This window comes from Monodelphis domestica, chromosome 2, assembly GCF_027887165.1.
Source record: "Monodelphis domestica isolate mMonDom1 chromosome 2, mMonDom1.pri, whole genome shotgun sequence".
In the NCBI taxonomy this organism is placed as follows: Eukaryota; Metazoa; Chordata; class Mammalia; order Didelphimorphia; family Didelphidae; genus Monodelphis; species Monodelphis domestica.
The window spans coordinates 531,675,492-531,744,263 of NC_077228.1; the positions used below are offsets into that span (position 1 = coordinate 531,675,492).

Here is a 68,772-nt window from a genome sequence, read left to right on the forward strand (position 1 = left end):
GAAGGGAGTAGAATTTGTTATTGCTACACCTGGAGTCCATGAAAAGAGGAGTAAACAAATATGGGAAACAGAATGGAATTACTCAGCAGGATTACTGAACTGTGTAAAGGGTGAATATTATGGTTGAAAAAATCTCAATTTAAATGGTTGCCAAGGGAAATCCCAAATAATAAAATACCCAAGTCAGCTGCCAAATTTTTATGGTGATTTAATTACAACAGGAGGAAGAAAATATTAAAGGGAGAGAGAGAAAGGGAGAGAAGGAAAGAGGGAGAGAAGGAAAGAAGTTTAACTCAGAACCACTCTGGCTCAGGCTGAGCCAAAGCAGGCATTAAGGCCTTGGAAAGCCAAGGCAAAGAAAGGGGTCAGTTCTTATCACTCACGTGACCAGTCTGAAGGAAAGCTGTCTGCGGGGCTCCTCCAAGCTCAAGCTCCAGGATCAAACTCCACTCTAGCCCTCCCCACAGGAAGTCACGAGAACTCCAGAGGCTGTTCTCTATCTCATTTCCTGCATCTCACATTTGCCAATGGTGGCTCAAGCTTGACTTAGGACAATCCAGAGGTCTGTCCTTTTTTTTTTTTGCACATGTCTGTTGAAGGCCATTTTCTCAGATAATTAAATCTTGAGTTTAATGCAGACCTTCCTAATCTTGTTAAACTAAGAAGGGAGGAGAAATGTAGTTTCCAAGACCTGATTCTGTTATTCCAAGTATCTCTATTGTTATTGATCAGGAAATAGCTAAATCAGATCTTCTAAAGAATGGTCTAATTAGGGTGGAATAGTTTTTAAAATTCACAACTCGGAGAGGGGGAGAATGCTGGGTCAGGGTCACATTTCAGCAGTCTTCTTGGAAAAGCTAGATTTAGGCTAGATCTTAGCAACGTTTTTGATCAAATCTCTTATCCTACTCCTGTAGGGAAGATGGCCAGAAAGGGAATCAGTCATAATATAGCAGGACAGATTCAAGATTTATCCAATAGCCAGATCCTAAAAAGGGGTTTTGAAGGCTCCATGAAAGTATAAGTGGTCTCTGGTGCAGTGCTCCCATCCCTGGCTCTGGGCTATTTACTATTTTTATCAATGGCCTGAAGAAATACATAGAAGACAGGTCCATCCCATTTGCAGATGAAACCAAGTTTGGACAGAGAGTTAAACCAGTGGATCAGAGACCTCTCAAGGACCTTGACCAACCCAGCCAGAGCTTTGGGCTGCATCTAATAAAATATGGAATCCAAATGGAGTTACTAAGAAGTCTCATGGATACAAGAAATCAACTTCACAAGTACAAGATAGAGGAGACGTGATCAGGCGGCAATGTCTCTGCAGAGGATCTGGGGACTCTGGTAGGTTGTAACTCCAGACAAGTCAGAAGCCAAAAAAAGCTCTGCCATCTCCATTATGGTTAGAAGGGGCCCAGAGTCCAGAAAGAGGGGATCCCACAGTACTCTGACCATAGTTCTGAGTGCCTCAGTTTAGGAAGGACATTGATAAAGTGGAGAGAGTCCAAAGGAGGGCAGCCAAAATGGCAAGGGGTCATGAGTTCATGGCATATAAGACTCCATTGAAGGACATGGACATGTTGATCCTAGAGAAAAGAAACGTATGTGTGGGGAGACACACAATAGCTGTATTCAAGAATCTGCAGAATTGTCACATGGAGGAGAGATTAGACTTGCTTTGCTTGGCCCCAGGGACTGGATCCAAGAGCAATGGGTAGAGATGCAAAGAGGTCAATATAGGCTTGATGTCAGGAAAAACGTCCTGCCAATGAGAACTACTGGAGTGTAGAGTAGATTACCCTGAAAGGTGGGGCATCCCCCCTCCTTGGAGATCTTTAAGCAGAGGTCAGATGACCAAGTCTTGGAAGAATGTTATGATGGAGATTTCCTTTGTGTATGAACTGGTCTAGATGGCTATAGAAGTCCCTCTAGCTTTTAAACTTTGTATTCCAATAACAGAACAAAATAAGCCAAGCTAGATAAGATCAAATATAGTAAAAATAGTGTCAACTTCTACTTTGGGTTTGTAATGGGTAGAAATGTAAGGGGTTATTTTAAAAGGTTGGATTGGATTATTTAGGAATATGGTCACCAGGAATTAAGTCAAATTCCAAAGAGATTTATTTTAACAATTTATTTATAAAATATAGAAAGAGTGAAAGTAAGAAAAATCAGGGAGAGGATAGGGCAAGATATCTAGTCTAAGCACTAAGTATTTTGCTCTGAACCCTGGCTAAAACCAGGCAGGGATAATTAGCCCTTAGCAGGTGTGAGATTTAAAATGGTTGAGGTCTTAAACTGTAGTGATTAAAATAGTGGAAGATATAAATTGTGAAAGATATAAGAGAGGGTGAGTAAATTTGACTGCAGAAAATATGTTTCACTACAGTGTCTTGGGTTTTAAAATCAAATATAAGGTGGTCGCCAGGGAAATATTCACAATTATTCAAATACCCAAGTCAATTGGGTTTTATAGAGATTTTAATTAACAACACAATGAGTAATCAAAGAAAGAGAGAGAGAGTAAGAAAGGAATAAATATGAAGGATCTCAAGCCGATATGGCCTAGATCTGAGTCTTAAAAGAGAAATCAGTCAGTTTTTTAACACTCACCACAAGGTCTGACTAAACAAGGATACTAGTGACACCAGGCCAGCGTCCTTCCTCAAAGAGTCTTCCAGCCAGAGATTGCTTCAAAGGGCCTCTCTCAAGAGCCTCCAGAGCTCCTACCCCAGAGGGACAGAGCCCCTCAGAGGAGCTCCTCAAGGAGCTCTCCTTCAGAATGAGATCCTCCAGAATGAGAATCAGAAATCCAGATCCCTGAATGAGATCCAAGCTCTTATTTTTAAGAGCAAAATTTCCTCTGTCACCTCCCCTAAGTCCTTACATCTACCAATCACTGTAGATGTTTCTAAAGGACCGCCCATTTTGAATTCACAGCTGAGTAGTTTTAATCTCTTTTGTAAGTTAGGAAAAAATGCTGCTGTGTCGACAAATTTCATTAGAAAAAACCTCTGAATAAGTTATCACCCTTTTAGGTTTAAGTAGTTTACAAGTTGCCCCACCTTTATAGGTACTTAATATCCCATTGTATCAATTCTAAAACAGTCATGACTCAAAGAACTTCCTGTCCCTTCCATAAGCATGGATCAAAGTACTTTCATTGTTCTGAAGGAGTTTTTCTGTCCTAAAGCAGTCTTAAGTAGGGTGGAGTAGGGATATTCCCAAGGCAAGGAGTTTTCACACTTAAGTAGAATTCTCACTATCTGCTAGGGAATTTTTTTAAGTAGAAGATTCCCCAATGGGGAAATTTCCAACATTCATAAGTCTGAGAAATTTTAAGTTTTACACAGGAGAGGCCTTGGCCTTGAGCCAAGGACCTGGGGATGTGGGGAGCCTCTCTCAAGAAGGGAGGCCTCTGCTGAGGCTCATCCCTTCAGAAAATCCAGGAAAGGAGTCAGCCTTTTCACTCACTCCACATGGTAGTTTTAAGGAAAGTAGAAGCAGTCTGAGATCCTCAGTCAGAGCTCCTCCAAAGTCAAGTTGAAGACAAAAGACTGAAAAGAGCTCTTCACAGGAAGTTCTTGGCATTTTTAAAGACCATTTCTTTTCTTCACTTCCTATGACTCCCTTCCATTTTATGTGTACCAATTACAGCTCAAGCTTTGCTTAGGACTGCATAGGGGACAGTCAGCTGATTCTGATTCATCACCCACTATTGCACACATGGGTCACAGACCTCCCCCACTCAAGTGTAAGTGGAGTGTATGCACTTCTGGTGATTAAATCTAAAAATGCGCAGGGGAGAGTTAATCCCATCTTCACAGGTTCAAAAATTCAAATTTTAAAATTACCAGATGGAGAAAGAATGGCTAGATAAGAATTTAATATAAATATGAAAAAGGTCTGGGGATCATATTAGATTGCAAGCCCAGTATGAATCAACCATATGACACAGCAGTCAAAAAAAAAAATAATGGGCTAAGCAGCATTGAAAGAAGCTAGAATGAAGGTGTTGATAAGCCCTGTGTATTCTGCTCTGGTCACACCACATTGGGAGTATCATTACCAGTCCTTAATGCCACATTTTAGAACCAGCATTAACCTATTACAGCATGGGGTAGGGGGAGGTTAGGGAGACATAAGAGAAGGCTAAGAGAGAGTGAGGGGTCTGAAGGTCCTGCCACAGGAGGATCAGGGAAGCAAATGGAAAAAAGAAGACTTTGTGGCATACTATAGTTGTCCTCAAGACTTCAGAGAAAGAAAGCTCTCCACATCTGGAGTAAGAACTGTGGGAGTAGAAATGCAGAAGAAAGCATGTGATTTATCCCTTGTTTATATGGGTACAGGATTTAGGGTTTGGGTTTGAAAAGATGCTTCTAGTGCAGAAATGAATAATAAGGAAATGGGTTTTCAGTAATAATATATGTATAACCCAGAGCAATTGGTTGTCATCTTGGGGACGGGGGAGGGAAAAGGGGAGAGAGACAACATGAATTGTGTGACCTTGGGGGGAAAAGGTCCTTAAGCTGTCAAAAAAAATAGTTGTCCTCAAGCATCTGACTTGGTCAGGCGGATTGGTCTTGTTTGGTTTTGCCTTTGGGGGCAGAACCAGGATTGAAGAGGCTGAGAGACTTGGGAGGAGACAGAATTCTGGGCTGAAGCCAGTGGGATCACTAGGCAAAGGATCACTGGCTCAGGCTGTTGCTATGGGAACTGATGTTCAGACACTGATAGGACTAGATGACCTCAATGGGCTTATCTGACTTTCAGCTTCTGTGGTGCTGATAACTGTGTCCTGTGTTCTTGGGAGTCTGTGGCTAGAGCCCTCCCTCACCCCACTTCCCTCCAATATGATGATGATGTTGATGATAATAATAACTAATGTATATAGCACTCTACAAATTAGTTGTAGGTGTTTGTTTTTTTAAACCCTCCCCTTCCCGTCTTGGGATCAATACTGTGTATTGGTTCCAAGGCAGAAGAGAGGTAAGGACTAGGCAATAGGGGTTAAGTGACTTGCCCAAGGTCATACAGCTAGGGAGTGTCTGAGGTCAAATTTGAATCTAGGACCTCCCATCTCCAAGCCTGGCTCTCAATCCACTGAGCCACCCAGCGGTCCCCAGTTGTAGGTGTTATTATCGACCCTACTTTACAGATGAAGAAAATAAGGTTGGGAGAGGTGACTTACCCAGGGTCACACAACTAGCAGGTATCCAAAATAGGATTCTAACTCAAGCCTAGAACACCTCCAGAAATATTTATTTGTGCCCCTGGTGTCTAAGATTCTAAGATCTTGGGATAGTGGAGTGGGTGGTGGGTATTTTCTTATTCTCTTGGCTAATAAACTTGAGAAAACTAAAACTAAAACTCTCCCCCACACCCGGTTGGCAATTATGAAATGAGTTAAATGAGAAGGAATTCTTTAAATGAATCCTTTGGGAAATCGAGCCCCCGATGGATAGATATTGGGCAATATTTCCCAAAGAGAAGCAGACAGTCTTCATCCCACTGATGACGAGGCAGAGAAAGAGAAAACATCCCTAAGACATCGCTGAGCTATGAGTGGGGGAGAAGAGTAGCAGGACAGGATTCCCATTCGCAGCGTCTCTGGTAGTTCCTTGGCATTAGAGGTCACTGACAAGCTCCTAGTCTAGTTCCCCAGAGCCCCCAGTGGGGGGCAGCAGCGTTGCTATTAGGAATGGCAATAGGTCTCTGCCAGAAGTCCTCATCTGAACTGTAGATGTCTCAGAGCCTAGAAACTTTACCAATGGAATGGACCATGGGGCGCACAGCCACCATGATCCTTTTTGTCCCAACCTTGAGGAGGGGGAGAAGGGGCCGGCAGCTCTCTGGGGATGCCTGGCGGCGGGGGGGGGGGGGGGGGGGGAGGGGGGCTGCCTGGTAGGAAGAATTCTTCTGAAAATGGCCAACAGAGTCTCTCATGGAAATTACATTAAACATTGAATTTAAGACAAAAGTCTCAGCATTTGGGCATCTACTCTCACACCGATATTGCCAGTGGGGTCAACCATGGCAGAAAATGGCGACCTCGCAGGTTCTGCTCATCAGGCACAGGATTGGAGGTTTAGGCTGAACCTGTGCTTCCACTCTGGGATGGAATCTGGAAGACAAATCTGGACTCAGACCCTAGCTGGGTCACCCTAGGCAAGTCACGTCACCCTGTTTGCCTCAGTTTCCTCATCTGGCATAGGAGCTGGAGAACCACTCCAGGATCTCTGGCAAGAAAACCCCAAATGGGATCAGGAAGAGTTGGACATGACTGAACAATGGAAAAGACTTGCTTCTGTAATGAAAAGAACAGGAAGAAGAACCTCCAGCATTTATATGGTGTGGAAAAAATGTTTTACATTCATGATCTTATTTGAGCTTCCCTAGAATCTTCTAAGGTATCATTAGCTTCATTTCATAGAGGAGGAAACTCTGTGAAAGATTAGGTGGCCTGTCCAAGGTCTCCCAGGATAAGGACCAGAGGCAGGATTTGAACCCCTACCCTGCCCACCCTTCTCCATCACCCCCTCCAGCTGATTGCGAAGCAACTTCAAGATGTATTTCAGACAGTTCTCACTGCCCTAGAGCAAGCTTTTGGGCCAGAATTGGTTTTGTCCTAGAGACTTTCCAGTCCTTTCCAGAGAACTCGCTTTCCAGAAATCTGGGGCCTTTGCCGCCATATTGTAATGGTGCAAGACGTCAATAATGGAGGAATGAATTTATCAAAGGGGCTGGGGGAGCTGCCGCCTAAGTCAGCAGTAGTTACTTCTCTAGGGGAGCCGAAACAGCCAAGGAAAGCAAAATGGCCACTGGGCAACCCTTGCCCTTCAGTCCAGTTCTTCATATCCTTGGCAGAAGGGGAAATTGTTGGGGCATTAGAAACAGAACTGGATTTAAAGCTAGAGAACTGGGTTTGACCCCACTTCCACCCCTGCCACTTGCTAGCTGGGTGACCCTGTCCAAGTCACATCCTCTCTCTGGGATTCAGTTTCTTCATCTAAATCTTCATCTTCATCATAAAATGAGGGAATTATACTAGATGGCCTCAGCGGTCCCTTGTCTTCCACCTGCATTTGCTTCCAGTACATCAGAGCTTGCTTGATTGTTTTATTGATTGTCTAGACTTTAGAAATGATGGAGAAAGTGTTGATAGTGCAGATTAAATATACAGCTTCTCCCCAGCAAGTAAAGAGCTGTTGGTTAAACACTGATTAGCGCCTGCTTCCATCTTGAAGTCCATTGATCCCATGCCTTGGACTCTTCTCGGGTCCTCCATGGCCCAAGTGATCCTCTTCTCTCCTCCCAGGCTTCTCACCTCCACCTCTTGGTGCCCCTCCCTTCTAACAAAACTCAGCTCCAGTGCTGCCTCTTCCTGGCAGCCTTTCTTGGTCTCTCCAGCTCTGAGTGCCCTCCCTTCCCCCACCAAAATTATTTGGGCTAACATTTTGTCTGTCCTTATGTCTATCTACATTGTTTCTTCTGAAAAGGTGCGTTGCTTATTATCCCCATTTTGCAGATGAGGTCACTGAGGTTCAGAGAGTATAAAGGACTTTTCCAGGGCTTACCATACACTTGTTTTATTGATTAGTCTCAGGAACAACCCCCCCTTCTCACACGGATATTGGTCTTTTTTCTGGTACACTGGGGCTCTTTTCCTGATTGCCAACAGGGACTAATTGGACTTGGAGGCCCAGAAACTGGGTTTGAATCCAGGCTCTGCCACCTGCTACTTGTGTGACTTTGGACAAGTCACTTTTCTCCTCTGGACCTTGGTTTCCCCATCTGTTAAATGAGTGAAAGGAGTCGGACAGAATTGACTTAAAGATCCCTTCCAGCACCGCTTCCCCTCTTCAGCCTCAGTTTCTCCTCCTGCAAACTGAGGTTCCTCCTAACTATGCCTCTAGACTCTTGGAAGCCCTACGCCCGACTCCTCACTCAGCTCCAGCCCAAGATGGAGTGGGGGGATTCTTCTTTAGGGGAGATGGGATCTCCCCAGTATGGCTCCACTCTGGGTGTCTTCTCATTGGTTCTTTCCCACCTCCTTTCACAAAGTATTGGCCTCATGAGCGGGAGGGGGGGAGGGGGAGCTTCTTCTAGATCTTTTAATATTTCGTAGGTCAAAAGGTCTGAGGCAGAGGGGCAGCTAGGTGGCTCAATAAATAAAACACTAGATAGGCGGTCCTGGGTTCAAATGTGGCCACAGATACTTCCCAGCTGTGTGACCCTGGACAAGTCACTTAACACCAATTGCCTAGCCCTTACCGCTCTTCTGCCTTGGAACCAATGTATGGTATTGATTCTAAGACAGAAGAGAAGGATAGAAATAGAAGAGATCTGAGGCAGGATTTGAACCCAGGCCTTCCTGACTCCAGTCCCCAGCTACATAATGGACCTAATAATAGCTCCCACCTCGATGCAGAATCAAGACCTAGAGGCATCGAGTCTGCCTCCCTCATTTTACAAACAAGGAAACTGAGGCAGAGAGGGGCAGGGACTTGCCCTAGGTCCTACAGGGAGAGGTGCCAGTGCCAGGATGTGAACCTGGGCCATTCAAGGATGCTCCTCCTTGCTGCACGGCTGAACCACAAGGGAGCCTCTCACTTTCCTCCTCTGTTAGACCCCTGAGGTTCCTCGGAGCCCCAGATTGGTGCCCCGGAGACCTCGGGCTCTTCCAGTCCGAGTCGTGGGTGATAAAAGCGCCCCCTTCCCCGACCAGGGGGGGCCCCGAGGGGGGGCCGCAGGGCTTCTGTGTATGCAGGTTCTGGTGACTCACTGGCTGCTGAGCAGGGCACAGAGGGAGCCAGACAATATCCAGGCGACCCGAGCAACAATCCCCAAACAAAGCCGTGTAGGCTGAGGACACAAAGGGCGGCTGGGCCTGGCGCTGTGCCCAGGACACAAGCTGCCCTCGCAGGCCCCTCCTTGCCTTTGCCTTCACCCGCCGGCCGCCTCGTCTCCCAGAACTTGCTGAGGCCCCAGGAGGAGGCAGCCTGAGGGAGCCCTTCAGAGGCTGGGGACAAGACAGTGGGGGGCCCCCAAGGGTGCTGCTCTCCCAAGGGATGCCCAGAGAGGAGGGTCAGTCTGGCCTGGGGGAGCGGGCTGGATGGGCTCAGGGGCAGAGGCTGGGGACCTTTGGTGGCCCCACGTTGGCGGCCAGAGGCAGTGGGAGCCACAGAATGTTCCCGAAGGAGGGGGCGTGATAGAAAGCTCCAGAAAGCTGGCTTGGGTGGCTGCACAGAAGCTGCACAGAGAGGAGGAGATTAGAAAGGGGAGGACAATTGGGGGCTTGCAGTGGTCCAGGGAACGGTGAGGAAGACCTCCCTGGGGGAGGCTGGGGAGGCAGAATGCACAGGACTGAGTATGGCTGCCGGGAGAAGGGGGCGCCTGAGCCATGGACAGAAACGGGAGTCTGAGAGAAGGAAGGAGCTGGGTCTGGGGTCCCTGCTGGGTTTGAGATGGGGCGAGTCCAGGACAGACAAGAAAGCCTGAGCCCAGGCAGCAGATGAGTCACACGGCTAGGACAAGGGATCTTCCGCCCAGCACCAGGGCTTGGAGACAAGGACCCAGCAATACCAAGCCTGCCTCAAACACTTGGTAGCTGGGTTACCCTGGACCAGTCACTTAAACGCTATTTGCCTCAGTTTCCTCACCTGTAAAATGGGGGTGATGATCGTGCCAGCCTCACGGGGCTGTTGTGAGGCTGTAAAGAGCCTGGCCTAGAGTAAGAGTTGATTAGCTATTAGCTATCATCATTATTTCTCTCAGCATGGAGATGGCACAGGAAGCTCATCCCTGGAAAAGGCCGCCCCTCGGGAAGGAGAGCTTGTGGGGTCCTGGAAGGGACGCAGCTCCAGGCTTGCTCTTGGAGGTACCTCCAGCCAGAGCCATAGGGGAAAGGGGGGGTCCTCATTTTCAGAGAATTGGAAGGATCAGCAACAGGAATTCGGAGCCATTTTTGGGGTCCTGGACCCCTCCAGAGGTCTGGGGATCCCTCCAGATCGCTTCTTGAAATTGCATGTTTAAACTGGCTTACAAAGAATATAGCCTGGATGAAATTCAGTCATTAAAGCGTATGTCTAGCTGAGAGCTATTTTTGAAATCCTTATCCTCTTAGGGTAAGGTCTGGGCAAATGGGGCTAAATGACTTGTCCAAGGTCACACAGCTAGTAAAATCTGTTTGAATTTTTATTTAAACCCTCACCTTCTGGCTTAGAACCAACACTGGGTACGGATGTCAAAGCAGAAGAGCAGTAAAGGGCTAGGCAATGGGGGTGAAGTGACTTGCCCAGAGTCACCCAGCTAGGAAGAGTCTGATTCAAATTTAGACCCAGGACTTCCTGTCTGGGCACTCAAGCCACTGAGCCACCCAGCTGCTCCCTAAAGTAGATAGAAACAAATCCTCCCACCCCACCTTGGAAAACCCTGAATGGCAATGAATGAGTGGTGGCTGGGTGGAACCATTGATTGCTGGAGCCCCAAAGGGCCTCAGAGAGGCCAGTCCGAGCCCCCCCAGGCGGCCAGCTGCTCCAGTCTTCGATTTACTAGAACTCTTTCTCCTAGAGGCCGTAGAACTTCATTCTTGGGCTTCCCATCCCTACAGGGCTCACTTCTTGGGAGAATCATTAGCTGGGCTGTGGGCAGGTCCAGGGAGGAGGCTGGAGCCCCTCACAGGCTGGAGGTTTAAGGCTCCACAAGTGGGGGGCAGGGAAGGGGCCAGGAGCCCCCAAGGGCCTTCCCGAGCCCTGATCTTATTGGTCCATTATATCATGGCTGCGCTGAGGGACTCATCAATAGATCCCCGCTAGCCCTTTGTCCATGGAGAATCCCCTCCACCTTGAAGGAGTGGCAGAAAACTGCCTTCTTGTTGGTTGCCCAGCCCTCCCATCCCATCTAACAAACACTTATTGAATACCTACTGCATACATGGCACGACACTGTACTCAGAGCTGGGGACGGGAAGGCAACTATGGCCAATGAGTCACCCACTTTGGCTTTGGAGTTTATCTTCTCTTTTCTTTCTTTTTTTTTTAACCCCTTACCTTCCATCTTGGAATCTGCCACCAGCAAGAACCAGCCTCACTCATAACTCAAGGGGTTCCTGACAGGTGGCTAACGATCAGTCAAGAAAATAACAAACAGAAGACAACTGTATCTTTACAGACATGGGCATGCTTTGCATCTGATAGCTGCTCCGCCATCCCCAGGCTTGATGTTTATTTTTATATCCATTTCCTTGGCACACAGATACGTTACCTAACACACATGTCTAGAGATAACTGGAAAAGTGATACATTAACTTTCAACAAATCACTTGATTAACATTCTATATTCTTGTATTATGATTACTGATTCTTGATAGAATAAGGGTTTCGCACAAGATAAATTATTTCATCACAGGTGGCTTAACTTTCTCACTACCCTGTGAGGAGTTTGGAGCTTACAAATAATCAAGGAAAATTACTTATTACTTTTAATAAAAAGCAATAATTAATCAGAAATTCTTAAAAGACAATTCAACAATCATATCATTGAGGCTGAGGGGTACTGGGAACACAATTCAGATTTAATATTAGACTGATCATTTTTCAGGGTTTACTAGGGAGTTTCTCACTGGCAAGTTACTGGATTGTGAAGTTGAGTCACTGAGGCATGTTGAAGCTTAGTGTACCTGTACATTTTGTATGGGCCTTTATGATTGATTTGTGTGCTGGCTTCATAAGAATAAGTTTCTGTGAGTTGGGAAGTTCTGGGCTCAGCCCGTAGCTGCAGTTTTGCTTGGAATTATGTACCTAAGTAAAAGTTAACCCATGGTAGTCTTTTGGGGTTGGGTTTGAGGGTCTGATCTTTTGGTGACATTTTGGGGAATTAGGGTACAGGTATTTTGCTCTTGCATTCTTCCTTCTGAGACTAGGGGGAATAATAATCATGTCAATTCCATAGGTAAGGGATGTTAATGAGAGAGGTCATGCAAGGGGGATTGAGTGGGCAGTCACATCTTGCCAAGGGCCACACTGTGGCCTCCTTAGCTACCATGTGTGACTCTTTCAAGGTGTCGTGGCCTGATGGCTCCCAGAAGGAATCGATACTGTGTATTGGCTCCAAGGCAGAAGAGTGGCAAGGCCTAGGCAATGGGGGTCAAGTGACTTGCCCAGAGAAGAGTCTGAGGTCAGATTTGAACCCAGAACCTCCCATCTCTGGGCCTGATTCTCCATCCACTGAGCCATCCAGCTGCCTCCTTTTCTTCTCTTTTCTAGTGGCTTCTTGGGACCTGGCTGTCTCCACCAGCCCAGTATAAGCTCCTGGAGGGGAGGGACTGCTCCATGTATGTATCCTGAGAGCCTGACGCCTAGAAGGAGCTCCATAAACACTGGCTGAAGTCAATGGAATTGAATTGTGTCATCTCCAAGCCAGAGAAGGCTGGGGTTTCTGCAACAACTGAGAAGGGGTGACAAGAGCCAACAGAAATGAGTTTGGTGTTTGGCCCGGGACACCTGAATCACATTAAGTGTGGGTTTCTGGGCACAGCGGGCGAGGGCTCGAGCGCCTTTTAGACCATAAGTAACAAGAAGATCAATGCAAATTCTTCAATGCAGCTTCCACCAAGAGTTTAGTCTCACTGGGGAAGGCATGGAGAAATGCAAATGGGGGGAGATGGAATCTTTGGGACTTTTCCTGGGTTCAAGGGAAGAGGACACTGGAGGAAGGCAAACCTCCACTACCTGGAAGCAACTTTTCCCTTATTTGTCTTTTTCTTCAAATACAGAGACAACAAATTTATAATATAAATGTAAATTATTATATGTGCCTCCCCAATAAAGATTGCTGATTTACACTGGGCCCAAGAGTTTGGTTTGTTTTTTAAACCCTCAACTTCCGTCTTAGAGTCAATACTGTATATTGGTTCTAAGGCAGAAGAGCTGTAAGGGCTAGACCATGGGCGGGGGCGGGGTGTGGCATTTAAAAGAGTGGATGCCATAAACTGTAAGAGTTAAAATGATTGAGGTCTTAAACTGTAGTGATTAAAATAGTGGAAGACTTAAATTGTGATAGATATAAGAGTGGGTGAGTAAATTGTGACCGCAGGAAATATGTTTTCACTATAGTGTCTTGTTTAAAATCAAATATAAGGTGGTCTCCAGGGAAATATTCCCAATTATGAATATACCCAAGTCAACTGGGTTTTATAGAGACTTTCATTAATAATACAATAAGTAATTAAAGGAAAGAGAGAAAAAGGAAATAAGTATGAAGGGCCTTAAGCCAACATGGCCTAGACCTGAATCTTAAGAGAGAGAGATCAGTCAGTCAATCTTTTATCACTCACCACAAGGTCTGTCTAAGCAAGGATTCTAGTGACAGCAGGCTAGCTCCATCTCAGCTGACTTCACCAGAGAGCCTTCCAGCCAGAGACTGTTCCAAAGGTCCTCTCTCCAGAGCCTCCAGAGGGACAGAGTCCCCTCAGAGGAGCTCCAGCGATACCTCCTTAGAGACTGTCCTCCAAGAGCTTCCCTTCTCCAGAGCCTCTCTCAAGAGATTCTTCCCAAGCGATCCTCATAAGACCTTTCTCCAAAAGGATTGTCCTTCAAGAGATTCTACTTTTTCTTATATAGGGGGTTTTCTCCTATTTCACCTCCCCTAAGTCCTTACATCTACCAATCACTGTAGACATTTTCTAAAGGACAACCCATTCTAAAAACACTGCTGGGTCGACTTAATCCCTTTAGTAAGTTTGAATCAGAAAAAACACTGCTGGGTCGACTAATCCCCTCAGTAAGTATGAACCAGAGAAAACACAGCTGAGTTGACTAATCCCCTCAAGAGAAAACCTCTGAATAAGTTTTCACCTCTTTGCTCCTGGCAAGTTTACAAGTTGCCCGACCTTTATAGGTACCTAGCATCCCATTGTATCAATTCTAAAAACAGGCATGGGCTCAAAGAACTCCCTGCCTCATCATAAGCATGGGTCCAAGTACTTTCATTGTTTAGCAAGGAGTTTTCTCCCCTAAAGCAGTCTTAAGTATGGGTGGAGTAGAGGTCCTCCCATTTCTGATCCTGGCAAGTTCTCACAGTCAAAATGGGGAATGTTCCCAGTAGGGAATTGTTCCAATTGAAAATTCCCTGATGGGGAAATTTTTAACATTCACAAGTCTGAGAAATTTCAAGATTTACAGGGGGTAAGTGATTTGCCCAGGGTCATACAGCTAGGAAGTATATGAGGACAGATTTTAACTCAGGACTTCCAGTCTCTAGGCCTGGATTTCAAGTAACTGCTTCTTGTTTGTTCAAAACCCTTACCTTCTGCTTTAGAATTAATATTAAAGGGGGCAGCTGGGTGGCTCAATGAGTTGAGAGTCAGGCCTAGAGACGGGAGGACCTAGGTTCAAATCTGACCTCAGCCACTTCCCAGTTGTGTGACCCTGGGCAAGTCACTTGACCCCCATTGCCTAGCCCTTACCACTCTTCTGCCTTGGAGTCAATACACAGTATTGACTCCAAGACAGAAGGTAAGTGTTTAAAAAAAAGAATTAATATTAAATATTGGTCTCAAGCCAGAAGAATGGTAAGGACTTGGCAGTGGAGGTTAAGTAACTTCTCCAAGGTCACAGATAGAAAATATCTGAGGCCAAATTTGAACTCAGAACCTCCCACCTCCAAGCCTGGCTCTCTGTCCACTGAGCCAACTACTTGCCCTCTTGTTTGTTTGCTTGTTTTAATGGCAAGACAATGAGGCTAAGGAAAACTTGACAGCTTGAAGCTGTGTACAGAACTGATCTGGGCGAGAGTCCTTCATTGGGTCCTATGTCTCCTGCGCTTTGCCAGAGTCCTTTGGCCTCCAATATCTCCAATCTTTATGCTTCTTCTAGAAGTCATTTTTTCCCTCTTTCAAAATCTAAATAAAATTTGCAAATGAAGATGAAGCCAAAACAGGGAGACCCATTAATATATTCAATCTGAACAAAATGCTTGAGAGAAGTCCCTGGAGCCCCCTCTCCCCTTGAGAGGGAAGGATTATAGTCATCCTCTTAGTGTAATGGAACCCAACCAGGGTTACAGTAATAAAAAGAAACAGTCTCTGGGCCCTCAAAGAGCTTATATTCTAATAAGGAATAACACACCATCTTGAGGGGAGAGGTGCCCAGGAAATGGAGCTTTTTCTGGGCAGCCAAAGGGTGTTGGGGGAACATACAATTAGAAACTGGCAGATGGCAAGATGGAAGGGGAAACATGAAGATGAAGCATGATCTGTGTCTAGAGCCAGCCCAGGAGATCAAGATGGCTAAGAGGCTGTGAGATACTTGAGTGATTTGCCCAAGGTCCCCCAAGAAGTAAGAAGTGAAAGAGTCAGGATTTGAACCTTAGATCCTTTGATCTAAGGAAGCTTTTGAATCCCTGCCTGCAGGTTCATAAATATAGGTTCTGTGCTAGTTTAGAAATGAAAGTTCTAGATTGAGAAATAGGTGGTCCTGGATTCAAATCTGGATTCAGATAGATCCTAGCTGTGTGATCCACCTTCCTGTTCTTCTGCATTGAGATCAAGGTCCTAAGAGGTATTGGTTCTAAGAGGGAAGGTAAGAGAAGAAGAAGAAGAAAGAGAAGAAGAAGAAGAAAAAGAAGAAGAAGAAGAAGAAGAAGAAGAAGAAGAAGAAGAAGAAGAAGAAGAAGAAGAAGAAGAAGAAGAAGAAGAAGAAGAAGAAGAAGAAGAAGAAGAAGAAGAAGAAGAAGAAGAAGAAGAAGAAGAAGAAGAAGAAGAAGAAGAAGAAGAAGAAGAAGAAGAAGAAGAAGAAGAAGAAGAAGAAGAAGAAGAAGAAGAAGAAGAAGAAGAAGAAGAAGAAGAAGAAAGAGGAGGAGGAGGAGGAAGAAGAAATGAAAATTCTTGCAATAGATACCCAAAAGGGACCAAGAGATATTGGAAATAAGTTTGTTAACATGATCCAAATATCCTAATCAAAATGTTGAGGAAAATTGTACCCAGGGAAATAGAGAGGCTGGAGCTATAGCGGAATCAAGTTGGAGAGATATTGAGATGAGCAGGGCTTGGGGCAGGATTGAGCCAGGGATAGTTAGTGGGATGAGGAAGAGTCCTCTGCATTTATCTGGTTTCTAGGTCTAGATGTAACATAATAAGAAACAAGAGCTTTGGGGTGTAGGCTGGGTGGGGCAGGACTTGAGTTTGTGAACAGGTCAAACTGCTCCAGGGTTTATTTGCTTGAGTGGCAATAGATGAAGGAGGGACAAGTGCTGTGGAGGCAACCTACTGGAACACTGGGACTGGGCACCTTGGCATTATTGTGCCAAAGGACGCTGGGAAGTTGCCCATTCTGTCTTCTGAAGCATGCAAAAGGAATATCTCAGAAGACATCCAGCTCCCCTGAAAATAACCAAGATGTTGCTAATGGCCTGGGGCTGGAGATGTAGCTGGGCAAGCCAGCAGACAATCCAGGAAATCTCTCCTCCAGTTTCAGAGTCCCCAGGATTCAGGGCCTTTCCCCACTAATCCTCCTGCTGGAGGAATCTAGATGAGGGAGATGGAATAGACTGAGAAGCTGCAGCCTTCCCTTTATCATTTCTGTCAATCTCATTCCAGCCACACTAGCCCACTTGCTAGTCTTCTTGTGGTGGATTCCTATTCCAACCTCCAAATCTTTGCTCAAGCTGTCTGTCCCCCTCTTTCCTTCCCACCTCCCACCTCATTTTGGCTTCCTTCGGTGCTTGGCTCAAGTCTCACCTCTTTCTTAAGACCCATCCTGATCACCCCCCTTAAATAACCCTGCATTTGCTTTTGTAAGGGTTAAAATAGGGATTTTGACAAAATAAGAGAGCAGTTTTTAATAATTTAAGTTTTAATGAGACTAGAGTTGTAAATTAATATTATCCCTTTAAACCAGAGAAAAGAAAACTTCTAGCAACTTTTAACAATCAACAATTTAGTTAATTAAAATAGAGATAGTAAAAGAATATAGTAAAGGAGGGAAAGAGAGATTAATAATCTTATACCTTATAAATGTACCTAAAATTCCTAATACTACCTAAAGTTCTTAATAACTACCTCTAACTGTAAACACCAGGCCTATCTAACCTACACTATCTATAAGTAATTTACTAACTACCTAACTCCCTAAAATAATAGACAACTACCACTCACTCACTCCTTCAAACAGTTTTCTATAGCAGCCCAAACTTTCCGTAGCCAACTGACAGCAGATTCTTGCCTATGAGACAGACCTCCTGCTCTCTAGAGATCCCAGAAGCAAAAAGCCCTTTAAAAACTAAAGCCAAAAGTCCTCTCACTAAGCTCGGGCCTGCCTTTATATTCCAGCAACTAAACAGTCAACCCACAATACCAGCAACCAATCCCCAATGACCAACTCATGCCCTGCAGCCAACTTCTGTACAACTGCCAGTCCTAATTGTCTGCAAGTCCCAGATCAAATGTCAGCAATTGACTCTCCTGATTGTCAGCAACTGACAGCCTACAACTGACATTAGCCCAGCAGGGGGCTCCTCTTCCTACTTCCTGTCCCTGTGGGCTGGTTAATCCCTATATATCTCTATGGTAAGAGGACCTCCAGGTCCATCATGAAAGTAAAGAATTCCTTTTTACACTTTGTATAAACATTGGGAATACAGTAGAGTTGTAAACTAATATTATCCCTTTAAGCCAGAGAACAGAAAACTTCTAGCAGCTTTTAACTATGACAAATTTAGTTTAATTAAAATAGAGATAGTAAAAGAATATAGTAAAGGAGAGAGAGATTTCTAATCTCCAGCCCAGGCCATTAGCACCATCTTGGTTATTTTTAAGAGAGCTGTCAGTTTCCTCAAAGAGAATGTAAGCCCCTCGAGGGCTAGAACTCCTCCATTTTTGTCTTTGTAACCCCAGCATCTAGCACAGTGCCTGGCACATATGTGGTAGGCATGTATGTGTCCCCTGTTGCAGTGAACCGTTCATGACTTCATGGAATGGAGTTCCTCTTCCCAGGTGTTTGTGACATACCATTCCATGAAGTCATGAAAGGTTCACTGCACCCTGTCAGATGTGTATGTCCACGTGGGTTGACAAGACATATAGAAACACCACTCCCTTGACTGATTGACTGACAGAATGATTGAATGAATGAATGATTGAAGACACTACTAAATGCCAGGGAAATAAATACCAGCAAGCAAGGCAGTCCTTGCTCTGGAAGGAGTTCATTCTAATAGGAAAAATGACTCACAGAAAGCAAAGTATAGACAAGCTGTTTTGGGAGAGGATTTGGGGGCATTTTCATTCAGGGAGGCATCAGAGTAGAAAGCTTCCAAGCTCGGTTCTCCCTCTCAGATTCGGGGATGTGTTTTGTCTCTCTGAGCCAATTACTAACTTGTTGAAGGTATGAAGTTAACATCTATTTGCTTTCATCCTCCATCTCTTACAACCCAGGAGAGAGTCCTGTGCAGAGCGGGCACTAGGTCTCAGGTACTAGAAAAGCCCCAGAATGTTCTGACTTCTAAACCTGTATTTCAGGGAAACTAACCTCTGACTGTTCCCTAGCCCCAATGTCTGACCTCAGACCCATTCCACTGACTTTGCTGGTTCCCTGACTTCAGCCATATTTCTAAAGTCCTACTTATCCTTCAAGGAAAAGCCCACGCTCCTCCTCCTTCCCCCCTCCTCTTCCTCTGAACTCGGGCCCACCTGAATCTCTTCCTTCTCACTGTGGCCAGTCCTTTGTATCTGAAACACACATTTAATTTTCTTATATTTGGCCTCATCTCCCCAATCAGAACCCAAACCCCTTAAAAAAAAAAAAGGGCAGATTATTCAATAATACAGGGAGTGCACTGTTAGACCTAAGCCCCCTCCCCCGCCAAAATAAAGAAAGAAGATAAGGGTCCATATGAACAAAAATATTAATGGCAGCAATGGGGGGGGGAGGGCAGCAAATACCCAGGAATGGAATGTGTCCATCATTTGGGGAAGGGCTGAACAAATTAGGGCATAGAAATAGAATGGAAGATTATTGTACCACAAGAAATGGAAGAAGAGATAGTTTCAGAGAAACCTTGGAAGCCTTCATTGAACTGATGCAAAGAGGAGTAAGAAGAACCAGGGAAATCCTAAAGGAAGACAGCTGTGAACTCTGGTCAATGCCACGATTAAATATGACTTCAGAGGACCAATGAGGAAGCAAGCTGCCTGCCACCTGACAGAGAGAGGTGATGGATGGGACATACAGTTCCACACTTGGCCAATATGTGGATTTCTTATGCTTGAGTATGGTATTTGGGCAATTTGTTACAAGGGAACATTTCCAACTTAATTGGAAGGAGGATGGAGGAGAGGAGGGATATAGATACAAAAAAGTCAATGAAACTTTCTTTAAAATGCACAAAAGAGAACACAGAGATTCAGGAGGAAAAACAGACCAACAAATCAAATCAAAACTCATATATTAAGCACCTACTAACTACCAGGCATATAGTCAGTGCTCAGGCAACAATAGATCAAGTGAATCGAATTCCTTAGAGCATGAAAGGAGAAATCCTTCTTTAGGTATAGTCAGGACTCTGTGGCATCTGAGGTGCCTTTCAGCTCTCAAATGGTGAAAATCAATTTCCTGCTGGCATTTGGAGGCGTTTCCCCAGCTCTAGACTTGGAGTCTGCAGAGGCTATGTTGGAATTAGGGTGCCACTGAAACTCATCATCTGTGCAAGTCCAGTGAGTCACTTCCAGGCTCTGAGCTTCAGTTTCCTCATCTGTAAAATGGACATAATACTCCTACTGCCTGCCTCATTGCTTCACACTGCTGAGTCATTAGAGATGGGATCTGTGACTTCAATAAGGGAAAGAGCAGGAGAGAGGAGACTCCTTTTCCTTAGCCTGGTTGGCACCTGCTCAGAGACTCATAGTCTGAAAGAGGTGCCTCCAGCATCTAAGCCCTGAAAGGGGTTTAAATGAGACCTTCCCCAGGTTATCGCGCCAAAATATATGGGAGGCAAGGCTTCCAAGCTCTGAGTGCAAATTCTTACCCATTGCTTCTTCTGGTACAAATGGAGGTTGTTAGTTTTCCTTTATTTAGTTTCTCTTTATTATATTTGTTATTATATATTCTGTAGAATTATTGCTATTAACTGGACTCCTGGTCTGTGGGGTCCTATACGTGGGCACAATCAGGTGATCAGGGTTCAAATCCTGTGTCTTGTATTAAATTGCTGCCCATCTGCGAGATGGAGATTCCTGCAGACACACTGTGTGTGTATGTGTGCATTTGTGCCTGTAGATGTCCGTGTCTATGAGTTTGCATAGCGTGGGGTACGAGCTGGGACGTCTCCATATATAAGTATATGCGCCCAAATGCCGCAGCCGCCTCAGTCTATATCCCTGTGCAATTGTGCAGCGTCTATACGCGTTTTGTAGCCTACACATTTACAGTGCACAGATGTGCCCAGGCCAAAGGCAGCTAGGAAGGTGCCACAATGTATCCCGATCCCGCTATTATGTATCCCAGTGGCCGGCTTGGTCCTTTTCAGCAGCGCACTCCCCTTCCGATGAAGGCTGCTCAGTCCTGTCCCTGCCTCCTCAGCCCACGCCGAGACGCGGCTCAAACCTCCTTCCCACTGCAGCCTCCGTCACGCTGACGTCAATGGAGCCGGGTGCGTCCCGGGTGGGTGGTTGTGGGGGCCAGTCCTCAGTCTTTCTCCCCCTCCCTTCTTCCTCATTTCTCCCTCCCCCCGCTCCCGAATGGGTCGGTCCACTCTGCTCCCCGCTTCCCGGGGAACGCCAAGCGTTCTTGAATGAAGCGAGCCCGGGGAGCGGAAGTGGAAGGAACCACCTGGGAGGGCGCGGGGGCCGCCCGCGCGTTCATTGAAGGGCTAGGCGCCTGAGTGAACATGGTGTTCCATGTGCGTCTTATGTAAAACGAGCGACGGGCGGTTTAGCCAATGGACGCGCAGAGCCGGCCGGGGGCCCCGCCCCTCTATGCAGATGAGCCGGAGCCTCCTCCAATGACGCGGCGCAGAGGGCGGGCCTGGCGCGTGCGGTCACGTTTTCCACTATGTGACAGCCGCCCGGCCTCGTAGCGCTGGCGAACTGCTGCAGCGTAGCTTCGCCTTCTTCCCGAGCTCAGCCAGCGGCCGCCTGGACGTTCGCCGCTCGCCTCTAGCCTCTCCGGTCCCGGTCTCAGCCCTGGCTCCTGATTTTGATTCGGCGAACTTCCGTGCGTTGTCACCGCTGCCTCCGCCTTCGCTGCTGCCGGGGAAGCTTAGGTGAGTGCAAGCGGAAGGGGGGGAGGGGGAGAGGAAGAGGAGGAAGGCCGGGGATTAGTAGGGGTCTTGGAGGGGAGGGGCGCCCCGCAGCGGGGAGATTGGGGGTGGGGGGCGTCCAGCCTGGTGACGTCACCGCTCTGCGCGATCCCGCCCGGCGAAGCGCTTTCAGGATGCCGGAGGGGGGGTGGGGTGTGATGTACGCGGGAGCTCCTGGACCCCCAAGAGTGGCAGCTCCGGAGGTCTCCCCCCTGCCCTGCACACTTAATCAGTGCTCGCTGATACGTTGAGGGACGTGTACTTGTTGCTTCCTTCATCCTCCTGGAGAGTACACGCTCCTGGGGGACTAGCAGGGCAGTCCCCGGGGCCCTGGCTTTGGTAACCGAACCATCTGCGTCCACTTTCCGCCTGCGAGACCCTGGGCAAGTCACTGAACCTCCTAGCCTCAGTTTCCTCGTGTGCGAAATGGGGATAAGCCCAGCTCCCACCCCTTGGGGTGGATGTGAGTATCCAAGGAGACGATCTGTACAAAGCGCTTTGCCAAGCTCCACGTTGATGGCAGCTGTCACTGCTAGCCATGGGACACGTACTTATTAAGTCACTGCGTGGGGCCGTGCAGTCCCAGGACCTGGGTGCAAATCTCATTTCTCTGAGGTGCCTAGATGTCAGCCTCCTCGTCTGCAAAATAAGGAGATGGAGCTCCGGAACGACTGTGGTTCTGTCCCTCATCTGCAAAATGAGGGGGTCAGAGCCCTGCTTGGGGTCCAGGACAGCCTCCGACCCATACTCACCCCCAGGGCTTTCCTGGGGTCCGCTTCCTCCTGGGTAGAAATGAGGGGTTGGGGCGATGCTGCCCGAGGCCGGGCTCTCCTGTGGATGGCATCTGGATCTCGGCTTCGAACGTGCCTGGAGACGGGCTGGCGCCTCCCCAGCCTTTCCTGCGCTCCGCTCTGAGCAGGGAATGGGGCGATGGAGGGATGGGGAGCCGCCTCGAGCCCTCCTGGGCCGGCTGGGCCCTACAACACTGCCTCTCTGTGGCCAGAGGAAACATCGGCCTTCGGCCGGCTTGGCCACAGCATAACCCTAACTACGTGCCGAGTGGCGAAGTCCTGGCCTTGTCCCTGGTTTATCCAGAGGCCCCCCGAAGCCGCGGGGCTGCCGTCTTCGATCCTCTGGAAAAGGAGGAGGCTGACGGGACGCTGCCGGGGGATCTGACCCGTGCTCAGGGAGCGGGTCTAAAGCACAGGCGCCCACTGGCGCTCGGGAAGGGAGTTACAGGGGGAGAGCCGGCTCGTCCTGCACCAGTTTCCGTAAGGACCTTCTCGCCGTTGGCCTCAGTTTCCTCATCTGTAGAATGAGCCGGAGAAGGCAATGGCGGCCCCTTCTGGTGTCTTTGCTGAGAAAACCCCCGAGGGGGCCCCACAGAGACAAGTGAGCGAACCAGCTCCGCTCCCCGGAGGAGGGGGACACCTTCTGGCCTGACCTAGGGAGTGCAGGGGCCCGCGGATGTCCGTGAGGTGTCCGTGCAGCAGCCCAGAGCTCTGGGGGAAGAGAGGCAAGTCCGGGGGGGACAGAATCTGAAACCTGGATTTCGGCTCCCGGAGGCCCGCCGGCGTGCTCTCTGGGGCGCCCCTTGGCGCGTTCCTCTCCTCTCCCCATCATCCAGCGCCTCAGCCACCTCTCAGGGGCCCCACAACACCTGGCCGCCCCCTTCTGCTAAGGCAGGACCCGCTGGGCTCCGTGACCGACCCTGGAAGAGCAGTCACATGAGGCTCCCTGGCCTGGGTCCGGCCCACCTAGGAAGCCGCCTCCCTAGAATGGAAGCCCCAGCGAGCGGAGGAGCCTCCCCCGCCCCCGCCAGCCCGTGGCGCTCCGCCCGCAGGGCTCCTGCCTCCTGGGCCCCGGGCTGCCCCGGGTGGTGGTGGTGGTGGTGGGGCGGCCAGGGATTCCCTTGGAGAATGCCGGAAGCTGCAGAGGTGGCGCCCCCTGGCCCCAGAGGAGGGGCCTGCAGCCTTGGCTTGGCCACATGCCCCAGAAGGGAGCCTCCATCCTCTGGCTCCGCCCCCTGCAGGCTGCCGGGGTAGCTGTGGCCCCCTCCACTGGGCTCAGGCTGGGCTCTGGCCTGCCCCCAGCTGCCCCTCTGGAGGGAGGCAGGAGGGTGTCTTGTGGCCAGGAGGGGGCAGCTGCTCAGGCCTCTTGCCAGGGACCCCGAGGGCTTCCCCAGAGGCTGCGGCTCGCCCTGTGTTCGCCGGGAAGCCCTTGGACTGCTTCCGCTCCCGGCCCAGGTTGGGAAGGGAAGGCCTGCGAGTCGGCCCTGCCAGGCCCTCTCCTGGGCGCCCCTCTCCGGCCAGCTTTGGGGCTAACCAGCCTTCGGGAGCTGCTCTGACTAAAAACCAGCCCTGCAGGGCGCCCTGGACCTGCTCTGTCTCGGTTACCCAGCCCGAGGGAGAGGGAGAGGGAGAGGGATGGGAAGGCGGCCTGGCGGCCCAGGCCCTTGCTTCCCTGAGTGATTGGCCCCATCCATGGAAGACTGGGCTGGGGGGATGCAGGTGGCTCCCAGAAGTAGGGGCCATCCCTTGGGTTTCAAAAGGAGAAATGGGCGAGGCTTGGCCGGAGGGATGGGGCTGGGCCAAGCTGGACTCTCCCCCCCCCCCCAAGGGTCAGTGTTTGCAGGGATGGGGCATCCGGGCCTCAGGAGGCTGCCATTCCTGGGCTGGGAAGGCTGCCTGGCAAGGGGGAGCCTGGGAACAGAGCATGCGCAGTGCTGGGCTTTCCCTGGCTGCTCCTCAGGCCGGGGGTGTAGAGCGTTTCCTTTGTTACCCTGAGTTGCCATGGGAAGGTTGTTTGTTTATTTTATTCTGTACCCCTGGAGGTACAGAAGGTTCAGCCTCTCCTGGCCCCCTGCGGCCACCTGGGTGGGGGTCCCTGCCCCCAGCCCTTCTCCTCCTTCTTTGGGGGGTCCCGGGGTCCCCTCCTGCTGAGCGGAGGAGCTTTGACCCTTTCTTACTGGCTCTGTGTGAAGCCCCAGCAGGTTCTCTGCTGCCTTCAGACCATTCAGCGCCCTTTTCTTTTCTCCCTTGAGTCAAAAGCCAGCCTCGGAAGCTACCAGGGGGCAGATGGTCCTGCTGAGGGAATCGCAGGGGTTGGAGGCCAGTGTTAGGCCCCAGCAGAGCCTGAACAGCTTTCCTCCCTCCGGCTCCCTCCAGATCGCTGGTCTGGCCTATCCCACAGGACGCACAGCAATTAGGAAGTTTAGAATCCAGCCTGGATTCCTTGTCCAGGTCCTTGACATATCCTTCAGCCTTCCCTCCCCAGCACCCCTCCAGGCCCTTCCAGCCCCCTTGCGGGCCACCCTCCCAGGGCAGGCTCCTCTTCCTGGTCTGCCCTGGCTGCCCCCTCCGTGTCCTGGGTTCCAGTCTCTCCTCTCCTGTTGGGCCTTCTCCCAGCTGCCCAGGTTCAGTTTCCTCAGCGACAGACAGGTCTCCCCATTCTCTAGGGGATGGCAGCAGACTCCTTGTCCCCAGAACTCGGACTCTTCTGCCTTTGCTCGGCTGTCCTCCAGGCCTGGAAGGCTTCCTCCTCCCTCCCTCCCACCCTCCTCTCTAAAGTGTTCTTGTGCCCCCACTTTCCTTGTGCCCAGGTTGTTGCCTCCTGGTAGAGCCAGGAGCCTCCCTTCCACTGGTGGCTTTACATCTTTGGTGGCTGGGAGCTGACATTGGTCCCATGAGCCCCCTGGGTTCCCCCCAGGGACTGACCTTTCCCCATCACTTGGGTCCGCCTCCTCCAATGCTGTGCCCCAAAGGACAGAAGCACCTCTCAGTTCTTGAGCTCCCCTGATACTGTGTGTTGGGGCACAGAGAGTGCTGGATCAGGGAGTCCATGGGGAAGGACGGCCAGGATGCAGTGGGTGGCACTTGGACCCCTTCCTTTCCTGAGACCTGTCCTGCCTCAGCTGGCTCTCCTCATCTCATTGGTGGGGGAGCTAAAGGGAACTGGGACCCCCAATGTGCCCCCAGCCAGAAGACACTGCGGAGGTGGAGGGCCCGGAACAAGTGTGTGTGTGGGGGGGGTTGTGTTCTTTTGGGCCCTAGACAGCCATCACCAGAGTCCAGAACAGGCCGCTTGTGGGCACCCACACAAACGGGCCGGGATCGAAACCCTGCCCATAGGGTCAGTGACAGCAGCTGCTGGTGGGAGAGCGAGCAGAGCCAGTCCAAGTCCAGCCTCCCAGCGCGGGGACCCCCTGTGCTTCTCTGACGGGATTCCAGAGTCTTAGCCCCAGGGCTATTATGAGATCCCAGGAGATCATGAATGTCTCCCCTTCTCCCTCCTGCCCCCCACCCCCCACCCCCTCTGTTCTGGGTTAGTCTGGAGGAGATGGTGCGCAGAGGCTTCAGGGCTCTTGGGCCGGTTCTGTGGTTCTGGGTTAGGGGAGAGCCAGGCTAGGAGAAGTGAGAGCTGAGAGCTGGACAGGCACAACATTCGTCCAGAACCTTCTGATAACGTCCCCAAATCCTGCCTTCTCCTCGGCGTTAGAGGCCCTCCAGCAGGTTGGGGACTGACCCAGCTGGCCTCCCTCTGTCTCCGGCAGAGAGCCCGGGCCAGAGAGTCTCTGTAGGCCAGGGGAACCCCAGTGGCGTGATTGCGGAGACTTCCAGGTTCTAGCCTGTCACTGCTTAAAGACTCCTTATTAGCCAGACATCAGTAGATCTGTTTGCTACGGCGGATCCTTATTCCTGTATTAGTGGGGAAGTTGGGCCTCTGGGAGCCCTCGGGAGCACCCCAGAGTCTGCATGGGCTGATTGGGGCAGGCCACCATCACACTGGGTGGAGAACGGCCAGCGGCGCTTTGGGGGGGGATTGCAGACTGACCAGTGGGGCTTCCTTCGTTAACAAGGAGGCGGCAGAAATGTCTGGTTTCCTTCTGCGCTTTTCTCTTTGGGGCCTTTCCTTTTCCCTGAGCTGCTGTAGGGTGGAAGGTAGGGCCGGCTGGGCCTTGAAGGAAGGAGGGGGAGCACTTAGGGAGGCCCAAGGAAGACGCAGAGGCTACTGGTGGTGAATTTCTTTGGAGAACTTTGGGAGGAAGGAGAAGGGGACCAAAGAGCTCCTTTGCCCCGGGCCTGGAGAAAGGGAGAAGACAGGACCCCTTCTGAAGCACCCCAATCCAAACTCCGTTCTCCTCATTAGCTTCAAAGGAGCCTTGAGGTCCTCCTCCCGCATTCTGGGCCCAGAGGTGGAAGGTCTCACTCACCACAGCTCAGATGAGGGATTCTGCTTAGATTGGCCTTGTGGGTGGGGTGGGGGGGCAAAGGGTTACCCCCCCCCCAGCAGCTCTCCCTCCTCTGCCCTGTAGGACACGAGTGCAGAGGAAAGAGCCTGAGTCTAATGATGGGAAAGCAGAGAGAAAAGGCCATCCCTGGCTCCAGTCAGTGACTTCTGTTGACCACTCACCTCCCTTAATGAGCTCCCTTGGTAGAGTAGAGGAATGCATGCATTGCTTCTGGCTGAGGGGCTGAACAGCAGGAGCCGAGAGCTGCAGCCTGTGGATGGAGGAATGTGGGGGGTTAAAGCTAGATGGGTGGGAGGCTGCTGGTGAGAGCCTCTCCTCCCTCGGCTCTACCCTGCCCTGAGATCTCCACACAGGGGGTGTAGGGAGCCGAGCTCCAGGGCACCTCAGAGCCCAGAGAGGCTGCTGCTCTGGCCTTCCTTTGGTCAGTGTGGAAACCCAAGAAGGATCCGTGGAGGAGGCAGAGTGTCTGTGACTGTGGAAGTGGCTTTGGGCAGCCTGGGCCAAATGGAAACCCAAGATGTGCTCAGCTGGCCTGTTATCTCCCTAGAGCAAGAAGGGGCTCCCAGGGAAGCCCAGGACCGCTTCTCAGAATCGGGTCTTCCGTTGGCTCACATGAAAGACAGAAGATTGCCGAGGAAACCAGTTCCTCGAGATGCAGCAGAGGCAGGATGAAGGGGACGGAGGCCGGACCCCCAGGTGAAAGGTGCCTCCCACAACTCGGGGACCCCGGGGTCCCCAACTTCCAAGGGAGGGGGCCCAGGGTCGTGCCGCAGCTGGGAGTGAAGCCATTTCCCACAGATCTGAGAACGTGGAAGGAACATTTTCAGATCGGATGTCAGACGGGCCCAGGATTTCCACACACTCTGTGCTATTCCTTTAACGACTCCTGGACCAATTAAGATGTTCCCTCCTGGATGAATGCTTCCGGTTACAGAAACAGGCCCGTTTTGAGCTGGTTTTTCACCTGGAGGCTGGAAACCAAAGCTGCTGTCCAGATGACACTGGAGAGTCCTAGTGACATCATTCACCAAATCCGGGACAAAGACGGAATTTCAGGGCTTGTACTTAGAGGGAGAACTACTGAGCCTCCTGCTGCCTCAGGGCAGAGAGGGGCAGCTTCTCATCAGAGAAGAGACAGGGTAGGGTGGAAAGTACTCCTGGGTTCAACCAGCTGACCCACATGGTCATGTTTGAGTCTGTGACTGATCCCTGGGCTGCAGGGTCCCCCTTGCACAGCCCTTTGCAGGGGGAACCCTCTTCTCTGCCACATCCCCCACCAGGGGTCACCCCCCTCCATCCTCTGCCTCCTGAAGGGTTATCACAGACCAACAGCCTGATTCCCAGCCTCCCTTTGGACCAAGTTCTGCCTGCTGGCACCAGAAGAACCTGTTCCCCAAGGACCTTCAATGTGGTGCCCCCGTGCCCAAGCCCCTTCCCTATTCACCACCTCCCCCAGAGTCATCTATCGGGTGCTTGCAGTGCCCCAGGAGCTGTGTGAGTGCTCATCGCCGCCTCTAGTCTAGGTGACTGGAACAGACACCCCCTTGGTCTCCCCCTGCCTGTCCTCATTTCCCTCCCTCCCGGCTCTGACTTGGTGCCTCCTCTAGTACCAGCTCCCAGGCTCAGCTCTGAAAGCCCCAGCCGCAGGCCTCTCCTCCCCTCCTCTGTGGCTCCCTAGTTGATATTTCATGTCTCCTGTGGTTTCTCCCCATATTTGGTTTGTGGTGTCCCTTCTTCGTTATTACCCTCTATTAACTGCCTCCCTGAGCCAGGAGACAAAAGCGGGGGCAGAAATGGCCGGGCAAGACTGGGACTGGGCGTCCTGGGAACTCCTGCATGAGTGGCCTCAGGTGGCCTTGTGAGAGATTCCTGGCTGGCTGAGAACGCGAATGTCCTCCCAGGAGGGGTGCCCCCTCTGCCGAATGGCTCTGGGCCCGCCAGGGAAGCCTAGCTGGAGAATGTTAAAAGCCCTGATCATGGCCATTGGCTGCCTCTCCTGGAGTGCTTCAGTGTATGGATCCTCTGCACGTTCCTGCCTTGCTGAGGGGAAACTGAGGCAATCTGTAGCATAGGAGATGGGGCTCAGAGCCCCTTGTCCTGCCTCTGTCGAGAGAAGCTGCCCTGTAGGACGCCCGAGGGGAGGCTGAGAGTCAAGGGTCTGGACAGCCGAGGGGGCAGAGGCTCTCCCTCCCCCTCCACATTCTGGCCCTTCTGCCTCCCCTTGACTCCCCTCACACAGAAGCCACTCTTGGCCTGGACTGTTTCTCAGCAGCCTCCTAACTGGGTGCCGGCCTCGTGTCTCCCCCATCCAGCCCGTCCTCCGGGGAGCTGCCTCGTGAGGTTTCTGAAGCCCATAGTTGGTGGTGGGAAGCAGTCTGACCAGTCACTGCCCCTCAGTAAACTGCAGTGGCTCCATCAAGAAGCTGGCTAGCAGGGGGAAGCTGGGCGGCTCAGTGGATGGAGAGCCAGGCCTAGAGGCAGGAGGTCCTGGGTTCCAATCTGGCCTCAGACACTTCCCAGCTGGGTGACCCTGGATGAGTCACTTCACCCCCCACTGCCTAGCCCTGGCCGCTCTTCTGCCTTGGAGCCAATACACAGCACTGATCCCAAGACGAAGGGGATCAGGGTTTTCATTTTATCTAAATCGATATTGCCGACCACACGGCATTTCCCTTTTCGCCAGGCTGACTCGCTGGTGGGAGGGGACCGAAGGAGCCGCTCTGCGAGCTTGGAGCGGAGCCTTTGGGGAAGCAGCTTCTGCTTCTCTGCCGGACGACACGGCTCCCGTGGCTCACCCAGGGACGCCCAGCCGCCAGGCCGCGCTCGTGTGAAGCCGAAGAGAATCCAGCCTTAATTTAAAAGGAACCTCTGCCGACGGGCAGCTCAGGTTTCTGGTTTGACAGATAGGGAAACCGAGGCCCGTTGTGAGCGGCCCCGTCCGAACCCCTGGCGGTCACCCTCGCCGTCCAGGGCAGGAGGAGAGGCCTGGGCCAGGGCGCCGCGGGCAGCTCCTCGCCCAGCCATCTGTGCGGCTCCTTGGAGGGAAAACACTCCTTGCAGGCGGCTGCGGAACAGCCTTCGCCTTCGCCTCCCTCGTGTCACTGCTGGCCTTCCCGGGGGCTCCGGGGCTGCTTTCTGGGGGGGGGACCCGGGGGGGCGCCCAGCGAGGACTCTTGTTTTCTAGCTTTCCGTCTTCTTCGGACTGAGGGCGCCCCCAGAGTTCGGAGTGCTGCGCGCAGCGCGGCTCCCACTTGGAGAGCATTTCGCAAGGTCCTTCCTCCTGGCCAAGGCGGCGGCGGTCGGTCCTGGGGCTGCTTCCTTTGCCTTCTGCCCTGCTGCCTCTGCACTTGGGGCCCAACCCCCGTTTGTAGACCACGTCCTGCTTCTAAAGCCGAGAATCTTGGAGCTCCGAAGTGTGTCTGGGGGGGAGGGGCTCCCAGGGCAGCCGGGGGGCCAGCCGTGCCCCTGCACGTCCTCAGAGGGCCGCCTCGGGACGGAGCGGCTCCAGGCCCGGCCTCCCTCGTCCTGGCAGCCTTTTACTAGTTCATCCGAGATTATAAAGCGAAGGCGCCCATCCGACAATGCTGGTTCCCAGGAGCCGCCGCCTGGGAGGCGCGGCAGAGGCTTCTCTTGGAGGAAGCAGGGCCGGCCCTGGGCCCAGGTGAAGGCAGGGCCGCCCCCTCGGCCCGCGATGGAGGAGGGCAGCCTCGGCGGGGCTCTGCCCGGACAGGCCCTCCCGGATCCTGGGCCGCCACTGCGGCAGGCCGATGCGAAAGGACGCTCGACGGGCCCCCGCATCCGGCCGCGGGTCCTGCGGCTTCTCCTTCGCCCCCGGCTTCCTCAGGGACCCCCGTAAACGTTCGTGCCTGGTTTTCTCTGCCCAGGCGGACACGAGCCCCGAGAGGGGCCGCAGCGTTTGGACTCCTCGCGCTGCCCCGAATGGCCAGAGAGGAGGCGGCCGCCCGCCCGCGGTCTGCCCCGGGGAGGAAGAGGGCGAGGCCTTGGCGGAGGCACTTCACAAGACCCTGGACCAGAGCCGGGAACAAGAGCGGCCAGGCAGAGCCCGGGCTTGTGGACAGCCCGGACCGCCTCCATTCAGAGAACCCGAAGGCCGTGGGGATACGATGGCCGAAAGGAGTCACTGACCCCCCCCCCCCCAGGCTTCTCCGGCCGTGGGGGCGCCTCCCACCTTCCCAGGATCTCAGGATCACCTTCTGCGGCCGGTTCTGAGGCTGGTCCACGCTGCCTCCCCCCTGCCTTCCCTCCCCCTCCTGGAGCTGACCAGCCCGAAGCCCAGACACCCACCCAGATGGACACGGGGCAGAGCGTCGGCTTGGCGGCCGGGGCTGGGCTGCACCGTGCGAGGAAGCTCTTCTGGGTGCTGGCAGGGATGAGGTTGGAGCTCCGTCACATAGCGGAGGCCCCGCGGCCTCCCCAGCCTCACTGCTTTTCTCTAGCTAAACCCGGAGCCCCGGGTGGATGGGGGTCCCGTTCTGCTCCGGCCTAGCGGGGTGAGCGGGGAGGAGACCCCCCGGACCTTGGTTCCTGCCGCTCCAAAGGGAGGCTCTTCTCTGGATCTTCGCCCTCTCCGAGGCTGCAGTTGGGGAAGAGGCGGCTTCCGGAGCCGAGCCGGGGACGCTTCTCCACGCAGAACCCCGGAGGATCCCTTCTTGTCCCGCCTTGGCTCTGCACACATGCTGGCCGCCGGCTCGCCAATGTCAGCAGGACACGAGCCATGCTGAGGGACCCTAAAAACAGCCTCGCTGCCCCGTGGACCCTCTCTCGGCTGCTCCATCTGGGGGCTTTTGCAGCCCTGCGTGGGACACCCTCTTCTGCCGGCACCTCCTCCTCCTGCCCCCCAGGCTGTGTTCCAGACCTCTTCTTTCTCTCCAGGGGCCCCTTCCCTTGGGCTGGAGGGTCCTTTCTGGGCCCGTCCGTCTCCGAGCCAGGCTGTCCCCAGACCTATCTGGGCTCCAGCTTCTTCGCTGTTTCCTTGGCGGGCACCGCTGGCCTTCCAGACTCTCCCTCTCTCTTGAGCCTCAGGACCAGGCCTGTGGCTCCCCTTTCACAGCACCCCCCCCCAACGGGCCCTTTTCTGCCCTTCTCCAGCCTCTGGCCCCATTGTGACTCTCACCAGCTGCCACCTGGACCAGCGCTCCAAGAAAGGGAGTGCCTGCGAGGCAACCAGGCGGCTGTAGCCACAGAGCCCCCAATTCCTTTGGGATCCAATGGAAAAAGTAAGGGGTGAGAGGAACATTTGGCTGCTTACCTAAACACGGCTGCCATTTTCATTCGTTTACTTACACTATAGCCTATAGGTTTTAACTGTTCATTTTGAATTTAAAAGTTTATTCTCTGCTCTGCCCCCTTTTTGAATCCCCCCCTTTTTGAAGCCCCCCCTTCTGTCTTAAACTCAATACTGGGTATTGGCTCCAAGGCAGAAGAGTGGTGAGGGCTGGGCAATGGGGGTCAAGTGACTTGCCCAGGGTCACACAGCTGGGAAGTGTCTGAAGTCACATTTGAACCCAGGACTATTCCCCCCCCCCCCTTTTCTCTCAGGACCTAAAAGAAAGTCCCAGCCTTGGTTTATAAGAAACAAAATTGTACCATTTCAGGTTACAGATCGCATTTGATCTCTTGAGACTGTATTTAACTGGTCCTGTTTGGTGCTCCGGAAGTTCCATTCATGCCTATAAGTTGTTCCTCTTGGTGCGTTTTGTGATTTTCTTCTTGTTCATTTCCATGGGGAACAGGAGCAGTTCTGGCTTCTGCACGATCCCACCATTGGCTGGTTGATGGAATAAAGACACGAGTTCTGGCAGCCTTGTCACGCCTCAGAGGCTTCGGGGTCAGCCGCCTGGTAATGAGCGGTTTGGATTCCTGAAGCGTCAGGCTTCCAGGCCAGTTCCGAGAGTGCCTGGAGCTGCTCCCTGGCCTCGGGTGTCCACTTAATGTAGGGCGTGATCAGTCTCCTGTATCCGCCCATTCATGCCCATTTCCCTCCTCCCCCTCCACTTAGGAGGACAGCATGAACGAGTGTTCGGAACTGGCTCCCGCCCGTGGCAGTGGAGCCGAAGGTCCGATGGAACCGAGGCCAGACGTGGCTGCCCTGCAAGAAGACGTTGAGATGTGCAGCGGATCGAGTGGAAACGAAACGAACGAGAACGATTTCAGTGGGCGAGAGTCTCCCGTCAATGACTCCGATGAAAACGGCAAAGACTCCGCCATGCTGGTGGAATCTTCAGAGAGCCACAAGAGGTCGGATGCTCACCCGCTTTGCTTCCGGGCCCTTCTTAGGCCACCGGGCAGCAGGAGGGCCCCCCCCAGGCCCCCCCCTTGCTCATGTGGATACTCAACCTGAGGCTTGTGTCCCGCCCCCCAGCTTGGCCCCGCCCCCCCTTCCCAGTCATTGGCCAAGCCCCACCACCACCACCACCACCGCCTGGCACAGGGCGCAGGCTCTAAGCACCACTGTCAGGAGAAACCGTCAGGTCGGTCCCATTTCTGTCATTAGGGGGAAATTTCCTCCTGGCACCCAGTGCTTAGCCCTCATGAGGCGCTGAATAACGGTTCTCTATTCCCGGAAGGCCGCCTCCTTCTTCCCCTCATTTAGGAAGGAGGACGCCGAGCCCCCCAAATGAACGGACTCCCCCAGCCCTGGGTCTCCCCTCTGCTTCCATTCAGGAGGGACTCGGGCCTATTGGGGGGGGGGCTGTTCTCACTTCTGAATCCCTGTTTCTTGTCCCAGCAGTTCAAATGCTTTTAGCCTGATGATTGGCAACTCGGACCACAATCCATCCACCAGTGGCTGCAGGTAAATCTGATGCTGGGTGAAGGAGAATTCCTGGGCGCTGGGGGGTCTCGTTTGGGAGGCCGCCCCTCCCCCCAGGCTTTTACCCAGAAGGGGAGACCTCTGAAGGGGGAGCGTCTGACCCGTCCCTGACTTTGTAGCAGTGAGCCGTCGGCCAAAGCCAGAACCCAGAAGGAGCTGATCAAGGCGCTGAAGGAGCTGAAGGGCCACCTGCCTCCCGACAGGAAGGCCAAAGGCAAGCCCAGCATGCTGGCGACCCTGAAGTACGCGCTTCGCAGCATTAAGCAGATCAAAGGTATCCGGTTTGGGGGCTTTTCTGGCCCTGCAGGGCCAGCGTCCGGATGGGCTTCTACACCGGAACTGATCACCTGGGGGGGGGGGCAGCCCCTGGCCAAGTCCCCGATAATTAGCGCTGAGAGCCAGCAGGCCACGTGTGCGGGCCTCCCCAGCCCTCCCGTGCCTGGCCTCCCTCTACGGTGTGCTACCTTTCGTCCCTGGGAGGTGTAGCCCACGGGGGGGGGGGGGGGCGCGGGGGGGGGGGCTTCTTTGCTTCCTAGCCTGCTGCTCAGACACTTGGGACCCCCAGCAGCTGAGCTTCAGACAGCGTTTCTGGGGCTGCCTCAGGCCGCTGCAGCCCCATTAAGGGACCCAGAGAAGGGGGGCTCGAGGCCCTGCTTGTTGCTATGAGCGGGTTATGTGGGAGCTCCGGGGGCCCGACTGGCTGATTCTTCTCCTTCCTTTTCCTTGAAAAGTGGACGAGGGCCCAAAGCAGGTATTTTGGCCCTCGGAGAGCCGCGTGTGGAGCCGAGAGCATCCGGCCTGACCAAGCCTCCTCTCTTAAAGCGTATTGAGCCTCGCTCGCTCGCTCGCTCGCTGGCTCTTCTGGGGGCTTTTGTTTCTGAAATCCCTGAAGGTTCCGCAGAGCCTCTGGAGCCAGATCATGCTGGGAGACATTCAGAGGCTGCTCGGCCCAAGGGAAGGCCGATGCTCCCCACAGATACCCCCTAAAGGGAGCAGCGGTGGGACCGAAGGCCTTCCCTGGCCTCGGATCCTCCCTTTCCTTGCCATCCATTGGCCCTGTTCAGGCTCCGGCCCTCCTGGCCTGCGGACGCGGATCTGGGGGGGCCGGGCGGGCCCCTCCTCCGGGCAGGCTGCCGCCTCTAAGCAGGCGCTGCCTCGCCCGACTGCGTCCCCTTCGGACCAGACTGATGGCATCGCAGCATCCGGGTGCCTTTGGGGAAAGCATCAGGGGAGGGACGCTGGCAATGGGCTTGTTCAGGCTTAGCCGGGCCATGTAGCGAGAATGGGCCTGGGGGGGAAGGGGGCAGCTGGGTAGCTCAGTGGATGGAGAACCAGGCCTAGAGATGGGAGGTCCTAGGTTCAAATCTGGCCTCAGACACTTCCCAGCTGTGTGACCCTGGGCAAGTCACTTGACCCCCATTGCCTAGCCCTTACCACCCTTCTGCCTTGGAGCCAGTAACCAGTATTGACTCCAAGACAGAAGGTGAGGGTTTAAAAAAAAAAAAGAATGGGCCTGGAGTGACCCTCGAACCCACATCTCCCTGGCTCCAAGATGGGCTCTCTGTGCTGCGCCCGTCTTTTAGGGGACAAGCTCGAGGCCCCTGAATGTGCTCTGAGGTTCCCCAATGCCCTCCATCCCCCCTGCCATCTTCCTGGCCGCTTCTGGGCCAGCCCAGGCTCCATCTTCACTCTCTGTCCGTGTCCTCGTCCCTCCCCAGGGCGGGTCTTCTGGGGTGCTCCAGAGGGCTCCGGGGGGCTTCAGGCTTCTCTGCCATGCTCTGGGCTCGATGCCAGTAAGACGAGGGTGTCTGCCAGCCAGAATGTGCAGAGGGACTCCTCCAGCCTCCCCCTCGGACCGTGCTCCGGGCTGGCCGCTTCTCGTGCGCCGCTTCCTGTTTCACCCTGGCGGGCATTAGGGGCCAGACGCGGCTGTGCCAGCTGCCAGCTCCTCCCCCTTTCCTGCCTTCCCCATGCCGAGACCCCGCTTGTGGAGCCGACTCCCGCGGCCGGTCAGTTCTAGGCCTGCTTCTTCCCTCCTTGCTTCCACTGGGCCTCCGCCAGGACTTCTGGGCCAGCCTCCCAGCTTCCCGCCTTTCCCTTCCCCTTTTGCAGTGATCAGAGTCCTGTTCCTGAGGCCCAGATCTGCCCAGAGCCCTTCCCTGGTGCCCCGGCCCGGCCCATCTCCTTGGCCAGCATGGCAGTCGCCCAGCTTCCCTTCCAGCCTCCCTGTTGCCTTCTCACCACTGGGCCAAGCCCCGCCGGCAGCCCCCTTCCTCCGCCTGCGCGCTCATCCCGTCAGGTGCAGCCCTGTGGCTGGCGTCCCTTTGGAAGCTTGCTCAGTGTTGGGCCAGGAATTCCACAGCAGCAGCAACGGAGGGGATCCTTCCCATTTCTCAGCGAAGCTTCACTTGTCCTGTCCTTGGACACGGAAAGCTATATGGAGCCTGTGGGCCTCTCCTGCGGGTCTCTCTTGTGGGCCTCTTTTGTAGGCCTCTCCTGCGGGCCTCTCTTGTGGGCCTCTCCTGCAGGCCTCTCCTGTGGGCCTCTCCTGTGGGCCTCTCCCGCGGGCCTCTCCTGTGGGCCTCTCCTGCAGGCCTCTTTTATGGGCCTCTCCTACATGCCTCTCCTGTGGGCCTCTTTTGTAGGCCTCTCCTGTGGGCCTCTCTTGTGGGCTTCTCCTGCGGGCCTCTCCTGTGGGCCTCTCCTGCAGGCCTCTCCTGTGGGCCTCTCTTGCAGGCCTCTTTTGTAGGCCTCTCCTGCGGGCTCTCCTGTGGGCCTCTTTTGTAGGCCTCTCCTGCGGGCTCTCCTGTGGGCCTCTCTTGTAGGCCTCTCCTGTGGGCCTCTCCTGTGGGCCTCTTTTGTAGGCCTCTCCTGTGGGCCTCTCTTGTGGGCCTCTTTTGTAGGCCTCTCCTGCAGGCTCTCCTGTGGGCCTCTTTTGTAGGCCTCTCCTGCGGGCTCTCCTGTGGGCCTCTCTTGTAGGCCTCTCCTGTGGGCCTCTCCTGTGGGCCTCTTTTGTAGGCCTCTCCTGTGGGCCTCTCTTGTGGGCCTCTCTTGTAGGCCTCTCCTGCGGGCTCTCTTGTGGGCCTCTCTTGTAGGCCTCTCCCACGGGCCTCTCCTGTGGGCCTCTCTTGCTGCTGAGATCCCAGCCCAGTTGTCTGCCTTCAGGGCTCAGCCCCGGGGCCTCCTCGGGCCTGATTGGGGTCCCGTAGAAGGGGGGGACCCTGTACAGCGTGCAGAGGGAAAGCAGCGTCGCCTCGCGGGGCTCCCGGGCACGGACACTGGCCAGTGGAGAGGCCCCGGCCCTCCGGTCATTCCAGCTCCTCCGAAGGAGAGGCGGGCCGGGCTGGCCCCCGTGCCAGGTTTGCCCCCTCCTAAGCGCGCGCTCCTCCCCTGGCAGCCAACGAAGACTACTATCAGCTCCTGATGACCAGCGAGAGCCCTTCGGCCAGTCTGGACGTGCCGTCTTTCACAGTGAAGGAAGTGGAGACGCTCACCTCCGAGTACATCGTGAAGAACGGGGTAGGTGGGGGCTGGCCGCGGGCCGGCCGGGAACCCCAGCTGGGGAGCGTGCGCAGAGTTCTGTAAAAGGCCGGCAAAGGCCAGGACGCTGCCCCGGGGGACGCGGGCCTGCCCGGGGGCGCCTCGCGGCTCTCCAGGACTCAGCCCGGCGCGTCCGGCTTCTTCTCAGGACATGTTCGCGATGGCCGTGTCTCTGGTGACTGGAAAAATCGTGTACGCGTCTGCCCAGGCGGCCTCCATCCTCCCCTGCAGGAAGGACGCCCTGCGCGACGCCAGGTTCGTGGAGTTCTTGGCCCCCCATGACGTGAGCGTCTTCCACAGCTCCACCGCCCCGTCCCGCCTCCCGGCCTGGAGCGTCTGCCGCAGAGCCGGTAAGAGCCGCCGCAGGGGGCCGAGGGCGAAGGGAGGCGTGGAGGGGGGGGCCACAGGCCAGGCAGGGCTGGGCCCAGTCAGAAGCCGGCCAGCCCTCCCCAGGCAGTGACTGGGCCTTTGTCTCTCCTGTTGCAGATTCTCCCAGCCAGGAGTACATGGAAGAGAAATCCTTCTTCTGCCGCATCAGGTAAGAGGGCGGCTGCCCGAGACTCTTTCCCTGCGGCCTCCAACAGCGTGGGCCTCTGAGCCCTTTGGGGCTGAGAGGAACGGGCGGGGGGTGCAGAGCCGGCCCGGCGGGAGGTCCGGGGTTCCCATCTGGCGCAGACACCTCCCAGCTGGGTGGCCCCCTGGCCGAGCCCTTGGAACCAAGAGCCAGTCTGGACTCTAAGGTGGAAGGCCAGAGTTTAAGAAAGTCATGTGACTCCCAGGGACAGTCATGTGATGGAAGGGCGGGGCTGCGTGGCACCTGGGAATCTCCCTGGAGATGGCTGAGGAAGGCCTTGGGGGCTCGGAGGCGGCTGGCGGGGCCTCTGGGGCCTCTAATTGATGCCCAGGGGTGGAGGGGGCGGGCAGGGGCAGCTTCCCGCCGAGGAGCCACATCGGAAGGGCTGGTAACTCCTTTGGGGGGTGGGGATGTTCTGCTTCAGGCTCGGCCCCTCTTCTGCGCCCCCGGCTCTCGTGGGCTCTCGTGGGCTCTCGTGGGCCCTCGTGGGCTCTCCTGGGCTCTCGTGGGCTCTCCTGGGCTCTCCTGGGCTCTCCTAGGCTCTCCTGGGCCCTCGTGGGCTCTCCTGGGCCCTCGTGGGCCCTCCTGGGCCCTCGTGGGCTCTCCTGGGCCCTCGTGGGCTCTCGTGGGCTCTCCTGGGCTCTCCTGGGCCCTCGTGGGCTCTCCTGGGCTCTCCTGGGCTCTCCTGGGCCCTCGTGGGCTCTCCTGGGCTCTCCTGGGCTCTCCTGGGCCCTCGTGGGCTCTCCTGGGCTCTCCTGGGCTCTCCTGGGCTCTCCTGGGCCCTCGTGGGCTCCCTCTCAGTCTGCACGGGGTGGGGTGGGGGCCGGAGGCTCCCTTCTTGGCCCACCTAAGAAACGCTCTGGCCGAGCGAGGTGGAGGCGGCTTGCAGGGTTGCGGGTGGTCGCTGGACCATTCCTGGGTCTGGGGAGGCTTCGGCGGCAGGCTCAGAGGCCTCGGGGCTCAGGGGTCTCCTCTGGGCAGAGCAGGGCCCCAGAGCCCACCAGTCACTTGTCTGCTCTCAGGAGCAGCACTGGAGGCCCCGGCAGGAGAGTCTGGGGGGACGTCCGGGGGCCCCAGCCATCTGTGAGCAGAGCTGGGGCTTGGGGGGGCCCCAAGCTGGCCCCCTCCTCCTCCCTGCGGTCCTCCGGGTGCTCCTCCTCAGCTCCCTTCTTTTCCCTTTTTGGTCTTAAATTCCATCTTGCCATCAATACTGTGTGTCGGTTCCGAGCCCAAAGAACAGTGAGGCTAGGAAATTGGGGTTCGGGGGGACCTGCCCAGGGCTGTGCGGCCCGGCAGTGTCTGAGGCCAGAGGGGGACCCGGGCCTCCCCGACTCCCGGCCTTGGGCTCTATCCACTGGGCCGCCTGGCTGCCCCGTAGTGCCGTCCTGCCTCACCCCAAGATGGCGGCCCAAGGACTATAGTCTTCCCGTCAGGGAGGCGCGAGGCTCAGGTGGGCGCGTGCGCGTGCCGCCCCTCATTTCCCTCCAGCTCGCCCGGGTCGACGCGCTCCACAGGCCTCAGGAAGATGGCGGCCTGATGCCCCCGAATCTGTGCCATAAGCACTGGGCCCCGCTGGCAGCGCCCTCCTCTGGAGTCGGGACCAGCAGGCAGAGCCTGGGCCCTGGGTTCGGATCCCGCGTGGAGCTCGGGCGAGTTACCTTCTTTGGCCCCCAAGAAGCTTCCCGGCTCCAGAGCGGCGTGCTGGGAGCCCAGGACCCTCGGCTCGGCGCTCCCCCATTCCCTGCCACCCCTCCGCGGGAGCCTCCCCGGGAGCTGCCCCTGCCGGACTCTTCTCTGGCACCCCTGCCGGCCGCATCTCCCTTCTGTCCGGCTTCCGCCGGCCCCCCCGATGGGCTCCTGCCGCCTCGCTGGTCCCTGTCTGGCTCCCCCTCCAGGCCGTCCTTCCATCCCTAGATGAGGCTCAAAAGTGCTCACAGGGTAAAGAGGAATCTCTGTTCTGGCATTCAAGGCCTCCTTCCGCGCTCTGGCTTCAGATGGCCTTCCCAGCTCCTTCCAGAAGCCAAGGGCGAGGCCTCTTGTCCTCCCCAGAAGGGGCTCAGGGGCTGCCTCTGCCCCAGCCGAGACTCTACTTACGGAGGCCCCGGATGGCTTCTAGAGCTCCTCCGGGCCTCAGAGGGGGCGCCCGGCCGTCCGGGCGCCTGTGTGTGTGCTGCAGCGGGCGTCCGGCCTTGTCCCCGGAGACAAGCGCTTCCTGGCCCCTGAGTCCGCGCATTGGCCCCGCAGCCCCCGCTGGACCCCCGTGTGCCCTCAGCCCCCCGCCGGCCCCCGCATGCCCTCAGCCCCCCGCAGCCCCCCACCAGGCCCCCCGTGTGCCCTCAGCCCCCCACTGGGCCCCCCGCCGGGCCCCCGTGTGCCCTCAGCCCCCCACTGGGCCCCCCGCGTGCCCGCAGCCCCCCACCAGCCCCCCCGTGTGCCCTCAGCCCCCCGCAGCCCCCCGCTGGCCCCCGCATGCCCTCAGCCTCCCCCTCGGCCGTCAGCTCTTCCAGAGGGTCCTGCTTCTCCCGAGGGGGGCTCTTTGGGGTCCAGCCAGGAAGCCAGGAGTCGCGGCCATTCCCGAGGGCGGCCTCAGGGACGGCATGTGGCTGGGACCCGGCGGCGCCCCGCCTGCTGCTGCTGCTCTCTTGAAGGGCATCGAGGGAGGGCCGGCGGGAGACGCCCCTCGCGGGCTCCGCCTCAGACCGCCCTGCCGGGCGACCCCGGCCTGTGTCTGCCAAGAAGGAGGCCCCGCAGGGAGCCTCCGGTCGGCCCTCCCCGCCGCCATCCACCCTGGTCACGTGGCCTTCGGGGCTTCCTGTGCGAGGGAGGAGCCGGCCGTGCCCGAGTGCCCGCCGCACCCTTTAGCTCCCCCCGCAGAGCCAGAGGCGCGAATGGCCTCGTTGGCCCCCCCCCCCCCCCCCCCGCAGACAGTGATATCCGTGGGGCGCTCGGGGCCGCCCGAACATCGCCGGTGCTGGTTCCGGCCCGCGAGGCCGTCGGGTCAGCCCGTCTGTTCTTTTGGGTCCGCAGCGGCGGCAAAGACCACGAGAGCCCCGTCCGCTACCAGCCCTTCCGCATGACGCCCTACCTGGTCCGCGTGCAGGAGGGAGCCGGCGCCGACGTGCAGCTGTGCTGCGTGCTGCTGGCCGAGAAGGTGCACTCGGGCTACGAAGGTATCCGCCTGCTCCGGCCGAGCCAGGGGGGCCGGGGGGGGGGCCGGGGGGGCCTCGGGGTGACGGCGGGCGGGGTGTGGCCTGCAGGGCCTCCCCCAGAGGCCGGCCGCTCCGGGGTTCGCTCTGCCTCTCCCTGTCTGGGGGAGCCTCCCGGCCACGAGGTCTGTGGGACGGCCGCGGCCCCTCGAGCCGGGGCCGCCCGGCGGGCACAGCTGGGCGACAAACCGACGAAAGCCGGCGGAGGGCGGCCGGCCGACGAGCTGTGCAGGCCTCTGGGCTAGGCCGGAAGGGGCCGCGCGTGCCCCCGGCGGCGTCACAGCCAGCCCTCTTGTCCATCGCCCTTGCAGCGCCCCGAATCCCGCCCGACAAGAGGATCTTCACCACGACGCACACCCCGAACTGCTTGTTCCAAGACATCGACGAGAGGTGAGAGCTCAGAGCTGGCCCGGGCGGGGAGGCTTCCGGCCCAGACACAGGCCTGCGTGCATGTGTGTGCGTGCGTGCGTGTACATATATGTGCCATGTATGTGTGTATGGACATGTGTGTGTTTGTGTGTGCGGTGTGTGTGTCCATGTGCACGCGCATTCGTGTGTCCACATGCGTTGTGTGTGCGTGTGTGTGTGCATATGTGTGCATTGTGTGTATGCGCTCGTGCATGTGCGTCCGTGTGTGCATGTGTGTATGCATGTGTGTGCATTGTGTGTATACATGATGTGCGTGTGTATGCATGTGTGTGCATGCATGTGTGTGCACTGTGTGTATGCGCGTTGCGTGTGCGTCCGTGTGCACACACGTGTGTGCGCGCGTGTGTGCATGTGCGTGTGCATGTGTGTATGCATGTGTGTGCACGCACGTGTGTGCGTGTGTGCATGTGCATGTGTGTATGCATGTGTGTGCACGCACGTGTGTGTGCGTGTGCGTGTGTGCGTCTGTGTGCACACGCGCAGAGGCCGAAGCAGCGTGGTGGGCAGAGAGCAGGCCCAGGGGCAGGAGGTCCTGGGTTCAAAGGTGGCTGGCCGGGCCCTGCTCGACGCCCCCCAGCCTCGGCCTCCCCCCTTGCAGAGCGGTGCCCCTGCTGGGCTACCTGCCTCAGGACCTGATCGGGACGCCCGTCCTGCTGCGCCTGCACCCGCACGACCGGCCCCTCATGCTGGCCGTCCACAAAAAAAGCAAGTAGCCCTCCCAGCCGGGCGCTGTCGGGCCTCGGACCCTCCCCACCCCCCACCCCCCCCCCCCACCCCCCGCCTGGGCACGAGCTCTCCTCCCCCTCCCCCCCAGTGTAAATGCGCCCCCCCCCCAGGGAGTGCAGGGAGGGGGAGGGGGCACTGCAGGAGGGTGTGGCGGGGCGTGGCGCAGGGCCTTGGGAGAGCCCAGAGAAGGAGCAGCCTGACTGCCGCCAGAGAGGGGAGACCATGGAGGAAAGCATGGGGCCCCCTTGGGGGGCGCCCCTGGGGGAGCCCCCGTGGTGATTCTCCACTCCGGGCAGATAACTGGGTAACAGGTGACGCCCCCTCCCCCTTCTCCCCAGAGACCCCAAGGGAAGGGGGGCACCCGTGGGGGACCCGCCGCGTCCATGCGGAGAGCTCAGGCCAGAAGCAGGAACTAGTCCGTTGAAAAGCGGCTTCTGGGAGGAGCGCTCGGAGGGCCTCCTCTAATCCCGGAGGAAAGGCCGCCGCTTTCTGCGCCTCTGAAGTGGTTAAGAATGACTCTAAGGAGGGGCAGCCCGAGGTCCTGGGTTCAAATGTTGCCTCAGGCACGGCCTGGCTGGCTGACCCTGACTTTCCGCCTCCCCTCGGAGCCATCCCAGCCGGAAGGGGAGGCTGGGAGGTGCCTGGAAGGCGCGGCCAGCCTTGACCGTTTCTCCCCCACAGTCCTGCAGTACGGCGGGCAGCCCTTCGACTACTCTCCCATCCGCTTCTGCACTCGGAACGGCGACTACGTCACGATGGACACCAGCTGGTCCAGCTTCATCAACCCTTGGAACAGGAAAGTCTCCTTCATCATCGGGAGACACAAAGTGCGCACGTGAGTGCGGCCCAGGACGGACGGGGCGGGGGAGGGGGGAGGGGGGGGACGTCCCGGCTTCTCTGCCCGGCCAGGGCCGCTTCCCCCAGGCAGCCAAGCCGGCCTGTGCTCCAGGTCTGCTCGGTCAGGCCTGGACGTCGCGGTCGGTGCAAGAGCGGGGCTGGGCAGCCCCAAGTCCTGGATTCGAGGGCGCTCCCCGGGCGGAGGTCAGGGAGAGAAGGCGGCTGCACCCTACGGAATCGTGGCTGGGCTCTGAAGCCGCGGCCCGACGTCCTCCCGCGAAGCCACTAAAACAGAAAGTTCATTCCCGGCGCGCCCGAGGCCCGCTCAGGGCCCAGGAGGGCACGGAGGGAGGACTAAGCTCGCTGCCTTTGTTCAGGGGGCCTTTAAACGGGACGTCTTTGCTGCTCCCGCCTGCCCCGAAGAGAAAAGCCCCCATGCCAGTGTCCAGGAGATCACGGAGCAGATCTACAGCTGCTGCTGCAGTAGGCCTGGGCGGGGGGGGGGGGGGGGAGGGAGGGAGGGAGGAAGGAAGGAAGGAAGGAAGGAAGGGAGGGAGGGAGGGAGGGAGGGAGGGAGGGAGGAAGGAAGGAAGGAAGGGAGGGAAGGAGGAAGGAAGGAAGGAAGGAGGGGAGGAAGGAAGGGAGGGAGGAAGAAAGGAAGGAAGGAAGGAAGGAAGGGAGGAAGGAAGGAAGGAAGGAAGGAAGGAAGGAAGGAAGGAAGGAAGGAAGGAAGGAAGGAAGGAAGGAGGGGGAGGAAGGGAGGGAGGGAGGGAGGGAGGAAGGAAGGGAGGAAGGGAGGGAGGGAGGGAGGGAGGAAGGAAGGAAGGAAGGGAGGGAAGGAGGAAGGAAGGAAGGAAGGAGGGGAGGAAGGAAGGGAGGGAGGAAGAAAGGAAGGAAGGAAGGAAGGAAGGGAGGAAGGAAGGAAGGAAGGAAGGAAGGAAGGAAGGAAGGAAGGAAGGAAGGAAGGAAGGAAGGAGGGGGAGGAAGGGAGGGAGGGAGGGAGGGAGGAAGGAAGGGAGGAAGGGAGGGAAGGAGGAAGGAAGGAAGGAAGGAGGGGAGGAAGGGAGGGAGGAAGGAAGGAAGGAAGGGAGGGAGGGAGGAAGGAAGGAAGGAAGGAAGGAAGGAAGGAAGGAAGGAAGGAAGGAAGGAAGGAAGGAAGGAAGGAAGGAAGGAAGGAAGGAAGGAGGGGGAGGAAGGGAGGGAGGGAGGGAGGAAGGAAGGGAGGAAGGGAGGAAGGAAGGAGGGGAGGAAGGAAGGAAGGAAGGAGGGGAGGAAGGAAGGAAGGAAGGAAGGAAGGAAGGAAGGAAGGAAGGAAGGAAGGAAGGAAGGAGGGGGAGGGAGGAAGGGAGGGAGGAAGGGAGGGAGAGAGGGAGGAAGGGAGGGAGGAAGGAAGGAAGGGAGGAAGGAAGGGAGGAAAGAAGGGAGGAAGGGAGGAAGGAAGGGAGGAAGGGAGGAAGGAAGGGAGGGAGGGAGGAAGGAAGGGAGGGAGGAAGGAAGGAAGAAGGGAAAGGAGGAAGGAAGGAAGGAAGGGAGGAAGGAAGGAAGGAGGGAAAGAAGGAAGGAAGGGAGGAAGGAAGGAAGAAAGGAAGGAAGGAAGGAAGGAAGGAAGGAAGGAAGGAAAGAAGGAAGGAAGGAAGGAAGGAAGGAAGGAAGGAAGGAAGGAAGGAAGGAAGGAAGGAAGGAGGGAGGAAGGGCCACCCTCTTCTGTTTGGCCACACAGGGCAAGTGGGTGGAGTGGAAAAATGGGCTGGAGGGGACCATTTAGACTGGATGTTCTGGGCTGCCCAGGCAGGTAGTGAGCTCTTCACTGGGGACAGGGGATGGGGAAGCCCTTCTGTAGGCCCACGAGGCTCCTTCAGACTCCTGGCTTCCTCCTCGGCTCGCTCTAGGAGCACGTCCTTGGAGGAGAGCCTGGATCGGCGAGGGCAGCTCGCGAGGGCAGGCCAGTGAAGGCGGGTTTCTCTTTTCAGCCGGTCCACCACAGCGGCTCGAGTGGCTACGGCAGCCTGGGCAGCAACGGCTCGCACGAGCATCTGATGAGCCAGACCTCTTCCAGCGACAGCAACGGGCATCTGCAGGAGGACTCGAGGAAGAGGAGGCCGGTACGTGGGCACCTTCCTCCGTCCCACAGTGGGGCCCTGTTGGGTGGAGGAAGCCGGGCCTTCGCCATGGGCAGGCTTTGCCTCCCTTTTGGGGCTCCTCCCTGAAGCTCCCGGTACAAGTTGTATAAAAAGAGGCCAGCTGGAGGCTGAGCAGACTTCGCCGAAGGAAGCAGCGTCCTGTGGGCGGTGCCAGCGCCTTCTGGCCCCTCAGCCCAGCCTTTCTCCCTGCAGAAGGGGGGACCCTGTTCGAGGGCCCCCAGAAGAGCATCTTAGAAGTGCCAAAAGTCCACGGGCGCTCCGGGTTCTACTGCCGGCCTCGGCTTCTTGGCGCAGGGGCGGCCTCTGACCGATGCTGTTTGTATCTTCTTTTCAGATGACCCGAAAAGGGACGACGAGTAAAGAGGCTCCGAAGGTCCCGAGTCCAGGCGCGGCTCCGAGCGAGAGGCAGGAGGAGAGCAGGGCGGCCGCTGCAGGTAGAGCCTCTCTGGGGCGCCCTGAAGGCCTGGCCCGGCCGCCTGCCCACTCCTGAGCGGTGCCGCTCCCTCTTCTGGCTGTCGGGGACCTCTCACGGCCAGCTTCTTCCGGCCCCCCTTCCCCGGCCCGGCCCGCCAGCCGCGGGATGGACAGGCTGCATCCCGAGGGGCGACGGCGGCGCTTGGGTGGGCACCGGGCGGAGGGCATCGTGGCACAGACCACGCAGAGATGTTATGGGGACCCCGAGACGCAGGACTGGAACTCAGAACTCCAAAGAGAGAGCGGGCCAGCCAGCGGGAGGCGGGCCCAGGCCTGCTTTATGGACTCTGCCAGCCCTGAGAGGAGGGGCTGCCCTGGGTTCAACAGCGGCTCTGGGCCGGTCCGGCGGGGGAGGAACGGCCCCCCATCACGGGCTTCGCCAGCGTGAACGGTATGGGGGGACGGCCAGTGGCAGGCGCTTTTGCTTTTCTTGCAGGAAGCCAAACAAAAGCGACGTTGGCGATGGAGCAGGAGCGGGCGGCCGGCGGCCTGCCCAAGCCCGCCGGCCCCGAGGAGCCGGCCTGCAGGAGCCAGACCGTGTACTCGTACCAGCAGATCAGCTGCCTGGACAGCGTCATCAGGTAGGCCTCCTGCGAGCCCGCCGGCCGGCCCTGCCAGCTGCCCCTCCCCCTCTGAGGCTGTCTCACCTTCCCCCCAGGTACCTGGAGAGCTGCAGCGTGGCCGGCCCGCTCAAGAGGAAGTGCGAGGCGCTGCCCCCCGGCAGCCCGGCGGCCCCCTCGGACGGTGAGCAGCAGCCCTCGCCGGCGAGACCTGGTGGACCTCCAGTGGGGGCTCCCTTTAGTGATGGCCTCGTCCCTAGGCCGGGGCTTCCAGAGTGCGCGAAGAGACGCGGTACATGATTCCGGGGACTCCCCAAAGCCTGTCTGTGCCCAGCTATGCCCCTGCGGTGCCCAGATATGCCCCTGCGGTGCCCCCACTGTGCCCAACTATGCCCCTGCTGTGCCCAGCTATGCCCCTGCAGTGCCCAACTATGCCCTTGTGGTGCCCAGATATGCCCCTGTTGTGCCCAGATATGCCCCTGCGGTGCCCAGATATGCCCCTGCGGTGCCCCCACTGTGCCCAACTATGCCCCTGCTGTGCCCAGCTATGCCCCTGCAGTGCCCAACTATGCCCTTGCGGTGCCCAGATATGCCCCTGTTGTGCCCAGATATGCCCCTGCTGTGACCCTGCCCCAGCAGGGTGTCCTCCGGCTCCTGGACTGCCCTCCCAGGCACGGCCTCCCCCTCCCTGCCTCTCAAATGCCACCATCTGAGACTCTTCCTCCCCTCCACCCCCTCAGAGGCTCCTGTGGGCACCTGCTTTGTCCCCTGCAGAGTGTGAACTCCAGGAAGGAGGAATCCTTCGGTTCTGTCTTAGGACCTTCGAGGCTTTCTCGGGGTGCCTCAAGTTTAGTGCAGATGCGCCGGAATGGGCCACAGGCGGAGGCCGGGTGGCCATCTTTAAGCCCAGGCTGATGTGGGGAGGAGCCTCTGGCAGCCTCAAGCACTCCCCTCTCTGGGCTCCTTCCCAGCCCGCAGGAAGTTTAGGAACTGGACACTGGGGGGCCAGGCTGTGCTGGGGCGCCCCTCACTGCCTTCTCACCTACTTTCCCTTTTGTGCCTTTCCTTCATCCCTTCTAAAGAGGAGACGTCCATGGCGAAGGTCTCCCTGAGTCCGGCCGTCCTGAAGACGGCGCAGGCGAGCGGGGCCCCCGTTGTGGGCGCTCACTTGACCTCCCTGGCGCTGCCCGGAAAAGCGGAGAGCGTCGTCTCCCTCACCAGCCAGTGCAGCTACAGCAGCACCCTGGTCCACGTCGGGGACAAAAAGCTCCAGCCCGAGTCAGGTAGGCTCATCTTCCCAGCACGAGTCCCCTCCGCAACTGGCCACAGCAGTGCTGCGTGTCCCAGGTTAGGGTCCTCCAGAAAGGACTGAGCTGGCTCGCTGGGCCTCCTGTGTTTAATGAGGCAAATGCCTTGGGGCTCATTGAGGTTTTCCTCCTTCATTTTGACATTGATGGAGGGTCTTTTGGAAAGCAAAGGCAAGGGCAGCTCTGAGGCCCCATAGACAGAGCCGGGACTGGGGCAGGGCCTGGCATCCACCCTGGCCTAGCTGTAGGACCATGGGCCAGTCACTTCCCCCCACTTCCCCAGCTCCTCCCACTCTTCTGCCTTGTGATCAGGACTGAAGAAAAGTCAGAGAGGTGACCCCAAACTTCCCTGCATGCCCCGGGCCCCCCGCGGGCCAGGCAGGAGAGGAGCCCCCCATGGCTAGGTCTCACCAGACGCCTTTCCCTCTTTCCCTCTGCTCCAGAGATGATAGAAGACCCAGCCAGTGGGATGGAGTCCCTGGACAGCGTGGCCGCCCCTTCTTCCCACTGCGACTCGAGCCCCGAGCAGGGGCCCCCCAAGAAGGTGGGCCTGACCAAGGAGGTGCTGGCGGCCCACACACAGAAGGAGGAGCAGAGCTTCCTGCACAGGTTCAAGGAAACGCGAAGGCTCAGCGCCTTCCAGTCTCGCTGTCATTACTATCTGCACGAGAGATCCAAGGGGCGCCCGGGAGAGCGCGGTGAGTGCCCGTCACTGCTTCTAGGGCAGAACCTCGCTGCTCCCCCAACTCCCCCACGTCCTCCGGAGCTGGCTGGGCTGGGCTTGTTGGTCAGCCTCCGTTCCTCGTCCCTCGTCCCTTCTCCTCCCGGCAGGCCTTCCCGCTGGGGCAGATCTGACCAGTGCCATCCTGGTGGGAGCTCGGCTGTCAGGGCCGTCAGGGCAAGGCCACGAACGGACGGGCCTGGGATTCCCCGACAGTCTTGGGTTGGGGGGCTGCCGCTCTGCGGGGCACAAGAAAGAAGAAAGGGGGAGTCCTGTGTGGCTGGGCTTCTCCATCTCCCCAGAGCTGGCCCCGTTCCTCACAGAGGCTGTTGCCTTGGCTCCGGTCTGAGGTGCTGCCATGAGGGACCTGGGGTCACCCCCTTAGTGCCCAGCCAGCCTCTGTGTCTCTGGTTAGAGCCGGCCACTTCCCTGTCCTGCCCAGGGCTCCCCCCTTCCCTTCCCGGTCAGCAGCCCCTCGAAGGGGGAGGGGAGAAGCACCCACAGACTCCGGCACTGCCAGGAGGGCACCCCGGGGGCTCCAAGGGAGGGTCCTGGAAATCTCATTCTGGTCGTTTTTGCTGCCTTTTAGTTGTTCGCGGACTAAGAAGCAGCATTTCGGGAGTGGATTCCGCTTGGAAAAAAACGGGCAAGAACCGAAAGCAGAAGTCCAAGCGCCTCAAGCCGCAGGAGTCCTCGGACAGCACCACGTCCGGTGCCCACCTCCCTCCCCGCTCTCCGCTGCTCGGCCTCAATTCCACGGCCTGGTCGCCCTCGGACACCTCCCAGGCCAGCTGCCCTCTGGCCCCGTTAGCTGCCCTCGTGCCCCCCTACCCTCTGCCCGTGTTTCCGTCCCCTGGCGTCGTCCCACCGGCCGCAGGAGCCCCCTCGGGCCCGCAGGTGCCTCTGAGCAGCGCGGGGCCCTCGCAGCACTACGTGTCCCTGCAGCCGCCGCCAGCCTTCCCGGCGCCGCTTGTGGCGGTCGTGCTGCCCGCTTACACGTTCCCCGCGCTGACCACCGGCCCGAGCGGCTGCCCGCAGCACCCCGCGTGCCCCTCCCCGGCGGCGTTGGTGGCGCGGCCCGAGCGCCCGGCTCAGGCTGCGTTCCCGTCGCAGACGGCGTGCCCAGCACGGCCGGCGCGTGCGGCCCGGGCGGGCGAGAGGGAGAGGCCGGCCGCTCCCGAGGCCCCCGACGGCCCGTCGCGCTGCGCCAGCCCACAGGAGCGGGGCTCCCCCCCCTTGTTCCAGTCGCGGTGCAGCTCCCCCCTACAGCTCAACCTGCTCCAGCTGGAGGACGTGCCCAAGGCGCTGGCGGACGGCGGCCCCGTGCCCGTCCCCGGGGCGCTGGGGGGGCACAGCCTGCCCAGCGAGGCGTCCCACGGGCAGACGGCGGAGCTCGCGGACAGAGCGGCGCCTCCCTGCAGGGTGAGCGTCTCGTCCGTCCGTCCGGGGGCCTCTTGACCGCTCCTTAAGAAGCCGCCGCCGAGGCTCTTGGGGGAACCTGGGCAGGTTGGGGTCTCCCGAGCCTTCCGCGTCCCCTTTTTCAGGGCGCCCCAAGCTTGGGCTCCCCCTTGGCGTGCTCTGAGCCTGGGAGGGACGGCGAGCAGCGAGAAGGCCCCGGGCAGGCGCCTCCCTGGCCTGGCCCGGGATTCGGGGGGCCGCCATGGGTAGCGGCAGCGAGGCAGAGGCCGGGGGACCCCGTGGGGCTGCCGTCGGTCGCCCTCGGGAGGCCCGGCAGCTCCAGGTCCCAGAGGCCGTGGCTGAAGGGAAGGCAAAGGCCGGGGCCTCCCCGGAGCCCTCGTGGCCTCCTTTGGGGAAGGACGCTCTCGGCTTCAGGCCGGCCTCTTCGGCTTAAAACTCGGCCAAGGAGCTCTTCCTGGGGTGGCCCGGTGCCGGGGCGCCAGCGTTCCGGGGGTGACCGGACACCCCAGACGCTGGGCGTGACCACAAGATCAGGCCACGGGGCTGGGCCGGCTTGCGGGGGGGTCGGGGGGGGGGCCAGCTGCTTCCCTAAAGCATCCGCTTCTCTTCTCCCCAGATGGAACCGGCCGCGGACACCCACAGCAGCGACGCCCTCTCTGTGTCCAGCGACTTCCTGGACATTCTGCTGGCCGAAGATGGCCGCTCGGCCTCCTCCGGGAGCGGCGCCTCGGCCGCCTCCGAGTCCCTGGGCTCTGGCTCTCTGGGCTGCGGCACATCCGGAACCGGCACAGGTGAGCGCGGCTGGCCTCGGGCTGGGACCCCCTGCGGCTCTGCCCCGCCCGCTCAAGTGACCAGTCCAGGGTCACACAGCCAGGAGGCGGCTGAGATCACCTCTGGGCCCGGGACATGTCCTTCCCCATAAACACCCCAAAACCTGCCACTAAAAAGTGGGGGACAAGCCGGGGGCGCAGAGACTTAGCTGAGCGGCACCCTCCTTCCCTGCCCCCCTCTTCCTCCCCCATCCCGTCTCTGCATGGTGCCCAGGTGATGCTTATTGCCCGATGGGGTCACCCTCAAGTCTGGTCACCCCCTTCTCCCTGGGCAGGGCCAGGGAGGAGCCCCTCAGAGTTGGCGGGTAGCAGGAGCCCCCCAGCACCCCCAGTTATCTGGGAACCTCAATAATCAAAGCCAAAATGGGGCCCCGCCCTGCCCCCCGGGTGCCCCCAGACGCTGGCACTACCCATGCGGCCGCACCCACAACTCTCTGTCCCCAAAGGCGGCAGTGAGACGAGCCGCACGAGCAAGTACTTCGGGAGCGTGGACTCCTCAGAGAACGATCAGGGGGTCCGAGCGGACCCCAGGCTGGGCGAGGGCGAGCGCTTGATGAGGTCGGTGCTGCAGGACCCCATCTGGCTGCTGATGGCCGGCGCGGACCAGGATGTCATGATGACCTACCAGGTGCCCCCCCGGTAAGCGGGCCTGGGATGGGGCGGGGGGGACTGCTGGGGGAGGGGCAGCTTCCCCAGCGTCCTCTGCACCCTGCTGGCAGTGGGGGAGGGGAGCTTGGACTTTGGGCTGGTCCAGCCAGGCTGACCGGTCCATGTGACTTGGGCCAGGAACCCGGAGGCCGTCCTGAAGGAGGACCGCGAGAGGCTGAAGCTGATGCAGAAATTCCAGCCCCGGTTTGGGGACGAGCAGAAGAGGGAGCTGCACGAGGTGCACACGTGGATGCCCCGCGGGGCGCTGCCCAGGGCCCTCGACCTGGTGGTGGGTCCTCGCCTGCACGTCCCCATCCCCCCACATCTCTGGGGCAGAGCTGGGGGTGCCAGGCTGGGGCAGTGCCAGCAGGGGTGCCAGGCTGGGGCAGTGCTAGCAGGGGTGCCAGGCTGGGGTGCCAGGCTGGGACAGTGCCAGCAGAGGTGCCAGGCTGGGGTGCCAGGCCGGGGGTGCCAGGCCGGGGCAGTGCCAGCAGAGGTGCCAGGCTGGGACAGTGCCAGCAGAGGTGCCAGGCTGGGGTGCCAGTCCGAGGGTGCCAGGCTGGGGCAGTGCCAAGCTGGGGCAGTGCTAGCAGGGGTGCCAGGCTGGGGTGCCAGGCCGAGGGTGCCAGGCTGGGACAGTGCTAGCAGGGGTGCCAGGCTGGGGTGCCAGGCTGGGACAGTGCCAGCAGAGGTGCCAGGCTGGGGTGCCAGGCCAGGGGTGCCAGGCCGGGGCAGTGCTAGCAGGGGTGCCAAGCTGGGGCAGTGCTAGCAGGGGTGCCAGGCTGGGGTGCCAGGCCGAGGGTGCCAGGCTGGGACAGTGCTAGCAGGGGTGCCAGGCTGGGGTGCCAGGCTGAGGGTGCTAGGCCGGGGCAGTGCTAGCAGAGGTGCCAGGCCGAGGGTGCCAGGCTGAGGGTGCCAGGCAGGGGCAGTGCCAGCAGAGGTGCCAGGCTGGGGCAGTGCCAGCAGAGGTGCCAGGCCGGGGGTGCCAGGCCGGGGCAGTGCCAGCAGAGGTGCCAGGCTGAGGGTGCCAGGCCGGGGCAGTGCTAGCAGAGGTGCCAGGCTGGGGCAGTGCCAGCAGAGGTGCCAGTCTGAGGGTGCCAGGCCGGGGGTGCCAGGCCGGGGCAGTGCTAGCAGGGGTGCCAGGCCGGGGCAGCTCTGGCACCCTCCTCACGCTGGTCGCCTTCCTTTCAAGGAGTGCCCCGACTGCCAGGATGGCCCAAGAGAGCGGGGCGACGCGCCCCACGAGGAGGACGGTCCCGCCATGGAGCCGGCGGGGGCCTGCGGGGCCCGGGGGCACACCTAGCTCCTCTCTGGAGACGGGACTTTGGTTTCAGACAAAAGGCGAGTCGGGGAGGCCTTTTGCTCTGGAAGGTGGCCGACGTCCCGGGCGCTTCCCGGGCCGCCCTCTGTATTTATGGAGCCGCTCGCTCTCTGCGAACTGCCGCTTAGTCCCGGGGAAGGAAGGGAGGCCGGAGGCGGCCTCGGCGGCCCCCCTGGAGGAGGAAGCCCCGACAAAGCCCAAAGGAGGGGAAGAAGCGGCCCCTGAGGAGCTGGTGGCGGCAGAGGAGGCGCGGCCGGCGCCAGGATGGCGGCTCCCGGGTTCCGCAGAGCCCCTCCGGCCCCTCCGCAGGCCCTCCAGGAGGCAGAAATTGTTCTGGGAACCAGCCACCCCTGTGGTGTCCGGCGGGGGACGCGCAGCTCCCCGACAGTTTGGAGTCTGGAGACGAGGGAGAAGCAGCACTGGGGGCTCGATGCAGGCGCTGAATGTCTCGAGTCGGCTCGAGGCGCCACGTTGGGGCTCTTCGGCTCATTCTGGGTCCAGAATCCGGCCCGGCGTCTTTCTGTGAAGTGGCCGCACGGCTGGACGGCTGGACAGCTGGACGGCTGGACGGCCGGCCAGGCGCCGTTGGGAGCCGAGCCTCTGGGGAGGGGCTCGCGCCGTCCGTCCGTCCGTCCTTATTTATTGTGCGTCTCGCCTTGTTCTGGGCCTTCTGGCCGGAGGAAGGTCACCTTTTTATGACTTTTTTGCCTTTTAGACAATCGGCTGAATAAAGTGAATCTATTTTTGTCCGCCTCCTTCCTGGGGGGCGCCGGGAGAGCTGGGGGGGGGAGGGCCTCTGGCGTCGGCCACTGCTTAGCCTCAGCCTAGCCGGAGTGTGTTCCGAGAGGCTCGGCCCCGGGGGAGGGGCAGAAACGGATGGACAGACAGACGGCCCTCCGGCTAGCTGGACCCCAAGAAAGGGGAGGAGGCGCTCGGACGCCCGGGAGTCCCTGTCAGCCCGCCCCGGCCATTTGGATCCCCGCCTGGCCGGCCCGCTCACCCCATTCACACACCGGATGGCGCCGGTGGAGCTGGACCAGGTCAAAGGCCCAGGCGGGATCCGGAACCGCCCGGGAGCCCGGCATGAATGGGGAAGGCAACACGGGGGCGGGGTGACCCTGGACAGGTCACTGCCCCCCCCCATCTAAGACAGAAGGTGGGGTTTGCCCTCAGGAGACGCATCCCCAACCCTCCGCCATCCTTTGTTCCTTCAACCCTCCCTAGAAGCAGCTTCTAAGGCAGAAGAGAGGTCGGGGCTGGGCCAGGGTCACCCCGCGAGGAAGGGTCTGAAGGCAGATTCGAACCCAGGACCTCCGGTCTCCATCCACAGAGCCATCTCGCGGCCCCCTTTTCCATCCTTTCAGAAAAGAGGAAGGAGCCGAGCGGACGCAGGCGCCGGCGGGCAGTCTGGGCCCCCCCCTCCCCCGCCTGCGCTTGGCCTCTGGGAGAGTGCGCCCCTCCCCCGCCTTCCCCCCATTTCGTCAGCAGGACCCCCAGGGAGGACAGCGGAGCCCCTCTGCCCTTGGAGCGAGCCCCTCGGCCCCTTTATGGTGTTTGCTTCCAGTAGAGGCCGAAGGCGTCCTGGCGAGATCAAAGCCTCCCCAGCCTCTGGCCGCCCTTTGAAGAGGCTGCCGGACCCAGACAAATGGCAGAAAGTCTCCGGAGCAGCGGCTGGGGAGGGGGAGGCCGTCCCAGGGACAAACGGGCTGTCTGGGCCGGCAGGCGGCTGGCCGGGGTCCGAGCGAGAACGGAGGCCGGAAGAGTCCGAGCTCTGCAGCGCCCTCCCTTTCACAGCTGAGTAAACTGAGGCACAGAGCACGGCAGTGATTTGCCGAAGGCCCCACCGCTCGGGAGTGGGGGGGCAGCCTCGGGGGGTCTGATTTCAGGCTGAGACCCGCCTTCCTCTGTTCCGCGGGTGCCCTGGGCCAGCGGGCAGGAGAGCACCAGAGAGTGAGGACGGCTTCCTGCCCCCTCCCAGCCCCGGGGTCACCGAGCGCCTCCGGGGCCACGAGGGGGCGTTGATTCCCTCTGGTCTGTGGGGAGGTGGCGGGTGTTGGGGTGATGCCAGCATAGGACTGAAAGGCAACGGCCCCCCATGCCAGGGAGCTGCTGGAGGCCCTGGGGAGCCACCCTTGGCACTAGGGAGCCACCCCAACACTGGGGAGCCACCGTCAGCACTGGGGAGCTGCTGGAGGCCCTGGGGAGCCACCCTTGGCACTAGGGAGTCACCCCAACACTGGGGAGCCACCATCGGCACTGGGGAGCTGCTGGAGGCCCTGGGGAGCCACCCTTGGCACTAGGGAGTCACCCCAACACTGGGGAGCCACCGTCAGCACTGGGGAGCTGCTGGAGGCCCTGGGGAGCCACCCTTGGCACTAGGGAGTCACCCCAACACTGGGGAGCCACCGTCAGCACTGGGGAGCTGCTGGAGGCCCTGGGGAGCCACCCTTGGCACTAGGGAGTCACCCCAACACTGGGGAGCCACCATCGGCACTGGGGAGCTGCTGGAGGCCCTGGGGAGCCACCCTTGGCACTAGGGAGCCACCCTCAGCACTAGGGAGCCACCCCAACACTGGGGAGCTTCTGGAGGCCCTGGGGAGCCACCCTTGGCACTAGGGAGTCACCCCAACACTGGGGAGCCACCGTCAGCACTGGGGAGCTGCTGGAGGCCCTGGGGAGCCACCCTTGGCACTAGGGAGTCACCCCAACACTGGGGAGCCACCATCGGCACTGGGGAGCTGCTGGAGGCCCTGGGGAGCCACCCTTGGCACTAGGGAGCCACCCTCAGCACTAGGGAGCCACCCCAACACTGGGGAGCTTCTGGAGGCCCTGGGGAGCCACCCTTGGCACTAGGGAGCCACCCCAACACTGGGGAGCCACCGTCAGCACTGGGGAGCTGCTGGAGGCCCTGGGGAGCCACCCTTGGCACTAGGGAGTCACCCCAACACTGGGGAGCCACCATCGGCACTGGGGAGCTGCTGGAGGCCCTGGGGAGCCACCCTTGGCACTAGGGAGACACCCCAACACTGGGTTGCTGCTGGAGGCACTGGGGAGCTGCTGGAGGCCCTGGGGAGCCACCCTTAGCACTAGGGAGCCACCCTTGACACTAGGGAGTCACCCCAACATTGGGGAGCCACCCTCGGCACTAGGGAGCTGCTGGAGGCCCTGGGGAGCCACCCTTGGCACTAGGGAGCCACCCTTGGCACTAGGGAGCCACCCCAACACTGGGGAGCTGCTGGAGGCACTGGGGAGCCACCCTTGGCACTAGGGAGCTGCTGGAGGCCCTGGGGAGCCACCCTTGGCACTAGGGAGACACCCCAACACTGGGGAGCCACCCTCGGCACTAGGGAGCTGCTGGAGGCCCTGGGGAGCCACCCTTGGCACTAGGGAGACACCCCAACACTGGGGAGCTGCTGGAGGCACTGGGGAGCTGCTGGAGGCCCTGGGGAGCCACCCTTGGCACTAGGGAGCCACCCCAACACTGGGGAGCCACCCTCGGCACTAGGGAGCTGCTGGAGGCCCTGGGGAGCCACCCTTGGCACTAGGGAGACACCCCAACACTGGGGAGCTGCTGGAGGCACTGGGGAGCTGCTGGAGGCCCTGGGGAGCCACCCTTGGCACTAGGGAGCCACCCCAACACTGGGGAGCCACCCTTGGCACTAGGGAGCTGCTGGAGGCCCTGGGGAGCCACCCTTGGCACTAGGGAGTCACCCCAACACTGGGGAGCTGCCCCTGACACCAGTCTTCGCCCCTTGGTGGCACGTCGCAGGGAGGCCTCTTGTGCTTCCCACCCTGGGATTCAGAGGTCCTGGAGGGCTGGGTGGCATCTCTCCCATTCAATGTAAAAGCCTCTGAGGCAGGTCTTGGCTCGGACCCTGAGGGGCATTGGGGGGGGGGGTCGGGGCTGCCCAGACATCTGATTCCTCCTGCATGTGGAGATGATCCTGAGGGGTGAAGCTGGGAATTGCCTGGAGAGCCCTGGGGGGGCCTGAGGAGAGCCCTGGGGGGGGGCTGAGGAGAGCCCTGGGGGGGGCCTGAGGAGAGCCCTGGGGGGGCCTAAGGAGAGCCCTGGGGGGGCTGAGGAGAGCCCTGGGGGGCCTGAGGAGAGGGAGGGGCCTGAGGAGAGCCCTGGGGGGGCTGAGGAGAGCCCTGGGGGGCCTGAGGAGTCGGCAGGGCATGGCAGGCCCATGAAAGTTGGATTTTGCTTTAGGGGAGAATCAGGCGCCTGAAGAAGGAGCAGCAGGGCGCTGCTGGGGGGCTCCGTGCCTGGAGATCCAGGCCTAGAAACGGGAGGTTCCCGGGTCCAAACGTGACCTCAGACACCTCCCAGCTGGGTGACCCTGTTCAAGTCACCACCCCCTCCTCGTTTTACAGAAGGAGAAACTGAGGCACAAGACACGAGCCATATGCAAGACCCTGGAGCACGTCAAGGCGGAAGGCTGGATTCGAGGCCGCGTTGGGCAGCTCTTCCCGGCGCTGAGGCTGGCACTAAGGACAAGCAGCCTTTCCGGGCCGCCTGTTTTTCTTTGTTTCAAGGCACCCCTCGCTCCCTGGACTGGAGGAAGTGACTGCGGTGGGAAAACAGCCACCCCAATAAAACAGGGGGGGGCTGCTTGGAGGCCGCAGGTGTTGCCGGAGCCCCTCGGCATTTGTCGCCTCAGGGCACAGCCCGACTGCCCGCCGGCTCTGACAGGCTCAGACTTGGACTCGGGACTTGGTTCAAGCCGCCTCACCTCGGTGGCATTAGGCAGCTCCCTTCTCCTCCCCGGGCCTCAGTTTCTTCATCTGTAAAATGGGGGGTCGGACGGTGGTCTCTTCACTTTTCAGCCCCACGATTCTTACTTGCGGGGCTCCAAGGCCTGGAGTGGGGAAGCCGCCTCCTCAGACACTTCCCAGCACTTCTCCGTCCTGCGGCTCCTCCTCTGTCCAATGGGCTGAAGGAAATGGCGAACCCCTCCAGGGCCTTTGCCAAGAAACCCCCAATGGGTCGCAGAGTCATCCATGAAGGGGGGGGCTCTAGAGAGGGAGGTCCCGGGTTCGAGTAGGGCCTCAGACACTGGCAAACTGGGTGACCCTGGGCAAGTCAAAGTCACTCAGCTCCCAGTGCCCCACCCCTTACCATTCTTCTCATTTTTCTTTAAAAAAAAAATCGATTCACTGTTTCTTTTTTCTTTTTAATTTAAATTGTTCTCAGTTCCTGGCAGACGCCATTTTCCTATTCTAGAATTCAAGTTTTCTTCCTCCCTGCGCTCCCCCCTCCCAGAGGCGCTGAGGAGTCTGGGCTAGGCTGGGCCCCTGCTTTCCTGCCCCCCATTCCTGTTCATGCCCTGGGAGAAGAGGCCCATCCCCCATCCAGGGGCTCCTCCTTGGGCCCTGGATGCTGTTTCCATGGCGACGCCCTCGTGGTTGTCTTGGATGCTGCCTTGGTTGATCATGGCTTTGTCCTTCCTTCTGCTCTCCTGGGGCTGCTCCCTTCGCCTTGCATCACTTCAATGGACTCTTTCCAGGTGTTTCTGCACTCAGCAGTATTCAGTGACTACACTAGACCCCGCCAGGGTCATCCATTCCCCAAGTGATGGGCGCCTCCTCCGGTTCCAGTTGTTGCCACTATTGTGGTCCAGCCTTCCTGCTCTTCGGCTTTGGGACCGAGACAGCCTGGACTCTATGGGAGAAGGTGAGGCTCGAGAAAACAAAATGGCAGCCGTGGAAGGCCTCCAGGGGAGGCTGAGTCCTTGGGGATCGCAAAAGAGATTTCATCTGTTTCCTCAGAAGACGCCTCCCGTCTCCCCCTCCAACACGACAGAAAGAGGAGCCATTTGTGTGACTGGCCTACCAAGACCCCGATCCCGGGGAGATCCCAGCTCCAGAGACAAGCGGCTCCCCGCAAATAATGGCTTTGTTAGTCCAGAAGATCTTCTCTTTCTCTTGAATGTTCTTTAAGTAGCCTGTTAGCTGTCTGTGGCCAGGAATTGGTTCAAATACTGAAAAGCTAAGCTGATAATAGAATGGCTCCCTCTTCTTTTTGTAAACCCTCACCTTCCGTCTTAGAATCAGTACTGTGTGTTGGCTCCAAGGCAGAAGAGTGGTCAGGGCTAGGCAATGGGGTGAAGTGACTTGCCCAGGGTCACACAGCTGGGAAGTGGCTGAGTTCAGATTTGAACCCAGGACCTCCCGTCTCTAGGCCTGGTTCTCTATCCACTGAGCCACCCAGCTGCCCTCTCTTCTAATTTTTCTGTATTCTCCTTGTTAATCCCCCCCTCTCTCTTTCTCTCTCTCTCTGTGTCTCTGTCTCTGTCTCTTTCTGTCTCTCTGTGTGTCTCTGTCTCTCTGTCTCTGTCTCTCTGTCTCTGTCTCTCTCTTCTCTCTGTCTGTTTCTCTTTATCTCTCTCTCCACCTGTCTTTCTTCTTTCTGTCTCTCCCTCTCCATCTGTCTCTCTTCTCTCTCCTCTCTGCCTCTGTCTCTCTTTCTCTGTGTCTTCCTCTCCACCTGCCTCTTCTCTCTGTCTCTTCTGTCTCTTTCTCTCTCTCTCCACCTGCCTCTCTTCTCTCTCTTCTCCCTGTCTTTCTGTCTCTGTCTGTCTGTCTCTCTGTCCATCTGTCTCTTCTATCTGTCTCTCTGTCTGTCTCTCTTCTCTCTCTCTTTCTCTCCCTCTCCACCTGTCTCCTCTCTCTTCTCTGCCTCTCTGTCTCTTTCTCTCTCTCTCCACCTGCCTCTCTTCTCTCTCTTCTCCCTGTCTTTCTGTCTCTGTCTCTCTGTCTGTCTCTCTTCTCTCTTTCTCTCCCTCTCCACCTGTCTCCTCTCTCTTCTCTGCCTCTCTGTCTCTTTCTGTCTCTCTCCACCTATCTCTTCTCTCTCTTTCTCTCCCTCTCTCTCTTCTGTCTCTCTGTCTCTGTCTCTCTTCTCTCTCTTCTCTCTGTCTCTCTCTCCATCTATTTGTCCTTCCGACTCTCTCGATTCATCTCTCTAAACTCTATCTCTAGCCTTCTATTTATCTCTCTATCTCCTGTTTCTTGGCTTATAGGCTCTCCCCTCTAGCTATGACTTCCACTTTATTCCAGAAAATTATGATTTTTCCACTTTCCGCTTTGTAACCCAATAACACAACCTCCGTCTCGTGTAGCCCGGGGTTCCTGGGCTCTCGGCCCAGAGAGTGTTGCTATGGAGATGGGAGATTCAAGCAAACACCATCCCGGAGTTCACCAGTTGATGACATCATTTGAACTTGGCTTTCTGGGACTATGTGTGTTGGGAGAGAGAATTCTGGGAGAGAGAAGAGGGGTCTTTCTCCAGCTGGGGTCTCCTCCTGAGACTGCAGTGGGCTGCTGTTGCCATCCCAAGTGGTTAGAACTGGGAGGGGCCCTGAGGAGAGCCGGGAACCAAGGACACTGGGTGAGACCCAAACAAGATGTCCTGGGACATCTCCCCATTCCTGACTTTGTTCTGGGTGAGGGAGCAACTCCTCCATTGCTGCCCAACTCCTCCAAGCTCTGTCTTCCCTCCCTTCCCAGGAAAGGGAAGAGTCAAGTGAGTCAGAGTGAAGGGAAGTGAATTCCGTCTCAGGCTTCTGAACCAAAGAGCAATTCTAGACACGGGAGGAACCAGTGGCACCGTGGATAGACCCCTGAACCTAGAACCAGGAGGACTGGAGTTCAAATCTAGCTTCAAACACTTACTAGCTGTATGGCTCTAGGCAAGTCACTTGACCTCCATCTGCCTCAGTTTCCTCAACTATAAATAATAGGTGTTACCTCCCAGGGTTTCTGTGAGCATCAAATAAGATAATATTTATAAAATGCCTTCACTGCATGTTGTTCCAGGGTGAGAAGAAAAGGGTTCAAGCAGTGCCAGGAGTGGGACATGTGCCCTGGACTTCCCCATGCTTTCCTCTGGCTGGCCTCAAATGGGAGGATGCTCTGCCTCCACTGACCTAACCAAGCATCCAAATCCAAGGGCTGACTGGCCCTGAGGACTGGCCTCAGCACCAAGGACGGTGCAATGAACCTATTTCTGTGCTCTTTGGCTCTATTTTCAGGCTGGGTAGCTGCCCAGGACCATTGGAGCCCATTGATGCAGCTGACTTTCGCACTCACATTAGCTAGCAAGATGGCGGCAGTGAAATTCCTGAAAGAAACCGTCCCTCCCCAGAGAGCTGTTCGCTAGACTCTAAAACGACAAAGGCAAACAGCATCCCAAGCAAAAGATATTCCACAGCTCTGAGCAAAGAAACAGATAAAAGGGGATGGTGGAAGCCTTTGTGAATGTTCAAAAGAGGAAGGGCACAAGGAAGCACAGATAAGCAGGACAGCTCTGAAAGTTCCATGTGAAATGTATTAAACATTTAAAGGGCAAGTAAGCTCTTTGTAACTGTGACTGTGGCTTTGAGTACAATCCTCTTTTTCTATTTGACATTGTCTAAGAAAATGCTTGTTTTGGGGGCAGCTGGGTGGCTCAGTGGATAGAGAGCCAGGCCTAGAGATGGGAGGTCCTGCGTTCAAATCTTACTTCAAATACTTCCTACCTGTGTGACCCTGTGCAAGTCACTTAACCCCAATTGCCTGGCCCTTCCTGCTCTTCTGCCTTGGACTCTACTTAATATTGATTCTAAGACCCAAGGTAAGAGTTCAAAAAAGAAAAGAAAAAAATCCAGAGGCCACTTATTTCTCACTATTCCCTTTTATAAAGACTGTACCCTCCCTAAACCATACCTCTCATCCCTTTCCTCTTTTCCACCTTCCTTCACCTCATCCTAGGATTTCCCACCTCCTTGCCTTTTCTCATACCACTTGCTCCTTCCTCTTGGCATGTTCACATACATGCACCGGCTTCTTTATGTCTACTCTTCAAATCCTGTCTGGTCTGCCAGGCTTCACTCAGGTTCCATCTCTTGTAGGAACCTAGAGCCAGGAGTCCTGCATCCTGTTCCCCCAACCCCCCCCCTCCCCTAGAGCTTTCTTTGTTTCTCTCTCAAAGGCATTTTGCTGAAAGAGTGGACAGAATCCAGGACTCTGGTAGCAAATCTGGGAAAATCAATTCATCACTATCAGCCTCAGTTTCCTCAGCTGCCAAATAGGGATAATAATACTTCAAGAAGCAGTGAGAAGAATTGTGGTATCTGTTGATAATGGAATACTATTGTACTGAAAGGAATAATGAACTGGAGGGATTCCATGTGAACTGGAACAACCTCCAGGAACTGATGCAGAGTGAGAGGAGCAGAACCAGGAAAACATTGTACAGAGATGGATACATGTAGCACCATCGAATGTAATGGACTTCTCTACTAGCAGCAATGCAATGATCCAAAACTATTCTGAGGGATTTATGAGAAAGATGCTATCCACATCCAGAGAAAGAACTGTGGGAGCGGAAACACAGAAGAAAAACAACTGCTCGATCATATGGGGATATATATGGCTGGGGATGGAGACTCTAAATGATCACCCTGGTGCAAACGTCAATAATATGGAAATAGGTCTTGATCAATGACACAAGTAAAGCCCAGTGGAATTGTGTGTCAGCTATGGGAAGGGGTGAGGGAAGGGGAGGGAGGGAAAGAATATGATTCCTGTAACCAAGGAATAGTGTTCTAAATTGACTAAATCCAATTAAAAAAGAAAGAAGCAATGTGAAAGAAGCTAGATGGCTTGGTGGATAGAGAATCAGGCCTGAAAGATGGGGTCCTTGGGTTCAAATCTGGCTTCAGATACTTCCTAGCTGTGTGACCCTGGGCAAGTCATCTTATCCCAACTGCCTAGCCTTTATTGCCCTTCTGCCTTAGAATCAATATTTATTCTAACAGGGAAGGTAAAGGTTTAAAAAAAAAAAAGAAGCAGGGTGGTATAGTGAATAGAGAGCTAGCCAGACTTAAGTTCAAGTCCTCCCTGTAGCACATCCTGGCTGTATGACCCTAGATGAGTCACTTAAGTCTCTGGGTCTTGACATCACAAGATTTGGAGCCAAAAGGGAACTTTGAGGCCACCCCTCTCAGTGTACAGCTAAGAAGGCTAAGACCAGAGAGGTGGTGATCTGACTTGAGTTAATAAAGGACAGCCCATGAATTTGAACCCAGAGCCTCTTTCCAGTCATTTCCTCCTACCCAGGCCAATCAGTACCACACTGTCCTTCATGAGTCTTCATCTACTAAAATAGGGGTGGACCAATACTCACATTCCCCAACTCCAAGTATGCTTTGTTGGGAGGGATATCCCAGGGGTCAAATGCCGAATGAGAGGAGGGACAAGGAGAAGAACTCATCCATGTTTGCTGGAATGCTGAAAGCCCAGCAGATTCCCATTTCAGCTCCCCTTGAAAAGATCCGAATATTCTCTGTCAACTGGAAAAAGTGGGCAAGACCCAACCTTCCATGAGTATTCAGAGGGCCAAAGCTCTGGGGCTCCGGGGGCAGCGTCTCTGGGAAAGTTGCCGCCAACAAATGCTAGAACATGGGGCCTTACACCTTTGGGGGATACAGTACAGCCAACATCCACTGACCGGCTCCCAGCAGGCTTGGGAAAGAGGCTGTGGCTCAAGGTGGGGGCATCAGGGAGAAGCCTAACGTAGGACAGGCACAGAGGGACGGCCCTTGACATGTGCTGGCTCTTCTGGGAATGGCTCTTGGATACTTCCAAGACAAAAAGGGTGCCGGAGCATTTCTGTCACTCCTATTCAGGATACTTCATGGAGGCTGGCGATCCCTTGTTCAGTCTAAGACCAGACCCATCTGGGGCGTCCCTTAAAGGCAAGCTCCCAAGGGACAGAGGCGAGCGTGCAGCTCCAGAAATGAGGACTCAGAGATTTGGTCCCTGATGATGGCAAGGGTAGGACCGAGGGGGCTGGAGAGAGAGCAATATCTGGGTCAGGAGGGGCCCTGGCCAAGTCACACAAACCCTTGGTTCCCAGGCCAAACTTGCCTTAGGAGGGGGAGTCTCCTGGGCTGAGGAAAGTGCATCCACAATGCCCCCCCCCAACCTCCCAGCCTACCACAACCCTGTGAATAAAGAGTGCAAATTGTCTCCCTCTTTTCCAGATGAGGAAACTGAGGCTTGTAGAGGCTGTGACACTTGCCCAGAGTCCCATTACTAGAGTGGGGCTGAGGCCTGAAGAGTAGGGATTGGCTTGGCTCTGGGGTGCAGGGAAGAGGGGAGGAGCTCAGGGTTCTTCAAAGGGCTCAGTCAGTTCATGAAGGATTTGTGCTATCCCTTGAAATGTTTTTGTTTTTGTTTTAAACCTTCATCTTCTGTCTTAGAATTGCTACTAAGTATTAGTAAGGGCTAGGGAATTCAGGTGAAGTGACTTGCCCAGGGTCACACAGCTAGGAAGTGTCTGAGGCCAGATTTGAACCCCACACGTCACATCTCCAGGCCTGGCTCTCCATCCACTGAACCACCCAGCTGCCCCCAGAAATGGCTCTTAACAGAAGGCAAAGGGTCCCAGATGGGACTGTGAACTTGGGTGGGGGAAAAAAAGACATTTTTCTTTTCACCAATGTCTAACGAAATTTTATTAGGAATTCTTTCCATCAGGAATTTAGGCACAAAGTACAAGAAGGAGCAGTACTTGGTGCTTTGTCATCAATGGAAATCCCAGGGGGGCAGCTGGGTGGCTCAGTGGATGGTGATCCAAGCCTAGAGACAGGAGCTCCTGGGTTCAAATCTGGCCTCTGACATTTCCTAGCTGTGTGACCCTGGGCAAGTCACTTCACCCCCATTACCTAGCCCTTACTGCACTTCTGCCTTAGAACCAATATACAGTATTGACTCGAAGAGGGAAGGTAAGGGTTAAAAAAAAAAAAAGAAATCCCAGAGATTTTCATATCCTATTACAGCTGCTGAAGATGGCTCAAAATATCATTTCCACTGATGAGCAAAGGGAGGGAAGGGAACAAGTCTTTATTAAAGCACCAACTGTGTGCCAGGCAAGCTGCTAAGCTCTTTATAAATCCTGACTCCTTGGATTCCCTGGAAGGGAGACTCATTTTACAGTCAAGGAAACTGAGGCAGAGAGTAATTAAGTGACTTGTCCAGAGTCACACAGCAAATAAGTGTCTGAAGTAGGATTTGAACTCAGGTCTCCCTAACTCTGGGCTTGGCTTTGATCCACTTTTTAGTTTCTTGTAAAATGAAAGGATTGGACTCTGGCCCCTAAATTCCCTTCCAATGAGAAATCCGTGTGCTGGGATCTTCCCTGCCTCAGACATCCCCCAGCCCAGTGGGTTAGGTGCCCCCAGGAAGAGAGGAGGCAGGAGGAGAAAGGTCCTGGGGCAGTCTGAGACAATGGATCCACCTGGCTCTCCCTCCCCACTTTGGGGAGCAGATGGGCTGGCTGGTGGCTGACCCAGGGAAGGGCTGGGCTGGGCTGGTCTGGGCAGGGTTGGCTTCCCCTCCCTCCTCACCCTCTCCTCCCCAGCCCTACCACCCGCCAAGGGGACAACAAAAGGGCTTGGGAGCCCCTCCCTACACAAAGGCCCCAGGCACAGACAAAGGGGCTGGGCAGGGAACACCTGTCGCTGGCAGCTCCCTTGCTCTGCTCTCCCTGGGCAGCCCCCTCGCTCCCCCCACCTCGCTGTTGGGGCGCCTGCAGCTGCCAACTGTCAGCTGCATCAAATTACAGGCCTCGGGCTCCCCTGGGGTAGGAGAGAGTGCCCAGTGCTGCCTTGGATTCCCCCCCCCCCAGCCACACCAGACTGGCGATGATGCCCCTCTCCCTGAGCTGCACCTCCTTGGCCTGGCCCCAGCACGGCCTCTCTCCACCCTGAGCGTCCCCTCCCCTTTATGCCAGCTGGGGGTAGATGTGGTCGGCCACCTCCCAGAGGGAAGGGAAGGCAGACAGACTCTGCCAACTCTCTTGGCCCCTGCCTGCCCCAGGACACGGAGAAAGTCTTTAAGAAATGGAAGTAGAAAGGAATTGAGCCTAAATGCTGGGCAGGAGGTGGCAGAAAGCACTAGCCTGGGAGACCAAGAATCAGCATTCAGAGTTCCACTCCTTCCTGGCTCTGAACAAGCCATTCCTCTCTCCTCTGGCCCTTGGACTCTTTATTCCAGAAAGAGGAACCCAGGAGCACCCACTACTAGGGGAAAGAGGGCTGTATTCAGCAGGAACTGCTGAGAAAATCCAGCGGCAGTCTGGCATAAAATGGGTTTAGATAAGTATGTTATACCACATACGGTAATAAAGAAGAAACACCACCATTAAAAATGAAAGAATCAAAGGTGATAGCTTTACATTTGTGGCTGGGATGGATCTGGAACCAGCTGGAGAATATTACAAAAGGGCTTAATTTGATCATATTAAAATGAAAGAGGGTTTGCACCAATAAAACCAATATAACTAGAATCTCTCAATAGAGAAGTGGTCAAAGAATACAAAGAAGCAACTGGCACTAGTCAGAGGACCTGGGATCAAATCCCACCTCTGACATTTAAAAACCTGTGTGATCTTGGGCAAATGATTTAACCAACATGGGCCTCAGTTTCCCCTTCCCCAAAATGAGGGGGTTCAACTAAATGGCCTCTGAGGTCCCTTCCAGCTGTAAATTGATGATCTATGACCCAAAAATCATCTGCAAAAATGCTCAAAATTGGTAACAGAGAAATACAAATTAAAACTACTCTGCTGTATTGTCTTATAATCAGCAAATTGGAAAACATTAGAAAAGACTCCAAAACATTCAACAAGAAAACAGGTCTGCTAATCCATTGTTGGTGGAGCTTAATAGCCTCAGAGGTAAAAACTAGAAGTAAAATGTGGAAGTTGCAACTAAGCACAGTTAGCCTTAACAGCAGGAAGAACTTCAGAAGAATTGGAGCCACCCAAATAGGGACTAGAGAAAGCAGGGGTTCACCCCTCCCTGGAGGTCTTCAATCAAAAGCTGATGGCCTCTTGGGTTTGGGGTGGCCCTGGACAGAGGATTCCTGTTTAGGGGGAGATTGAACTAGATGGTGTCTAAGGTCTCATTCAACTCTGAGATTCAATAGCCTCCAAAGACTCTTCCAATTTGATTTTCTGGGATTTTGCAGAGTGAGTTTCATCAAGTTGAGCCTTTGCTCAAAGAAGGAAAGGATCTCATGTGTTGAAGTTGCTTTATTTTCCAAATAGGGAGGACAACGGCTTCTTCAACTGCAGGAAAGTAAGAGAAATGTTGTCTACTTCACCTCAACCCTTTCAGTGATTCTCTCTCCAGGAGTGATTTGCTTGATCCACAATTGACATCATGGAGATGGAAAACAATTGAAAGGGATTTTCTTAGCCTTAACTAGAGAATAGACTGAATTGAAGGAGCCAATGTAAGAAACAGTTCAAAAGACAGATAATGCCTAGGTGTACCGGACTGGCTGGCGGAGTCTGATTCACAAAAGAGCTGAGATAGCTGCTCAGTCTGTGATCTAAAGGAATTGATATATACTCCTCTCCAATAGAGGCCAATGTGGACTAAAAGAGTTGATATATCCTTCCCCATAAGGAAGAGACTGGATAGGCTCTATTATCCAGAAAATGATCCAATTGAACTAACAATAGCTAAAAACACAGTGATGAACCAGAAGATGGCAAAATAGCCTAGTCATGCTTGCCACCCACAGCTCAGATATAGGATCATAGTTATCCCTCAAAAGGACCTTAGAGATAGAAAAATCCAACCTTCTCATTTTACAGACAAGGAAGCCAAAATCCAGAGAAGCTAAGTGACTTCTCCAAAGTCACACAGGTTGTTAAATCCAGGGTTTGAATTTAAGTCTTTTTATGTTAGAGCCAGAATTTGGGGGTGGGGGTTCCCCCCCTTCTTTCTCATTGAACTATGTGTACTACCTCTCATCACCAGGGCAGTCTGGTGGCTACTTGGAGAGAGCAGCAAATGTCAATATAAGAGGCTGTAGTGTCACACTCCGAAACGAAATCTGGAACCTTACTTCTGTACTCTGGGACTCCCTCTCCACCTCCTATGTAACCAACTCAATACTACTGTTTCCTCAGGAAAGGGCTTGACCATCCTGCTATTCCACTCCTCAGGCCTGTGATATCTGAGACCATAATTCACTTCCCTGGCCTCCACTCCCTTGTGGGTGTTATGTCTTCCCATTAAAATGGAAACTTTTACAAATCTGTCCTCAGACACTTCCTAGCTGTGTGACCCTGGGCAAGTCATTTCACCCCCATTGCCTAGCCCTTACCACTCTTCTGTCTTGGAACCAATACACAATATTGGAGAAGGTAAGGGATTTAAAAAAATGGAAACTTGTAGATGATTTCAGAAAAACCTGGAAAGACCTGCATGAACCGAAGCAAAGTGGACTGAGCAGAACCAGGAGAACGCTGTACACAGTAACAGCAAGATTAGATGATGAACAATTGTGAATGACTTTGCTGTTCTTGGCAGTACAATGAGAGAAAACAATCCCCAATGAAGGAGGCCATCTTCCTCCAGGGAGTCTGAATGCAGATCCAGATATACTACCTTTCACCTTCTTTCTTCATTTATCTTTTTTTGTTTGTATGTTTTCTTCTCCAAAATGACTAATATAGAAAAATGTTTTATATTATTGCACATGTAAAATCTATAACAGTTTGCATGGCACCTGGGGGGAGGGAGGAGGACAATTTGGTTCAAGCTTTTTAAAATAAAGATTTTAAAAATTATGTAATTGAGGGGGGAAATATGAATTAACATTTTTTAATAAAAATAAAAGCTCCTAGAAGGCAGACTCTTTAGCTTTTATAATTGGACCTCTAATGCTGAGCATAGTGATTAGCACATTAGAAGCACTTAAGGAGTGCTTTTCATTCACTCCTTTATCAGAAAAGCTGCTCCAGTTGAGGTGATACCCCCAGAGTTTGAGGTGTCCTGGCTAGAAGCACATGCTCCCCCTTCCGTGTTCCCAGTGCCGTGTGTTCCTCACTCACCACCACCGACATGAGAGAGTCTATGGATGTTGGTCTCCTGGTCATTTATTTGCTAAGCTGTTAAATAACTGTCTTTTGCTGGGACCTTTGGGATCTTCTGGTAGATTTAGGAAAAGGAACAGAATGGAACCCTGGAAGCTGGGGTTTTGAGTGAAATTGACAAAAGAATGCCTTCAGCCAGGGGAGTTTGGGGTGGCCTCAATTGAGGGGCCCCAGATTATGGCTACAAAATAGTCTTCCACCCTCAGTTCGGACTTCGAAGAACGAGCCTAGGGCTCCAGCGAGTGGACAAAGGAGCCCTTTAGAGCCCCCGGAACTCGTGTAGAACTGCTCTCCTAGGGAGTAGAGAGAGAAGAGTTTGTCTGCCGAAGGGGGGTGTCATTTCCAGATCTAGGGAGACCTCCAAGATCCCGGCATCCTGCTGGCTGCCCCCGGACACGAAGGTCAAAAGGAAAAATCTGTTCGCTCAAGGGGCTTAGATTCGACCTGGGAATCCGAGTGGTGGGTTCGAATCCCAGGCGGGGAACTTCTACCTCGGTGACCCTGCAGAGATCATTTCAGCCGGGCCCCAGCTGGCTCACCTGTAAAAGGCAGAAGTTGGCCTACAGAGCTTCTAGGGGTCTGCCCAGGAAGAGAGGAAGAGGAGACCTGGGGCAAAGCTAACCGGGTCCTGTGTCGGGGCGAGCAGGGAGACTAGAGGCGAGAAGCCCAAGCCCAGCCCCGGGTTCCAGGGAGACGAGGAACAGCGCGCTCCCTCCCAACGGGAA

The 68,772-nt window shown here is 56.4% G+C and overlaps 1 protein-coding gene across 1 annotated transcript; it reads left to right on the top strand.

Moving 5' to 3' along the window:
- The first annotated feature begins 21,018 nt into the window (after positions 1-21,018).
- Positions 21,019-52,855, top strand: PER2 (period circadian regulator 2). The gene is given in 23 exon segments (XM_056819961.1): positions 21,019-21,258; positions 32,565-32,803; positions 33,294-33,359; positions 33,497-33,651; positions 36,775-36,896; positions 37,066-37,267; positions 37,404-37,455; positions 40,519-40,661; positions 41,009-41,087; positions 41,725-41,831; positions 42,534-42,691; positions 43,067-43,166; positions 44,637-44,791; positions 45,165-45,264; positions 45,741-45,885; positions 45,963-46,048; positions 46,947-47,147; positions 47,615-47,869; positions 48,482-49,314; positions 49,928-50,102; positions 50,588-50,780; positions 50,928-51,078; positions 51,982-52,855. Coding segments are annotated over 22 exon segments (3,819 nt in total). The 5' UTR covers positions 21,019-21,258; positions 32,565-32,573; the 3' UTR covers positions 52,093-52,855.
- The last annotated feature ends 15,917 nt before the right edge of the window (positions 52,856-68,772 follow it).